Raw genomic sequence first — 71,415 nt, forward strand, 5'->3', positions numbered from 1 at the left:
AAGTCCCCGAGTGTGGCTTTTGGTGCGCACTCGGAGCGAGTTTTTACTTAGGCGACTCTGGGTCGCAGCTAAGTCCCCGAGTGTGGCTTTTGGTGCGCACTCGGAGCGAGTTTTTACTTAGGCGACTCTGGGTCGCAGCTAAGTCCTCGAGTGTGACTTTTGGTGCGCACTCGGAGCAAGTTGTTTACTTAGGCGACTCTGGGTCGCAACTAAGTCCCCGAGTGTGACTTTTGGTGCATACTCGGAATTAATATTTTAGACCGGAGTCTGCAAACATGGAAGAATTTTGAATCAGCAAGAAATTAATCCGCTTTGTATTACTTCGATGACATTTGTTCTTTACACTGTCTCTGTCGGCGGTTATGCGTAGAAGCGCTTCAGTAGATCTCCATTCCATGCTCGCGGCTCGTCCGTCTCCCTGTCGATGTTGTAGAGTCGATACGCTCCGTTGTTCAGCACCTTAGAAATGATGAACGGTCCTTCCCAGGCGGGAGCCAACTTGTGTTGTCTCTGTTGATCCACTCGGAGCACCAGGTCGCCTGCTTGGAACGTGCGGCTCCTGACGTGCCGCGCATGAAATCGCCGCAAATCTTACTGATAAATTGTTGAACGGATCAATGCCATCTCGCGCTCCTCTTCTAAAAGGTCTACTCCATCTTGCCTGGCTTGCTCTGCTTCGGCTTCGGAGAAGAGTTCGACTCGTGGAGAGTTGTGAAGCAAGTCACTCGGAAGGACCGCCTCTGCTCCATAAACGAGGAAAAACGGGGATCGTCATGTCAATCTATTCGGAGTTGTTCGGAGGCCCCACAGCACCGAAGGCAGCACGGTGACCCATGCGCCGGAGGCATGTCCAACTTCTCGCAGGAGTCGAGGCTTCAGCCCTTGAAGAATGAGTCCATTCGCCCGCTCCGCTTGTCCGTTTGTTTGGGGGTGCGCAACGGATGCAAAATCCACTCGGATACCTTGGCCTGCGCAAAAACCTTTGAACCTGTCCGAGTCAAAGTTTGTGCCATTGTAGGTGATTATGCTGTGTGGAACCCCGTATCTGGCGATGATGTCTCTGATAAATTTGATGGCCGTAAGGGCATCAAGCTTCTTGATTGGTCGGGCTTCAATCCACTTGGTAAATTTGTCGACTGCTACCAGCAGATGGGTGAATCCTCCTTGGCCTGTTCTGAATGGTCCGACTGTATCTAATCCCCACACGGCGAATGGCCAAGAAAGGGGGATTGTCTTCAGCGCGGACGTTGGCTTGTGGGACTTGTTTGAATAGAACTGACAACCTTCGCACGGTCGACTATATCTTTTGCCATTTCATTCGCCTGCAACCAGAAGAAACCAACTCTGAATGCTTTGGCAACGATTGTCCTTGAGGAGGCATGATGGCCGCAGATTCCCGAGTGAATTTCTTCCAAAATTAACCGACCCTCATCAGGAGAGATACACCGTTGAAGGATGCCTGAAACACTTTCTCTGTATAACTGGTCATCAATGACGGTGAAGGACTTCGACCTGCGAACGATCTGCCTAGCTTGGACCTCGTCTTTCGGTAACTCTTGCCTCAGGATGTATGCAATGAATGGCACAGTCCATTCGGGAATGACGGCTAGAATCTCCATGACCAGGTCAACCACAGCGGGAACCTCGACTTCAGTCTAATCTGTTGAGCTCTTCGGTTGCACAGGTTCTTCTGTAAAAGGATCTTCTCTTACCGAGGGGAGTTGTAGGTGCTCGAGGCATACATCACTCGGGACAGGTCTCCGTGTGGATCCAAGTTTTGCCAATTCATCTGTTGCTTGGTTTTTCAGTCGGAGAACATGGTGAAGTTCTAGACCTTCGAACTTCTTTTCAAGCTTTCTTATTGCGTTGCAGTATGCAGTCATTGTGGGGTTCCTTACATCCCACTCCTTCATTACTTGATTAACCACTAGATCTGAGTCGCCATAGACCATCAGGCGATGGACGCCGAGTGTGATGGCCATGCGCAACCCGTAAAGGAGAGCTTCGTACTCTGCTTCGTTGTTGGAAGAATCAAAATGGATCTGCAACACATACTTGAGTTTATCACCTTTCGGGGATATGAGCACTACGCCGGCACCGGAGCCATTCAACATCTTGGACCCATCGAAGAACATGGTCCAATGAGCCAAGTAGATGTGAGTCGGTTGCTGTTGTTCTACCCATTCTGCTATGAAGTCAGCAAGAGCTTGAGACTTTATAGCTTTCTTGGCTTCGAACTTGATGTCGCAGTATAGCATCTCCATTGCCCACTTTGCCACTCGGCCTGATGAGTCCCGATTGTGGAGAATTTCCGACAACGGAGCATCAGATATGACAGATACCAAGTGGTCTTGCAAATAATGAGCCACCTTCTTTGCAGTCATGTAGATCCCATAAATAAGCTTCTGATAATGAGGATACCTCTGCTTGGAAGGAGTCAGGACTTCGGAAACATAATATACTGGCCGCTGAACCTTGTACGCTTTGCCTTGTTCTTCGCGTTCGACTGTCAGAACGGTGCTGACGACTTGATTTGTAGCCGCGATGTACAGAAGAAGGGGTTCTTTACTGAGCGGGGCAGTAAGAACCGGCTGGGTGGAAAGCAGGGCTTTGAGGTCGTCGAATGCGATTTGGGCTTCGTCTGTCCACTCGAAGGTATCCGACTTCTTCATGAGTCGGTACAGAGGTAACACCTTCTCGCCGAGTCGAGCGATAAACCTGCTCAAAGCCGCTAGGCAACCTATGAGCCTTTGTACGTCATGTACTCTTACCGGCCGCTCCATTCTAACAATGGTCCCGATCTTTTCGGGGTTGACATCGATCCCTCGTTCGGAAACAAAGAAACCGAGTAACTTCCCGCTGGGAACGCCGAATGAACACTTGGCTGGGTTGAGCTTGATATCGTACCTACGTAGGTTGGCGAATGTTTCTACCAAGTCAGTCAGCAGGTCGGAACCTTTGCGTGACTTGACTACGATATCGTCCATATATGCCTCCACATTTCGACCAATCTGGTCTAGGAGACATTTTTGGATCATTCGCATAAAAGTTGCTCCTGCATTCTTCAAACCAAATGGCATAGTGATGTAACAGAAGCACCCGAATGGGGTGATGAAAGATGTTTTTAATTCATCTGGACCATACAGACGGATCTGATGATAGCCCGAATAGGCATCAACGAAGGATAAGCGCTCGCAACCCGCAGACGAATCAACGATTTGATCAATGCGGGGGAGCGGGAAGTGGTCTTTCGGACAGGCCTTATTAAGGTGCTTGAAATCGATGCACATACGGAGAGACTTGTCCTTCTTGGACACCATGACAACATTAGCGAGCCACTCGGAGTGGTGTACCTCGCAAATGAAGTTGGCAGCCAGAAGTTTAGCTACCTCCTCTCCGATTGCTTTTCTCTTGTGCGCGACGGACCGACGCAGGCGTTCTCGGACGGGCCGAGCGGCAGGGTCCACATGCAATCAGTGCTCATCCAACTCCCTGGGTACACCAGGCATGTCAGCAGGCTTCCATGCAAAAATGTCCCAGTTCTCACGGAGGAATTGGATGAGCTCGGCTTCCTATTTTGGATCAAGGGTGGTGGAGATGTTTGTTGGGGAGGCGTTGGCATCCGTCGGGTGGATGCTTACTTTCTTCATATCTCCCGCCGACTGGAATGCGGACTCGGAAGCTGGCTTCTTTGAACGCATCAGGTCGGCGGGGTCGGCTATCTTCTTGTACTCATCCAACTCGAGCACAGCCATCTGATGGTCTGCAATTCTCGACCCCTGCTGCAGACACTCCTCGGCCCGCCGCCGATTGACTGTGACAGTAATCACGCCTTTGGGACCAGGCATCTTCAGCTTCAAATATACGTAACATGGACGGGCCATGAAACGTACGTATGTCGGACGGCCCAGAATGGCATGGTATGCACTCTGAAAGTCTACCACCTCGAATGTTAACTTCTCTTTGCGAAAATTCTTGTCAGAGCCGAAAACGACATCCAACGCAATCTGGCCGAGTGATTTAGCCTTTCTTCCCGGGACGACTCCATGGAACTGCATACTGCTCTCGCTAAGTCTGGACATCGGAATTGCCATTCCCTTGAAAGTATCGGCGTACATGATATTCAAGCCGCTGCCGCCGTCCATGAGGACTTTGCGCAGCCTAACTCCTTCCACCACCGGGTCGACGACCAAAGCTTGCCTCCCTGGGGTGGGTACGTGTGCTGGGTGGTCTGACTGATCAAAAGTGATTGCAGTCTGTGACCACTTGAGGAACGTGGGAGTGGATGGGGTTGCCATGTTTACCTCCCTGTTGACCAGTTTTAGTTGACTTTTGCTTTCTACATCGGCAAAAATCATTAACGTTGCATGGACTTGAGGGAACGGATCCTCCTTGTCCTCATCATCTTGCTCGATGTCTTTCTCACTCGGTTGTTCTTCACCGAATCCTTGGATCAGGAGGCGACACTGCCGAGTGGTATGTTTCGGCAATATGACATTGCCTTCTTCATCTGTCTTCGTGTGGATTGGACACGGTTGATCTAGGATAGAATTTCCTGATTGTTTCTTCTTGAGGGTGCACTGTGCTTTCCCCTTGCCTTTGAACTTAGCGTTTGTAACGACTGCCGCCTCTGCTTGCGGAGTGGATTGAGCTTTCTGTTTTTGCTTCCGACTGCCGTTCCCATCTCCGTCGACGACTGACTTATGCTTGCCGCTACGTATGCGGTCCTCCTGTTCGCCATTTGCATAGCGCGCGGCTATCTCCATCATCTTGCTCATGGAGATGTCGCCTGTCCGACCAAACTTCAGGTATAGATCTCTGTACCGAACGCCTGCCTTGAAGGCGCGGACTTCTTGGTGCTCTGTAACATTCTCCACCGTGTGGTACAGGGTTGTCCAGCGCTGGATGAAATCGCGCAAGGGCTCGTTTTGCTTCTGGACACAGTGCTGAAGCTCTATGAGACCAGTAGGGCGTTTGCACGTACCCTTGAAGGTCCTGATGAAGACTTGGGACAGATATGCCCAACTGTAAATGCTTGATGGAGCTAACTGGTTTAGCCAAGCTCGAGCCGAACCGTCAAGCATCAGTGGGAGATGTTTCATGGCGACATGGTCATCTCCGCCACCGATCTGGACCGCCACTCTGTAGTCGTCTAACCAAGTTTCTGGTTTGGACTCTCGTGTGAATTTGCTGATTCCCGTCGCCAATCGGAAGTTGGGAGGGATGTCAGCCGAGCGAATGGCCCGACTGAAGCACTCGGGACCAGAAACAACGGTCCTGCTTCCACTCAGATGATCTCTATCGTGACCATCATGGTGGGCTCGGCTTCTATCAACCTTCTTCTGAGTGATATACCCTCTTGCATCAGGCCTTTGATCATGCGCGCCACCACCCGAACGATGATCATCGTAATACCGGGGTCCGTAAGGCCCACTCCGCGGAGGAGTACGCGAACGGCGACGATCTTCGGGATGAGACCGAATGGAAAGAGGATTCCGACTCGGGTCCCTGGAACGGCTGCCCCCTCTGCGTCGCTGGTGAGAGTCGGGACTGAAAACCGACCGATGTGTGTCCGCTTGAACGGAACTGTTGTGTATCTTGTTGTGCCACTGGGAGACCGCCGAGTTTTGCTGCTGCGCCGTATGTAACAAGGCACGGATCTGCTCGATTCCTCTACCACCCTCCGAATCAGTCGGCTGGAGAGAATCAGCGATCCTGGCAGCTGCAGCCAAGTTGAGGATGGGTGTGCGGAACACCTCGACGTTGCTCTGGCGAGTGCGTCGACTGGAAGAACGAGGGTGCTGACGACGAGCGCCGGATGATTCTCCGATCTCACGCTCGTTCTGACCAGTCTCGGAGGGACTTTCGTGGGAATTGGCCATGAGTACTTCGGCGGCAGGCCCGTGACCCTGATACTCGGAAGGTAGTTCAGCCGGAACTGACTCCAAGCACTGGGATGACCGCGGGACCACAACCGATTCGAGCACCGCCACTTGAAAGGACATGTTTTGTCGCGCTAGGGCGTGTCGCACCCAACGCTGGAGCCGCGAACGACCGGATCGCTTGTTGCGGCGCGTGACGGGGGCGAAGATCGACACCGGGATCGATGGCTGGAGAAGAAGAATGCCGCAGGAACTGGCACGGAAGTGCGTAGCCCCGCGACTCGGAAGCGTCTCGATGTCGAGGGGCGCATCATGAAGCCATGCCGAATCATCGGCGATGAAGGAGAGTGCACCGAAGAGGATCTCATGACCCATGCACAGATCTCCGCCGGATGACATGACGAAAAGATGAAATCGCAAACTCGCCGGAAGTCGCTTAGACGCCTGCCCCACGGTGGGCGCCAACTGTCGTGGGTATAAGTCTGACAGTAGAAGTACGGGGTACGAAAGTATATGGGCAGAGCCTTAGCTACGGCGAGGATGTATGAATTCAGGCCCCTCTACGGTGGAGGTAAAAAGCCTTACGTCTCAGTGCTCTTGGAAGCTTTGTGTCGAGTGTATTAAGGGATTACAGCAAGTGCCAACCCCTGTACCAGTGGTGAAGGGCGGCTTATATAGAGTGCGCTATCCTTCATAATGGCCCGGCGGACAGGGGTGGAGTAGTGGCGAATAAAGGCTGACGTTACTGGTAACGTAAGCCTTAAATGCTAGTTATGGTGTATGGAAACGTATGACAGTTGCCCTCCTGGGAGGTTACGACATACAGAGTGGATTCCAGTCAGTACGTTAGATATGCTCCGAATGGATCGTCGCCGACTGGATGATGGGGGCGTCCTTAGTTCAGTCGGAATAATCTAAGGGCCTTGTCCTCTATGAAGGGTAGTCCTTCGGTAGGACCTATAGGGCAGAGTTATGACCCTACCCTGGGGCTATAACCCCATCAGACGAGTTTTAAAACTTTGTTTGCTTTCCGTTATTGAGACTTGATACCGCGAATGACAAAAAAAACATAAGTTTTAGAAATTAAAAGTAAAAAATTGGTGCGCCCGCATATGATATCCAACAATTTTACAGACCGCGAGGCAATTGTGCAGCTGGGCAGCGTGGGCGTGCAAATTTCGGCGTTCCGTCAAAGAGACAAGTCGCCCCGTCCGTGTATCGGTGTATGCGTGGGTGTGGCAGTGTGGGTGTGTGGCCGGCCGGAGGTCCGCCGCGAAAGATCGACGCGGGAAACGGAAACGTCTCTTTCTCGAAGCGAACAGCTCCCCGGTCTCAGTGCATGGTCAGTCGTCCACCACGGTCCGTTTCCACGTCCACCGGGCGGTGTGTTTCTCGCCGCTGTCCGAGCAATTCCCCTCCCGACCTGCGTGTGGACACCACCAGGCAAGTCCACACGTACGGTCGGTCCCAACATCAAACGCCAATTTCTTATGCTAACCACTTCTTTCCGTCAGTGCGATTATATTATATTTTGCCTCGGACTTGCTTGCTAATCGGGGTCAAGTCAAGCCACGAAGATTTGGTTTTTGCTAGCTCACGCTTGCCCCAGCAGGCCCGCCCGTTGTATCGTTGTCATGGACGATTCCGTTTTTCTACAGGGAGGCCCTCTCCGTGTGGCCATCAGCGTCAGATTATCTTGTCTGCGCCATTAAACTTGTCGGATTTGCCCCCACTTTCATGCCTGATGTGCCGTACGTGTTTGCTCACCCAAAGAGACGTATACGTACGCATGCACCACTTACAACAACTAAAATGCCAGTATCAGAAACGATCTTATATTATGCATATTATGAAACGGAGAAAGTAGTACCAAATATCTGTCAGAGTGTCAATACCCACCTTTTTTTAACATCAACGTACATACACTTTTGTTTTGGGCGAAATGGAAATAGTGAAATACAATCAATAAAAAAACAGGCCGGATTCTAAGAATAAAAACAGAAAGGGCATGGATCTGCATAAAGAGAGCCTTTCCTAGACAAAGGCATAGCTAAAACGTTTTGCTAAAGACGGCTGTTACAAATCAGCCCAGTCGGCTCGCTGGCCGCTCATTCTATTTCAGTCTCGTCGCGATCTATCATTGGATACACGTATGCACTGCTTCGTTCTTCTTGCCCCGTGACCAAAAGCAGCAGAAAAATCCCTTTGCAGCCTTACTTCCATCACACGCACGCGGAAAAGGCTAACCCGAAGGCAGTGAACTCCGGCGAGAAATTCACAACCTCGCCTGCTACAGTGAAGCTCCGTGAGCCCCCGTGTAACGTCCAAGATGCGGTCCTTTCTATTCTGGGGGTCGAGACCCCCGAATAGGAAAGAAGCGCATCTAAGCGTTTCGCAAGCAAGTAACATAGCACAAATAATAATAAAAGTAGACAATTCGGGATTCAACTGTCTTCTTATTAATAACTCAGAGTACATCACAGATACAATCAAGGTAGTTCCGCTACGGACTACAAAACATGGAAATGCTATGCTACCCTGCCTGCAGGCCCGCGATCACGACCACGCCTCAGTCCTCTGGATAGTTCACGTAGAGGCGGTCTGTCTCCTCGTCGTACTGCCACGCCAGCTGGGAGCCGTCGGGATCATCTGTCTCTGGGGTACCTGTACCTGCTGGAAGTTTCGGAGGAATCCGTGAGCCACGGGGACTCAGCAATCTAAGACCTTGGTGCCAGAACTAGTCATGTTATTAGGTAGGGTAGGGGTGAAGTGTATCAGGCTGCAGCACCCTAAGCTTGATTAAGTGGCTAACTTACGCAAAGTGGAAGTGAAGGTGGTCTACGCTAGCGGTCGGGAATACTTGATCACTAAGTGATCCTGAACACCTACCTACGGCATTCATAACCCCACCGTGTTCCCGATCGAAGAGAGATCTTCGAAGGGACAGTCACGGTTACGCACACAGTTGGCAGTTTTATTAGATTATGTTTAAGTTCTCTAATACCGGATGTTAACAAAATATTCCAAGTTGCCACATAACCGCGGGCACGGCTTTCCGAAAGATTAAACCCTGCAGGGGTGCTCCAACTAGTCCATCACAAACGAACACAGGCCGCAAAGGCATCCTCTATCACGAATCTCGTGATCTCGTCGGATTCCTTAGAGGGAAACCTCAACTCCGGGGGAAACCAAAGCTTCATTGGGATTCCTATACGCAAGATATACCGCTAATGTAAGACGAGGCTAGCAGGACCTCCCGTCGTGTCGACAACCCCGATAAGAGCCGCGTATCTCAGTCTCAGGACACGACGGATGAGCGACGCATACAGTGGCCTGATAGAAATCTCTCAAGTTGCCCTGAGTTGGCCCCGCACAGTGCTCTAATTTGGACCAACACTCATGAGGAGCACTGGCCCGGGTTGTTGATTAAAGTCCTCGGGGTAGCTATTCCCTATGCAGTTTATTATTAGGTGATTAGCAAATTAACACCAATGTTGGGTCCTGCCGGTCAAGCCTTAGCACTACGCGATTTATCGAGGGGGTCCCCATAACAACCCCGAACGTGTTAGGAGCGATCATTATGGAATCAAACACCGGTAACCGGTAACTAAGGCGGCAATAACGGAACAAAGCACCCGGCAAAAGGCTAGGCCTCCCGTCATTTACCAAGTATATAAGTGCATTAATTAAATAACAGAATTTAAGATAATGATACCAAGGCTCATGTTATCACATGAGTCAAAGCACCTGCATCTAGCAACGCTAACATTAGTAGCTGAACAAGCCTACTTAGCCATACAAGTTTGCTAGGAAGGAGAACGGTGTTTGGGCTCATGGCATATGAAGAGGCAGTTTAATTCAGTGGTAGGCAGCGAGCAATATGACAGGGAAACGAAACTAGCATAACAAGTCTAGAGATGGAATCAAGGTCATATCATCTTGACTGTGATATCCTCAGCTTGGAATGGTTCTGGTTCGTCCTGCACGTACTCTCCGGACTCCACGTATTTGTTCTCCGATCCCGGTGCTACCCAACATGAGAATAACAACCAATGAACAGCATCACCACAAGATGCAACAATCACATGATGCATGAGATGAAAAATGGGCATGCATCACTAATTCTATCACTAGCACAAGCAAATTAAACTACTGCAAGTTTCTGGACAGAACTGTACGCTTAGCTATTTTGACATGCATGAGGATGGCATGAACAGATGCGGCTCGTGAAAACGATGCAAAACTATATAAAGAACATTGCAAACGGAGCTACGGATCAACGGGAATCAACGAAACAAGATATGAAGCTCTACGTGGAAGAATCTACACCACACTCACAATTGGCACAAATCTGGTATTCCCAAGTTGCCAAGACATGTATCATACCAACATGAATGGAATGGAGCAAGGAAGAACACCACAACATCCCCTAAGCACACACAAAGATCAAAATGACAAAACTACATAATCTGCCATAATCTGCATCTTAGCTCTTTGTGAGCTACATGCAACATAGCTACAGGCCTCCAAACATGACAAATAATATATGTGGTTGTTGTCAACCAAGAACACTACAAGAACCATCAAGAATCACAGCAAAAGGAATTAAACTCTAGAAGATGCAAGGCCACAAACTTTCCCAAAACCATCAGATCTCACGGACTTAGTGAAAATTCCTGCACCTGAGTTTCTGTCTTTGTTCTGAAGCTTTTTTGACAGCAACCAAAACACAACCTACTGGACTCCAAATGATTTGAAATTTGACAGGGAGCTTCACAAACATATCAGGTTCAAAATCCTAGCACTTAACTAAGGCAAGTTCTCAACACAATGACCTGCACATCCTCATCTATAGGGGAAGAAAATGTTTCCAGAAATCCCAGACTTAAATTTCAGGTTTCACTAAGCTGGACTTTTTCAGCCACATGCCCACTTTGTCTAGGCATAGTTTGCACACACATAACAGCAAGTGATAAATGACATCACTATGGTGTAGAGCAAAACCCCTACTACTATCACACAAAAACTCATGCCCTTGGGCTCCACCTATTCCATGGAATCAAGGAACAAACTTGCAACAAATCTGAATATGTCAACTCCATAAAGTATCCTAATGGCAAAACAAACTTCACCACTGGATTCCTTGGGAGATTCTACCCCAAAATCATCTATAATATGGGGACACTTACTTGGAACAAGTGACCACAATTAAGGAAGAGGAAACTACTCCAAATCATGCCTAGTAATTAGTGCATCATTTCATGTAGTTCCTACCAAGACAACAACTACAAAGGTTGAGTTCATGTGCACAATGACAAAGTGACATGGGGGTTTGAACCCCATGTTTGTGTCATGCACATCAACTTCATAACCACTACTACCAAGCTTCCCACGCAAACAACATACTATGCCCTCTCACATATGGTCATGTGAAGGTGCAAAGCTTGCTTGCAAAGGTGGAATGCTTCTCACCACACATCTACTCCACATCACCCACAAGCACATCTTGCTCTAGACCAAAGCACATACCTAAACATGTTAAGCTTGCAACTTACTCTAGGACAAGCTCACACACACAAGATATATGTGGTGAGGGAGGGAACCCCTTCACTCACACACAAACTTGCACAAGGCCACCATCATGAGGATGACTAGCACCCACATGCTCTAGCCTAGCAAGGCACACAAGTAAACTCACAAGTAAAACACACACTTGCATACTTATGCTAGCAACACCTCATGTGTGTGCAACACTCTCACACACATACACATATCTTGCCACCTATCTGGACACACAAGCAAAAGAACACACAACACCTACACTTGCAACAACTACAATGGAGGCACCACACACACATGCACATTTGGCAAGCATCAAGTGTGTGCACACACACATGCACATTTCTCTCACAAGAACACATACACACATCACCTCAAATGGCCATACTATAGCAGCAAACAAAACCAATAAAATGCCCTCTGCCATCTAAGTTTAATGCACAACCATCAACTAAGCAAAAGAGCAAAAGGAAAATAAATAAATAATAGGGAGAAAAATAAAATAAAAGGGCACCCTGGGGGTCGAACCCCTGTGCCTCTGGTGTGCAACTCTGTCGCACACCACTGGTCTGAGAGGCCCTGCTCGACAGAGAAGGCTAATTCAGCAGGATAATATGCACTGCTGCTGTAACACTACTGTCAGGCAAAAATTGAACAAAAGGGGGAGGTGTATCCCCTGGGATTCGATCCCAGCACCTCGCGGGAACAACCCCAAGTCGCCAACCACTACGCTACGCTGCTGCTACTGACAGAGAGGAGGGGGCATCTCTGAAGATTATCGTCTCTGCTATGAACATCTCGCGGGCGACCGAACCAGAGGCGGACGGCGGCGACCACCACGCAAACCTACATGCACACACACACTACGGGGTTGGAGTAGGATCCAAAGGGGATCCTTTCCCGCCTCTAAAGGCACCTGCCGTTGCATCTAACGACGAGCACAACTACTGCCTACTGCACTGCTAGCTGCCGTTGCAGCAGTGCACAGCACCTCGGCGACGGCTTGAGCTACTCCTGGCTAGAGAGGGAAGTTGTGGGACGGCGGCTGCTCACCGAGGGGGGAAGGAGAGGAGAGAACGCCGACGTCGTGGAAGAAGACGCGGCGGTGCTGGTCGACGCAGGAGGATGCCGACCGAACCCGAGGAAGGAGGTGCACGTCGGGGACATCGAGGAAGAAGCTCCAGCTCCGCGCAAAAAATGGAACCCCTCCTGGGTCCTCTTGCTTGCGCAGCTGCGGGGAGGCGACGAGGTGGAAGCTACGCCGGCGACGAACTCGAACCGGAGCTGGTCATGGCGTTGGGAGCGACCTCAAGCTCTCTGGCGGCGCGGGAGGCAGAAGAGGAGGGAGAGGAGGAACCCTAGCTGCCTGGGGGAGGGAGAGGAGCGTTATATGAGCCTCGGGGGACGAGCTTGAACCGCTGGATCAAGCTTACGCTGATCGGGGGGCTGCCAATAGATCGTACATGCATGACGTCGGGGAAGAAGAAGATGCGCCTCGTCTGGGCCGCTACAGCGAAGGGATACGGGCCAGGGAGAGAAGTTTGCAGCGAGCGAGAGAGAGGGAATGGGCCGCCAGGGAGAGGGAGCCCACCTTAGGCGCCACATAAGGAAGAAAAATACATCCTAAGTTTATTCCTGTTTACAGAAATAGCAAGGAGAAAAGAAAAGCCCAAGATAAACTACAAGTGCTAAAATAAAAATGGCACTTGCATTGGACATGTAAAATCTAAACCTAATTAACAAAAATAGAAACAAGAGTTTAGGAGCACGTAAATATTTTACAAAACAGAATTAACTTGGTCTGTTTTGTAATTATATGCCCCTCAAAACATGTTTTAAAAATAGCAAACACACCACTCCATATCCAACACAAAACCTGCTAAACCATGGGCATTTTTAAAAGAGGGAAGGGAGAAGGGAATCTTGACATAGGAGAAATAGAGAGGGAGGGAGGATGGTTTGAAACCTAAGCAAATACTATCACAAGCATCACCCCACACAAGCTATACACCACATGCAACATCATCACAAGGCTACACATGAAATCACAAGAACACAATGCAACAACAAGAACACATGGCATGATAAGGAATGCATGCATGCAAAGGAAGAGAAAAATAATAAGGTGACATCACATGAAATAATGAGCATGGGCTCTCTCATAGCATGACAAGGTGGACCCACATGAGTTAGGTTCCAAATATGGCAAGGTTACATCTGGGGCACTACACACCGGCAACCACTGCATCACAAGACCAGGTGCCACCGAGGTGCTGCTCCATGGCAACATCTAGCGCCACAACAAAGCTTCAAACACAGCACAACTGACGCCTCTGGCGGCTTCAATGCAGCTCCGATGGCGCTTCGGTGCAGCACCGGTGATGTTTCGTTGCAACTCCGTCGGTGATGAGCGGCGCTTCAGTGCAGCACCGGCGGTGCTCTGTTTCAACTCCGTTGACGGCGAGCAGCGCTTCAATGCAGCTCCGCGTGTTGCACTCCATCACCGGCGGCGAGCGGCGCCCGACTGCACTTTGGCCTTTGTGCTGCGTTGCAACACCGGTGGCTAGCAGCCTAGCCTCCCAGTGCTGCATTGCAGCACCGGCGCCGACGAGCAAGGGTGATGGATGTGCACCGACGTCAGGTAGGCGGGAAGCATTAAGCAGCGTCGATGGCATGGCCTGGCTTGCAGCGCCGCCCTCGTCTCCCCTTTGCTACAGCGATGCCCCGACGGTAGGCTGGACAGGATTGAGGGGTGAGAGAGGAAGGAGGTTTACAGGAAGATCACTTGGTTGATTGTAAACATTTTCCTTTGCTAAAACACATCTAAAAGGGGAAAGACATTTATGTTCCATATCATTGATCTTACGTGAAGATTAGTGTGGATATTATTTTTTATTTTTTTATTTTATTATACTTAATTTAATATTTTAGATGTACAATAACTATATATGTCACATATAGATGTGTCCTACTAAACACACCCTATCAAAAAACATCCCGTGTTGATGTATACAACGCCTATAGTGAAGAGACCCCGTGTTGAGCAGCAGTAAGCTGCCAGCACGTTTTTTCCCACGAATTGGACGTCAGCATCAGTGTCCTCGTCTAGTTTTCCAATTCCTCCGTACTTTCCCACCAAGTCATCAGACCTCAACCTCAACTTGGCACCACGGGCTCCTTCCATTCCACCTCCCCATCTTATAAGTAGGCGCACCGCGAACGCAGATTGAGGCACCACCACAGCGAGCTCAACAGCCAGCTCAAGCTTGAATACATCACTCACGCAAGCCCCTTGCATCCATCACCAACAGAGCCACTGCCGCCTCTCGATTCCAATGGAGCTTCCTCAGTGGGCGTCCTTCCTCGGCGTCGTGCTGGCCTCGGTGCTCTTCCTCAAGGCTGCCCTCCGCCGCCGCCGCCGCCAGTACAACCTCCCGCCGGGCCCCAAGCCGTGGCCGATCATCGGCAACCTCAACCTCATCGGCACGCTCCCGCACCGCTCCATCCACGCGCTCTCCAAGCAGTACGGCCCGCTCATGCAACTCCAGTTCGGCTCCTTCCCGGTCGTCGTCGGCTCCTCCGTCGACATGGCCAAGTTCTTCCTCAAGACCCACGACGTGGTGTTCACCGACCGCCCCAAGACCGCCGCCGGGAGGTACACCACCTACAACTACAGCGACATCACCTGGTCCCCCTACGGCGCCTACTGGCGCCAGGCCCGCAAGATGTGCCTCACCGAGCTCTTCAGCGCCAAGCGGCTCGAGTCGTATGAGTACATCCGCAGGGAGGAGGTGCTCGGCCTCCTCGGCGACCTGTATCGCGGCGGCGCCGGTGCCGGCCGGGTGGTGGTGCTCAAGGACTACCTGTCCACGGTGAGCCTGAACGTGATCACGCGCATGGTGATGGGCAAGAAGTACCTGGAGAAGGAGGTGAGGGACGAGGCTGGGGCGGTGATCACGACGCCCGAGGAGTTCAAGTGGATGATCGACGAGCTGTTCCTGCTCAACGGCGTGCTCAACATCGGCGACTCCATCCCGTGGCTGGACTGGATGGACCTGCAGGGGTACATCAAGAGGATGAAGAAGCTGAGCAAGAAGTTCGACCGGTTCCTGGAGCACGTCGTCGACGAGCACAGCGAGCGTCGTCGCAGCGAGGGGGAAAGCTTCGTGGTCAAGGACATGGTTGACGTGCTGCTGCAGTTCGCCAGCGATCCTGGTCTTGAGGTCAAGCTCAACAGAGAGGGCGTCAAGGCCTTCACTCAGGTGAGTGTTATTGATTTCCTTCCCTGACCTGAATTAATTATGTTTATCACCTGCTTGCTCCAACAACAACAGACAATTAATATGCTTTCAGACAATTGTATAGTTAGTCCAAGTAAAAACAAAATAAGTATCATCGTTCTAAGCAGGAAGGGCAACAAGCATATTATGTCCTGTTGCTATCTTCTGTTCTACTCTCTGCTTTGTCTTCAATAATTCCATTATCTTTTCTTTTATGAGGGGTCAATAATTCCATTATCTGAAGTCTGGGCAAAATAATGGGCTTGTTGATAGGCACGTCCCATCATGTGTAGAGAACTAGATATGTTCCACCAAAAAACACTAGAGAAATGAACTTTCCAGACCACTGGGCAGAACCCTCAAATTCAGTCGTGACATTGTCATTCATGTAGATGATGCACGCACTTAATTACTTAGTCACAAGACTCACAACTAATTTTATTAACTATGTGAAGTATCACTCATTAGTTCCGACTTTTCACACTAATCAACACCACTTTGAATCGTGCTCATGTAGGACCTCATCGCGGGCGGTACGGAGAGCTCCGCGGTGACAGTGGAATGGGCCCTCTCGGAGCTCCTGAAGAAGCCAGAGGTGCTTGCCAAAGCCACGGAAGAGTTGGACCGCGTGGTGGGACGAGGCCGATGGGTCACCGAAAAGGACATGCCAAGCCTTCCCTATGTGGATGCCATCGTCAAAGAGACCATGCGGTTGCATCCAGTTGCGCCGATGCTTGTACCCCGCCTTTCACGTGAGGACACGTCCATCAACGGCTACGACATCCCCGCCGGCACACGGGTGCTAGTCATGGTGTGGTCTATTGGCCGCGACCCGGAGTTGTGGGAAAAGCCGGAAGAGTTCATGCCAGAGCGGTTCCTCGACAGCAGCCTTGATGTCAAGGGGCAAAATTATGAGTTGCTTCCGTTTGGGTCGGGACGCAGAATGTGTCCCGGGTATAGTCTTGGGTTGAAGGTGATCCAGGTAAGCCTCGCGAACCTCCTGCACGGGTTCACGTGGAGGCTTCCTGATGGCGTGGAGCTGAGCATGGAGGAGATCTTCGGACTGTCCACACCGCGCAAGTTCCCACTAGAGGCTGTCGTGGAGCCCAAACTCCCGGCTCACCTCTACGCCGAGGCTTGAATATTTGATACATGTGTGCCCTCATGTGTTGAGTAATTATTGCTACTTATGTTGTTGTATTTTTTCTATATTTTTATAGTATTATATATTATGCATCGTAGGGTCAAGTAAAATAATGAGATTTATAAAGAAAAGTGTGAGACATGGTCGTCAATTGCTAATTTAGCAAGTGAAATAATGGGAATGTTACTCTTTGAGGACGTGTCTGTCAAAGCCTCGCTTTCTTTAAAAGTTTGTTAATGCTGCTAAGTTGTTGGTATTTTCAAGTGGTTGTGCATTTGGGTGGTTGTGGTTTGCACGAGTTAGATTCTAGTGACTTAATGAGGATTGCTTGGACCCCTTCTGCACTACTGTCAATCTTAGTTTTGTGATTGAATGATTACAAGAATAGTGCTATTTTCAGCCCGCAAGAGTTCAAGTTACTTCGTATTTTTCTGAATTTAATTTAAGCCTTTCAACGACATGTATTCAGTGGAAGAGACATTTTCATCAACTACAAAAACGTTTGTGAAGACTTCGTCAGTCTCAAGATGATGTGTCCGCTCAGTTTTTTGGAGATGCTCATAGTGATAGGATATGTATATCTATTCATTTATAGGGATGAATATATATGCGTATGTATGAGCGTTTGTGGGCTCAGTTTTTTGTGGGCTCTATGAAATTGCAGAAATGATTTGGTTTTTAACATAATACGTGATATTAACTTTCTGCAGGTTATCTTCAAAATTATCGCATTGATCCGCACATGGTCGTTACTCACTCCTGTGGCAGCCAGGGAGCATATGGTTACTGGGTGTGCCCGTTGGAAGGTGGTAGCACAGGATATCTTCAGCCGGTTTGGATGGCGACATATTAATAGGATAGGTGTTTGAACATCTACATCTTTTAGTCATCTCTGGCTTTGGCGCGAAGCTCGCCTGTATTTTTAATTTTTACTCTTTGTTACTTTTAGTTGTACTCTGTCGACACTTGTTTTGGTTTAATATATGGCTGCATGCATCTATTGATGCAGAGGCCGAGGCTAAGCCTCATTTTCAAAAAAAATGAGTGTTTGCACTGTACTGTGTTAAAAAAATACAGCAAAGGAAATTTCAGCTGATACTAATTAGGGCTCCCTTGGTGGTTCTATAGGACAAATTGACTTGAATAAATCTCTTGAAAAAATTTTTATGAAAACTCATATGTTAGAGATGGGTTTAGAAAACCGAGAAACCACATGCATATACTCAAATCGTTTTTGTACGAAAATGCCTCTCTAAGTGAGAGACCCAACAACTATGTATAAGAAAATATATATGTACGTAGTTTGATTCCTAGCCTTATCCTATCCCCCGTTGCACCAATGAGCTTCATGCTACCGCCGTCAATCTCCGGTGCATGTCGTCTGTGCTACCAGCGGACCTACGTGGTTACAACCGGTGTCACAGGACACCGGGTAGAAATTGCTGGTACGTTATATATAGGCAAATTTTTGAGCTTGGACACCGGTAAAACTTACAACTGGACACCGGACGGACGATGCTTGGAGCAAGCCCTAGGTGCTGGTCGGCCCATCTAGTAGTAGCTGCTCATCCTGCCGTCCGTCAGTGTGTTTGCTAGCTAGCTATCGATTGATTGGATCGGAACTATGTATTGTACTTTTTTCATTCCTAAATATAAGTCTTTTATATATTTTACTAAAAAACTACATACGGAACAAAAATAATGAATCTACACCCTAAAGAGAGTCTATATATATTTATATGTAGTCCTTTAGTAAAATTTTAAAAAAACTTATATTTAGAAACGGGGGAAGTATGTACGTGTGTAACGTCTGCCCTTTCGGTTGTTGCCTTCTTGTCTCTCCTCTTCGCGTCGTCGCTCGCTTAGCCGCCGTCAACCTTCAGCTACTTTCCTCGCCCGTTCAGCCACCGCCAGCCATCCGCTACTGCCCTCGTCCTCTACCCCTGTAGATCGCTAAATAATCCAAGGTAAATAGTTATGGTTCTCTGTAATGTCATAATTTTCGTTCAAGCACGCTCATATATCTTAATTTTCTTTAACTATTGTCTAAACTATAAGTCTAGGGTTATCGAATTTAATGATGTTATAATTGAGAATCAGATTGCTGCGACTTGACAAGTTTCCTTATGATTCGCATTTGATTGTCCTTTTTTGATATTCAATCAATATGCTTTATTTATTCGTTATGTTCTTGCATCGACAAACACAGATAATATAATTGGCTGAGCACTTGCGATACATAAGAATCGGTGAAGTACAACGGAAATATCTTGCTGTCGCTGATCATATTTCTTTTACTGCTTGAAGTTTCTGTGATTTATTCTTCAACTTTGCATAATCAACTAATTTTTCAAGTCAAACACTTCATTTTACTAAGAATTTTTACCTTCAGATATTTTAAGTTGTGTATTGTGTTATTTTTCCCATACAAAAAGAGGGGTGTGTCATTTTCATGTATACTAGTGTTTGATATCCATCGTGTATGGTCTATATGTGGACACCGGGAGATTTTCGTTCTGGGTCGCTACCATCAATTTCTATGCGCGTGTTCCATCATCTTCTGTTACGCTCGTCATTCATAAGTCATGGTGTTAACCGCGATGCTCGTGTTCCTCTTGTCATCTTTGGGAGCTTCAATGTGTAAGAAACTTTAGGCCATCTCTCCAGACATATCTGTCAGCTGTTTGCAGCAGTCTAAACTTCAGCGTTCAAGGCTCCCTCCTTCCTTCCCCTAATCTCTTTAATTTCTACTAAATTCTATCAGATGAAGCGTCAGCATGGATTATTAAGACTTGGAACAACAACGCTTTTCTTGGATCGACTTGGTACCGTATTGATCCGCTTATCACCAACCCATCGGTTCTCCTCTTGGACCGATGACCTAGATTATGCCCTCATGGGAGGAAATAAAATTTCCTTGACTCGCTTCAAAAGGTGCATCTATTTGTCAACGGTCCTTTGTCTATTATTCTAGTGGTGTATTAACCGTACAACAGGCCAATTGAACAAATCTACCTACAGTTTTAGTGCTTGTGAAGCAACCCTCTTCACTGATGTTTTCAACTCCTTATCCCTTCAGAAAATATGTCTTTAGAAAAACTTTAGACTTGAACTGATTAACAAGGAAAATACTTCTCCGACGCCCCCCCCCCCCCCCCCCGGGCACCTGCTAGGGTTCCTCCCCCACATCCACCATGTCGCCGCCCATCGCCGGCAGCACTCGGTCGGCGCCCCGTCCCCGCTCCCCTCTCCTTTCCCCACGCGTGCGCTTCCCCTTCACGAGGTAGGGGCGGCGGCGCTGCAGTTCGGCTTGGCAGCGGTCCGACGACCCGGTGGCGGGTGAGGTGGTGGCGCTGCTCCTTGGTGGCAGTGCAGCGTGGTGGCGTAGGGTGGCCGGTGGCGCGCCCCCGGCCCAGATCTGGGCCCTATGAGCCCCATCTGGGCCCTAGCGGGTCGGCACCCGATGCGGCTTCGATGTCCTCTGCATGGTGAGGAGGAGGAGCAGCTTGGATGGGGGTGGCGACGCCGACGGTGTGCCTGTTGCAGCGTGATGGCGGGAGCTTTGCGGGCTTTGAGGTCCCAGTCGGGCCTCGTATGCTCCTGCTATTGCGTCTGGTCGGCTACCATCATTAACAGTGGAGGTTGAGCCCTCCCGCATGTCGATGGTGTTGTTGTTCCTAGTCCCGGCTCCTTTTGGTCGCTATGCAGGCCTCTCCTTGCGTTGTCGTGGTGAGACGATGTGGGGGCTTCAAGACCGTGTTGGCGCAGGGTGGAGGTTGGTTTGGTGGCAGGCTCTGGAGCGCTCGAGGTGCAGGCTGGGATCGGGGGAAATCCCTGTCCGCCCGGTCGACGCCGACGCGGTGGCGCCTTTGGGTGCCGTCGAACCTTCCTTGAGGGTGTCGGGGGCTACCCTTCCTCGCGCCTCGTCGCGTACCATAGGAAACCCTTGGCAGCAGCGTCGTCATCGTCGCAGTCCTTCTTGAAGGTGTTGATTGGTATCGACGCTTCAGAGTCTTGAAGCTTGGTGGGAGATCCCTGGTGGGCGTAGCGGTCGCGAGGCTTCCTCGTTTTTTATCTATCCGTCGGTATCGGCATTTATTTCTTTTCTACTTTTTTTTATTTCTTTTGGACGTGATTGTGCTGCTTCCGCCTGAGCACCTATCAATGGATGTTTCGGCTGGTTGCTCTGTAATACAAAGCGGGAAAACCCCTTTTTCTTGAACTAATTAACAAGCTAATCCCATTCTAGTGCGCCTTGGTAGAGAGTTTGTCAAGTTGACTTGGAGCCACAATGTATTCAATCGCATCATCCACACCTAATCATGTGCCTTTCCTTCGATGAGCCGTAATTTTCAAACCCTACGTTTCCCACCTTAACATCCTTCTTAGTAGGCCTAACATTCGTGTGTCTGCCACCATTTTCTGAGATATGCAGGTTGAATCTCATGTTTATGTTTCCAAATTTGTTCGCTAAATTCTTCTCTGGAACTAAAAAATTACATATATCGCCACCACTTGATGCACTAGCCATCGTCGGGCTTCCGGTCTCTTGTCTAGCCATGCAGTCCAACTAATAGTGTCGTTGTCACATGCGGAGATGGCCATGGGTCCTTCCTCGCAAGCCAATCCAGCGAACCGGAGCAGTAGATGTTGAACTCTGGTGGCATCGCTAGAGGATAAGGAAAACCCTAGAAAAGACCTAGGGATCTATTGGAGGTAATATTTTGAACAGTTAAGGCATCCTTTGGTTTTAAGGATTTTGTATGAATTATATAGGGTAGAATTTTTAAAGTAAAAGTTCCTTTAAAGCCCTTTAGTTTATAGGAATGGATTCCTATTACTACGTAGGAAGTAGGATAGAAACCAGTCCTTCACATATCACCAGCAAAATAATATTAACCTAGACTTAATGAAAAATGCACATCCTATGCATCACATGACATCTCTTTTACCGAGATAGCGCCTCCATGGACGCTATGCCTTTCAAAGTCGCTACGTCGTTGATCCAATAAGGCCCCGTTCGGTTCCCCTCCACTCCCGGAGGTGTGGAGCTGGGTGTGAACCGCGCCATTAAAATGAGTGATACCTTGTCCCGCTCCAGGAGCGGAGTCGAGGGAGCGGAGAGAAACCGAACGGTTCCTAAATCAGCAGGGAAGAACTTCCCAAATAATTCCCCTCTGTGTCGAGGCAAACAGCAGCTGATGCTCCTCTTATGATTTTCCTAGTCCTATGATATTTCTTCTTTTTAGACAAAAGCCTATAATCCTTCTTCCTTTTAGCCTAGCAAAAAAGCATACCTGGCCAAACGGGCCGGGCTAAATAGGCCGGCCCGCCAGCCCGCCAAGACAGCACGACACGGGTCTGGCCCGACACGATTTAAACGGGTCGTGCCAGGCACGAGGCACGCCTCGGACCGTGCCTGGGTCTGGAGGCTGGGCACGCGGGCCGACACGACACGGATCGTTTATTTTTTTTACATATTTTTAAATATTTTTAATATATATATACATAATATATTGTCCAATAGGTCTAAAAACAAGCCCATGAGGCTGAAATTATGCAGCCCAGCGTGCTAATCGGGCCAACCGACCCGTTTAGTAACCGGGCCGTGCTTGGGCCTGGAGGCGTAGCCCACGGGCTGGCATGGCACGGCCCGATTACTAAACGTGCCTCGGCGGGCCATGCCAGGCCAGGCACGTTTAGCACGGGCCGTGCCGTGCGGTGCCGGGCCGGCCCGTTTGGCCAGCTATAGCAAAAAGTAGCAGCCAGCAGCGCCACTTCCCAGCCCGGCCCAATACTAGCCCGCCTAATCTGGGCCAACCTTGACCCACCAAACTGCCTCCTCCTCCTCCTCCTGTTCGTCCGCCCCCAGCGCCGTGACGCCGCCGAAACCCCTTCGCCGGCGTCCCGGAAAGCAGACTCTGCTCCTCCTCCTGCCGAAGCACGGCTGCTTTACCCCGCAGGTGTCCTCGTCGTATCCCTAGTCCTTACCATCCACCGGACTCGCGCGGGGATAAGACGCATCCAGGCGCCCATGCAGTCGGCCGCCGCTCCGACGAGGGCAGGGAGCCGCCTCTGCAAGCGCTGCGGCGAGCGGAAGGCCGCGCTCAAGCGGCCCAAAACCCTAGAACAGGTGAGCCTCGCCGGCTTCCTTCTTTAGGGGTAGTTCCATGATTCCAGCAACCGGGCGCCTATGGTTTAGCTGTAGCTTCATATGACCCGATTACTGTAGTTTCAGGAAGTGGTGTCTGATATTTGCTTTCAGATATGTAGGGAATGCTTCTATATTGTCTTCGAGGACGAGATTCATCAAACTATTGTTGACAATAATTTGTTTAAAGCCGGTGAGCGTGTGGCAATTGGAGCTTCTGGTGGAAAAGGTATGTGCAGACCCTGTGTTGTATAAATAACAACGTAATAGATGGTTTTTATGCAATGCATATGTTTCATATTCTCTACTCGCTGAATGATAAACACTTTAGTACCGGCTCCTGTTGATCACTTGCATGTCCAATATTCAAGGTTCCATTTACTCCTTGAGAGCCTTGTATTAGAGTGTGTTATCAAAATGTTTGTTCAACCTTCTCGCTGTTGCAGCAGAGATAAATTTTTAAATCAAGATGATCAATTATTCAAGTTAAAAATATAGGTAGTCATGGGTGATGATAACGGTTCATATATTGGCTGTTTCATAAATATGATATACCCCCCTAGAAAAAATATGACTGCAAATGCTCTTCAGCTTATTGTGTAAATGCTTGCTTATCTATCTTGATCCTGTAGCTGTTTATGACAATATTTTTACTGTTATGCAGATTCAACTGTGCTTGCGTATGTGTTATCAGAGTTAAATAAACGTCATAAATATGGTCTCGATTTGTTCCTCTTATCTATTGATGAAGGAATCACAGGCTATAGAGATGACTCCCTAGAAACTGTTAAAAGGAATGAACTACAGGTTTCTCCCCCTTACCCGATACACATAATTCTCTTGCAACTTTTTACTTCTTTGTGTTTTCTTTTGTTCTAATTTTGGCAGGCGTCTAGTTCATGAAACGTAACCCATTTAAATGCACATTCATGTGTTGCTAATTCAACCGTACAATTCACCTACTGCAGTATGGCCTACCACTGAAAATAGTTTCCTATAAGGATCTCTATGACTGGACAATGGATGATATTGTGAAAGCAATTGGCCTGAAAAACAATTGTACTTTTTGTGGTGTTTTTCGACGCCAGGTACCTCCTACTACCTAGCTTTATCTGTAATGCAATTGCGTGCTCATTGATTTATGAATAATTCCATTCTTATTAGGCACTAGACCGAGGTGCTGCTCTCTTGAAGGTTGATAAGATTGTAACTGGGCATAATGCAGATGACATTGCAGAGACTGTCTTGCTGAATATTTTACGTGGTGATATTGCAAGGTAAATGTTGGTTAATAAATAAAGTATTCTGTTTTTTATCGTTGCTCTCTTTTACAATTTTTGTGCTGGCATTACGCTTTCATCTTATAGGTTAAGTCGATGCACTTTCATAACTACTGGTGAAGATGGACCAATCCCAAGATGCAAGCCTTTCAAATACACCTACGAAAAAGAGATTGTTATATATCCTTTACATGAAACATTTTAATCAGTGTTATTTTTTTATTAACATATGGTTTGTCCATAAAACATGCGCTGATAATAATTTTGATCCTTGACTGTATGACACGTATGCGTATTTCAAAAAGCTGGACTACTTCTCAACTGAATGTAATTCCTGCTTCATTTCTTATGCAGTTTTTTCTCTCTGTAGTTGAACAGTAGATCCCCGTTCCATTATCTCAAGATACCAGGGACGGTTAATATATAATTAAAATATAAGCTTCGAACAATCAGTGCCTAATACTGTATTTGATAGTCAATGCCATACACATTATTATAGTTCTGCTATGCTTTCTTCCTCCATACTTGGAGGGGTACCTATAGAATTTTGTTGACACTTAGCTCATCTTATTTTGAAATCAAATATGCTTATTGGTTATCTATCACAATTCAGGCATCTATTCACCAAATGCATACCGTGGATTTGCTCGTGAATTTATTAAAGATCTGGAAAGGATGAGGTAAAGACTTTTGATGTCCAAAAGTAGGATTATTTCTTCAATTTCATTTCTTCATCTGTTAGTGTATACTAGCTCTGTTTCTTTTCCTTGTTCAACACATTATGTATCATTGTCTTGTTTCAGTCACTTGAATCAGTATCTTATGAATGGTGCAGGCCTAGAGCTATACTGGACATCATAACCTCTGGCGAAAATTTCCGGATATCCACAACAACAAGAATGCCAGAGCAAGGAACATGTGAGCGCTGCGGTTACATTTCTAGCCAGGTATTGTGCACATCTAGCGTGAAAGCTTGCCCCCTCTAGAGTCTTTTGGCTCAAGATAACCACATAAATGACTTTCGCTAGTACAGTTAAAAATAAGTTGATCAATTGATTATAAAATGACAAGTATTTTCTTGAGCTCACATGTTGGACATTCCAAGTATTTGCCCTGGTCTTTCTACCTTTGAACTTATCCAACCCTTTTACGGACTCAATATCAGATGAAAATCTTGGCTTCTGTAGAAATTATGCAAAGCGTGCGTCCTGCTAGACGGACTGAACCGAGGCTTGCCAAAACTAGGCATAGGGAGAACTGCTAAAGTCGGTGCTAGAGCCGATGGTAGCGGCGAGCAGCAAGGCAAACGAGCGGAGAGGAATAGGTTGAGTCTACAAGGAAAACACGGCAACTTGGACTTCTGAACATCAGTCTGCTGGAATGGCCACTCAGCGTGTAAGCGGGACTACTGTGGCAATGTGCCCGCATCATCGTTGCTAGGGCAACTGTGCAGGCTGCGCATCTGAATTTTGGTAGCTGCTGCTGGTGTTGTATCATGATAAAAGTTTGATCAATCAACAGTTAAATTGGACTAGCTGAACTTGCTAGCTGTTGTCGTCTGTGTGTGTGTTTGCATGTACAAGAGGTGAAGGCCAAGTTATACTCTGTACTGCACTAGGATATGCTAAATAGTACCATTACTATTTATCTGCTCCGGAGCTCAAATACACCCACATTACTAGTAGTAAAAAGTCATTTTATACTGTACTAAATAAGCGACACTTATTTTGGAAGGGAGGGAGTAGTAAACAAAATGAAAAAAAATTGTGGATGAACATCAATAAATTTTCTAACATGCTGCAAAATTTCACCTTCAAAAGACATCCATGGAGGCCTGTAAAAAAAATGAGGCTCAAAAAGACGTTTTGGAGTACTCATTTTTGTTTTTTTTACACACCTCTACAGATGTCTTTTCATGGCCAAGTTTTGCAAGATGGTGGAAAACTTGTTGATGTTCATCCATGGAATTTCTCAGATTTTTTTAAATTTTGTTACTTTTTTTTGGAATGTACTGCTCATGAGGTGCATTTGTGCTTGAGATTAGAGCAAAACTGCCTTGGAGAGCCCGCTCCAACTTGCGGCCTGAATGGCCATCGAATTAGTCGTTATTTGTCTGTTGAGTTCGCTATGACGTTGTATAATAGTCTAGACAGTTGGCCGTGGTTGGAAATTGACAGGACGGGCTTCAAAATGACATGAGAGATAAATAAGAGGAAAATTGTGCTTGAAGCCCTCCCTTTGATTTCTTGTCTTTTCCAACCGTGGGAACCGTGGGTAGGATATGTGTTTGCGTAGACCGTAGAGGGCCGTGTGAACCATTCACAAGATACACAAGAGTGCATAGAAACGGAAGACATCAGTATCGAACATGAACACCTCAAAATTGCAATTCAGAGCTACAACATGTGTGTATTTCCGCACTCCCTCCGTTAAATGCACAAGTACTGGTTTTCAAAGGTTGTAGAACCACAAAGAAACATCATTCGCATCCAGGCATCCAGATGAAGTTGTATCAAGCTCGCTTCAGCCCCAAGCGGCAGATCGGACTGTTCTTGATCACATTGAAGTCGACCTGTAAACATCATGATTGATATTAGCACAGGCTCGTGGTACAAGACAAAGTTAATTAGCACAATACCTTTGGCCCAAAGAGATCCCGTATGTTGTCAATCTCATACATAATCATTGTTGGCCTGCATTCACATTCAGTAGCAAAATGTATGTGGTCAGTACAGATTTCTTTGCAGTCTCATGGATAAAGCAAACATATGGTTAAATCGGTATCTGCTCTCGTTTGGTTTTCCTCGCACTTCTATTCGAGATATCAGTTGAAAAATAAGGATTGCGACTGTTTTGAGAAAAAAGGACTTCAATTCAACATATAGATGCACATAAATGAATCATTCATATGGAAGCTATGCCAGTTTTACCTTTCAAGTGAAAGACCCCATGCGATAACATTAACACCCTCTGGCAGTCCCATGGGAAGTAACATTTCAGGCCTGAACATGCCTGAGTTGCCTATTTCCACCCATTTCTTCAGACCATCGTGGTAGCTGAAAAATTAATAAACATAATAATGATTCGTAGGATCACAATAATCATGAAAACAGTAGCAATCAAACTTGTTCTGACCTGAAAATTTCCATGCTTGGTTCAGTGTACGGGTTGTAGGCAGGTTTGAAACGCAGCTTTGACATGCCTAAGAGCCGGAAAAGGAGAGGTGGCATTATTAAATCTCTATGTACTGGAGATAGCAGATATACAAGACAAGAATAATAAAGACATATGGCACTATGGCAGATATGACATTATTAAATCTCTAATACGCATTATGCAGATGGGCATGCAGCACCAATATTCCTGGAATAACTGAATAACAGCATATGGCACTATGGCAGTACAGTTTTTACAAATTTAACAGCAAGATCCATAAATACTAGTATAACAAAGCTGATGGCTTTGGCTTAGCACCTAGTCTGGAGAAGAAATCCTCCAATACACCTATCAGATCACCAAGCGTCAAACCATAATCACAAATAAGACCTGAAATCAGAAGCAATGTAAGTAGCTACCTTGCTAAAAGGGTTATGTGTGTGACATTCAACATACGGACCAAATATCGATCAATTTAACACCACATAGGCAAGAAACAAGACAACGGTTACCTTCTATCTGGTGGAATTCTGCAAGATGAGTTCGATCCACAGCTTCATTCCGGAAAACACGATCAATAGAATAGTATCTCTTAGGAGCAAAAGGTTTCTGAACAACCCATGGTGGTTTATCAAAGAAAACAAATCTCATGAATAGTTCAACAGAACAGCCAAAACAAATTGATATCACCTCCATTAATTTAGACAAACTAAGACAATATAAGTTACAATGGAATTACAAAGACATAAAATAAGCATCACTTAGTTGCTATACCTCCTGTGCTAGCTTATATAGCATCCTTGCTGAAACTGCAGTTGTGTGAGTACGAAGCAGGTTTTTCTCTGATTCATCTCGCTTCCAGTCGTAACCATATCTGCAGACAGCAACCTCAAATTATAAATTCTCTGGCTAAACTGCAGCAAAGACACCAGAACATACCCTTTGGAGCCATAACCACCAGACTGATGTACTTGCTTTACTTTCTCAAGATAGTCAACGGGTAATTGTGTTGTTGTAGCAGGGGCTGCAAAAAAGTCGATTGGTTAAATATGTTTAAATCCAACTGTTGGCTCAATAACAGTAACATAACCTTTACCTTTGAGGAAAAAGGTATCATGCGAATCACGAGCAGGATGCTGTTGCGGCTGGAACAGTGCATCGAAATTCCAGAAGCTACCAAAGGAAAGGCAACGATACATAATGTCATAAATATATGTATATTTTTATCTAGGAAACAGTGATATGCTCATAACTACATTGTCTTGTCATATACTCATATGGTGTTGTCAATCCTAAATCCTAAAATAAGTTCAAGTTTGTAGAGAAGATCTACCAGTACAAGAAATTGACTACAAACAGGTATGAGAAAGAGAAAGAAATATCTTGTCATATTTTGTATGTTACCTGCTCTCTACAAACATGTTCGTTGGCATCTCAGTGAACCTGTTACATCAATCAAATGAATTAATCCATTTTTTGAATGTTGCCTTGAAACCACAAATATCATGACCAAAATATTTTAATTTACCCCATCTCGAGAAAAATGTTCTGGATTGCCTCACGGACCTGAAGAAAATCCACCAAATAACAGTTCTGAGTTATCTGGTTTATCAGATAAAGCTGTATGAAAAAATGGAACACCTTAAAGATTTGAAGTACCTCTAACAACGGTTGACTATATCCTATCGCAATAGGTTGTCCTTGAGCTCCATAGTTATAATCTTTAAATTCCAGGTCCTTCCAGTCGCCACTTTAGGAAAGAAAAAAACATTTAAAAGGAAAATATATCATAAGTCTGTTACTGCGTGCATTAATAGGTACACACACAATAGATTTTAAAAGTCGACTTTAATGTGACAATAAGTTTAGTGTGGTCTTTGGAAGGTAGGATAAGTACAGCTGGGCTATTTGGAATAGAAAGGCATGAAGGAGTCTTCTATGTAGTGTTCAATTGCTCATAGTACATTATAGTTTATAGTCAACAAGCAGAGATCTCCTGCTCAATTCTGGAAATTAGCTTGAGAGAAGTGACATCAAATTACCTCTTGAGATGTTCTCGTGTCACATCAGTAGCCAATGTTTTTCTCTTTACAACAAATTCAGGTCCCTTCTTCAGTGAATACCAAATAGATTTTCTGAAAAACAGTGAAGAAGATGTAAAAATTAGGGATAACTGACTACTTGATACTGCATTTGGCTGGCACTTATTGACACTGTAAAATATATCTCTTCAAAACAGGTACTTACTCTTTTGTTACAAGCTTTCTTCTCTTCAAATCATTTATTACTTCATCAGCAATAACCTACATGAAAAAGCAATTTTTTTTCTGAAGAAGGGGCAAAGAACTATTTGATACCAACTATTGTACCTAACAACTATTTGTGCCGTGCCATGACACAATCCAGTAAACGGTTCAAGTGGAAATGCAAAATATGGGAGGAACAACAAGCAACAAGCAACACCAACCTCCCCATTCTCCAGTCTTTTAAGCTGCTCTTGCAACTCATCCTTGGTATCCTCAACCTGAATTAATCAAACAGAATTATACAATGGCATGCCTACAGATACAAAGCTCGAGACAGATAAAAGCACACCGAGAGACCGTCAGTGAACACAGATGTAACTATCGCACATTGAAAGAGTTGAACTATGACGAGGCAATGTATTCTACATCTACAACCCAGAAATTGGCAAATTGGGAACATTGCCCGGAAGAACAGCAGATACGGCAGGCAAGTTTCCAATACAAATACATACTGAACTGAGTCATTTATCTATCCGGCAACATCGAAGAGAAGAAATGGAACGAGCTCAGCTCTATACCTTTCTCAGTACGAGGTCTTTGTTTCCCTTCTCAAATCCAATCCACTTGTTCTTGGCTGCAGCCTTCATTCCAATATCGAACACGTCCCCCAATGTCTCCTGCAACGCACCACTCTGAGCATCAGAGATCCCCGGAACTGAAACCATTCACTCCAATCGAGCACCACATAGAGAGAGGGAAATCACCCTGAGCACGCCCTTGGAGGCACCCTCGGGCGGGATGGCCGCGACGAGCTGCACCTCGGGGGAGCCCCTCGCGGCATACCCCTTGGCCTCATCGGTGAGCATCCACGTCTCCTTGGTGATGTCCTGCAGCAAAGCTCGTTAGGTCTTGGTCTTGGGGGAACTCGGGGCAGGGACGAAGCGAGACTCGGGTGATTGGGGAGGGGGAGAGAGGCCGGAGGGTATCGTACCGCACTCTCAACGATGCGGAAGGCGGAGAGCCTCTTGATGACGTCCTCGACGTCCTTGTGCGGGACGCCGAGGGAGGAGGCGAAGGAGCGGGAGTCGGGGATCTCGGCGTTCGCGTTGAGGTGGGCGAGGAGCCCGTCCTCCACGTCCGCCAACGGCTGCTTCGCCGCCATCCTCGGCAAAGGTCGGCGTCGGCGGCGTCGGCGGCGGCGGCGGCGGCGGCGAGGAAGTTCTGCGAGGAGAGACGGGGAACACGGGGCTGGGGTTTGGTTGGGTTTGGTCGGCAGCGACTAGAGTAAAATCTGAGTTTCATCAGTTGCAAAAGAATAGAGAAATGAAACATGAGCCGTTTGATGGGGAATGAATGGTTCAGATCCTATGGAGTTGTTACGAGTCTGTGCAAAAAAGTCCCCCATTTCTGATTAACTTGTTTTCTCTATCATTCTTCCTCACATTCTAACCACCAATGGCACGTGTTTTGCCAATTCATTAAGCAAAGGGAAAAGGACCAAGGTCCCACGGTATCATAGAGATCATCTTCAAAGCCGAAGGCTGACTAAGGAAAAGGGTCACAAAGCTTGAATCAAATAAAAAATATGAAGAAATAAGTAAAATAAAAGTGAAAACATTAGTCGTTTGCCTCCCAAAAAAGAGGAATCTCCTCCCTGTCCATGGTCACTAAAGTTTCGGGCAAACATCTCTTTCCCTCGAAAGTGTGTCGGTTGCGCTCCTTTCATAAATTCCAAACGGGATAGGGCACCGTGGTGATTTCTTTGGGTGAACCAACCGTGTTCTTGATCCCAAAAGTCTTCCTCCATCAATCCTTTTTTTTTGAATGGAACACATCGATCCCATACATCACACAGGCACATCACTACGGTTGGCCTTCATAATGTCTACATCGTCAGGTAAAGCCTCGGCCCATAGCTGTCTAGCAGCTTGATGTTTAGACCCCAAGGCAGCTAATGAATATGATAGCTTATTACACCCCCGAGGGGCAAAAGAAAAGCAACGCGAGATAAAATTTTAACGAGCAAACATTCTGATCTCTTTGAATAGAGTTTCTTCCGGTGTTAGATCGAACTCAATAGTCTGGAGTGCGCTGATCATAATCGGGTAGTCTGACTCCAACTGAATGTTCATCATGCCACAGGTTGCAGCAACATGCATAGCCTCGAGGCACACCGTCGCTTCTGTCTGGATTGTGCTTCCCATATTCTAGCACCTATCGGCGCCCGATCCCCGGACGTCTCCCTGAGCGTCTCGGACAGCGAAGCCCCAACCGCCTGTATTTCTGCTGCCCTGAATGTTGTGTCGACGTTGATCTTTAGAGTATCACCCACTGGCCTCACCCATTGCAGTTGTCTTTGCACAGTCTGCGCGCCTTTTTCAACACCCCATAGCTGTAGTGACTCCATGGCTCAGTGTCTAATGTTTGATTCGAGCTCCTCCATAGGCCTCATCCTCTCTCCCTTGTTAATTTTGTTCCTGTAATCCCACCAACGCCATAGCATGCATATGACCAGCACACGGTGCTCCTCAAGAAAAGCAATGATTGCGAGCATGAAATCCTTGGCATTCCTGCAAGTAACCAGTCGTTCACACAACCCTTCCATTTGAAGGCAACACGGGAGCTTCTTAGCTTGTTTGCATTTCACAGAGGTGTGCACCGTCCTCATCCAGTCGCCTACAGCAGACACAGGTGATCTGACAATCGATCCCTCTCCTTTTTAGCGTAAGTTTTAGTGGCAAGCTGTTATGTGCTAGTATCCAGTGGAATTGCTGGATTTTTGGCTGACATGGAGCTTCCCAAATCCGCCTCCAGGGAAATTCATCTTCACTTGTTCCTGATGAGGAAGGTAGGGTTGCATCCCTTCCCCTAACATATAACTTGTATGCAAACTTCATTGAGAATTTTCCCTTGCTATCATAAAATCACGCGTGAAAATCCTTGTATTCATCATTTATTGGAGTAGTTAGGATCACCCCTAACGTCCTCCTCAACAAAGATGCTTCTAACTAGGGATTCATCACAGCCTCATGTCTCTGGGTCAATGAGCTCGCATACCCTTGTTAACAAACATATCCCCTTTTTAGGAAAAAGTCTAATTTAAACCTTGAACTTGTATTGGTCGAACGAAATGAACCCCAAATTCAAAATCCCGGTCGATTGCACCCTGAACTATGCAATCCTGGTCTAAATCGAACCCTGACACTGTGTCAAGCGGGGTTCGTCTGGTGGGCCGGCCCTTTTTATTTTTATTTTTGTTTTCTTCAAAGGGCACACATCCTTTCCCCGCTGAACCGGCTCACTTCAGTTTTATTTCGTTCATTTTTTTAGAAAAAGTGCATTGTTGGGCACAGGTCCTGTACGCAGTGACTTGGTCGAGTACTTTTCAGCTGTACGGGACTGCATGTAAGTAAACTTGGTTCCATCTGAACACACGACATACGAGCAAAGCTAATTCATTCAGATAAGCTGATGCGTGCAAATACAACAAGCAACTGGATCGATTTTAGCCTTGATAGCTTGTGCACGCGCTGCACAATACGCCGCATTTGATCGTATTGTATAAAGAATATTTTTTCATTTTTATTTGAGGTGCTTCCTACATATAAAATAACCAGCGGACTTCACATGTTTTCGAAAATCCGTGATTTTTAATTTCGAAATAATTTGGCAACACGCAATAAAACATTTATAATATAAGAGAAAATAAACAGTAACAAGAAAAAAAATGTACGTTGCATTTGAGAAATGTTCACATATTTCAAAATAATGTCTGGAACATTAAAAAAATGTATACAATATATTAAAAGAATTTAAGTACATGTAAGGTGTGAACTTTTTCAAATCGTTTTTTAAAGGCGTGAAGTTTTGTTCAATTCGCTTTTTCAAGGCAAGATTTTTTTCAATTCATTTTTCTAAGGCGTGATTTTTTTAATTTGTTTATTTTCTTATTTCTTTTGTCCATTTTCTTATTGAAGGCGTGATTTTTTCAATTATTTTTTTAATTCGTACGTACAGTGGCGCGTGTACGTACTTACCGTTGCTTATGTCGGCCAGGTTTCAGGTTCAGGTCGCCGCGGGTGTTTTCTTTTTGCAATTTTAAACAAGAAAAAAACTGCACGTTTTAAAGAAGGAAAAAATGAAAGTGGGCTGGCCCAACGAGAAATAGTACAAATGGCATCAATCCCGATCATCTTTTGGCAATCCTTGTTTGCCAAACTACGTCAGGGTTCAATTTAGACCGGGATTGCATAGTTCAGGGTGCAATCGACCGGGATTTCGACTTTAGGGTTCGTTTCGGCGGGTCTCTACGAATTCAGGGTTTAAAATGGACTTTTCCCCCTTCTTGTTATGGGTGTCCTGGTTCCCTCTCTGTTTAGTCATGGATCGTTCCAATCCTCACCTCCGTACCATCTCCAATTATGTGAATTACGCCGTCCTTCAGCAGTTGCACCCCCTTTAAAATACTCCTCCACGTATAAGATATGCCTCTAGTTGGTTGTGCTTCTAGGACCGAGTTGTTCGGAAAGTACCGGGCTTTCAAGACTCTAGCACAAAGCGACTCAGGTGTTGTCAAGATCCTCCATGCCTGGCGCGCTAGCATGGCCATATTAAATCCGTACAGGTCTCTATAACCCAAACCCCCCTCCTTCTTTGGCTTGGTTAACAGCTCCCAACTAAGCAGATGCATGGTATTTTGCTTATCTTGCTTTGCCCACCAGAAACGGCAAATCATAGCACCCATTTTCTCACATAAGGTTTTAGTGAGGTCGAAACACGACATAGCAAAAGTTGGAATGGCTTGAGCACACGCCTTGATGAGGACATATTTACCCATTCTGGATAAGAGCCTTTCCACCCATCTTTGTATCCTTTGCCATATCATGTCCTTTAAATACTCAAAGGTCTTCTCTCTCGCTTGGCCTATGTACACAAGCAAACTCAAATACCTCTCAGATCTAGCTTCGGTTTTGATGTGCAGCTCATTCAGCACCCCTCTTTTGCACTCCATACTTGTGATTTTGCTAAACATCACCGATGATTTGTCATAGTTAACAATCTGCCATGAGCAAACCTCATATAGTTGTAGGATATTTTGCAGATGTCTGACACTTTGGCGCGAAGCTTTAATTAGTACGAGTGCATCATCCGCAAACAATAGGTTGTTGAAACTCGGGGCTGCATTGCAGATACAGATTCCTTTTAGATCTCTATCCACCTTGGCCTTGTTTAACATGGAAGACAAGCCTTCATCACATATTAAAAATAGGTAAGGCGATAAGGGATCACATGGGCAAAGACCTCTCTTGGAAAATAACACCTCGGTACACTCCCCATTAACCTTGAACCAACGTGCAATTAGGGGCCCATCGTCGAAATCAAGGGGATGGCTGGATTTATTTAGAGGGAGAGATTTATTAGAAGTGAAACACTAGGCCCCACAACGCAAGCAACCATCAAAACTTTTCGTGTGGGCATCGAGCGCCATAGCGCTTGCTCGCGAAGAAGTAGATCTGATTACTTGAACCATCTGAAATGAGAAAAATGCTAGGGTGTTCCGTCATAAATGCGCTCGGCCACCTATTCTTCTTAATATCATCTTGGAAAAGGTAAAACTTTGGGTTACCGACTAGCCGATATTCAATTTGACTCTAGGGAGCATATGCTCTTGCATGTTAAAAATGTATTTTACAAATGTAATTTTTTTTTGAAAAAATGAATGTGTTCGTTGTCACACTCAAATGACACATGCAAATTTACAGGTAAAAAACTTAAGTATTTTGGCCTATGCAAAATGAACAAGTGAAATGTCAAATATTACCTCCAAATGTTACACTTAATTTTGTTTTTTCCACAAACGAAGCACCGCTATTCCATATGCCATGAAAATTGACAAGCACACTTGCCACACTAATATGAACATCTACAAAAAAAATCAGAATTTTTGAAACTTATTTACTATTTATTTTGATTTTACTGTTGATTATGGAGCATATGCTCCCCAGAGCCAAAAATCCACGTCCTACCGACTAGGGCTTATAATCTTACGTGAGTAATTGCCATGCCATGTTTATGGTAATTTGTAAAACTCTAAACTCTAGTCATAAAAAAATCATAATGATCGGACGACGCATGAGGAAATTTCACACTTATCAGCGAGGTGATTGGTAGGAGTGGCCTTTTATTAATGTGCTGCTACCCTTTTCCATGAATTGTACTCCAACAATCTCCTTATCTCCTTTTTAACAGCACAGAAATCAGGAGCCAGAATTCTTCCAGCCTATGCAACACTTCCATGGATCTCCCCCGCCGATCACTCCGCCGGCACGGCCAACGCACCAATCTTACATCCCCCACGTATACGATATCGGGCTCCGCACGTCCTGCTCCCCGCTGCTCCACGTCAGCCATCCGAACGCGGCGTCCGTCGGGCCGCCCTGCGCCGTCGACTTGAACGCGACGGTGTACCTGAGCTTGTCCCCGGCCTTCTTGAACACGAGCCTTGCCGGCTTCACGGACACGACGATGCTGGGCGGGCCGGTGACCTTGGCCGCGTACACCGACCCGGCGGCGCCGACGTTGGTCAGCTCGCGGTGGTACCTGACGGTGGTGCGCGACTTGCGGAGGCCGAACACGACGGAGAAGGACGGGTAGTTGAGGTCGCCGGGGCTGGACAGCTTCCGCTGGCACGTCGCGTTCGGCGCCCCCGTGACGGCCTGCACCTGCCGGGGCGAGGCGCCGCCGACGGTGCACAGGAAGGCGACGTAGTCGTCGATGGACGTGTCGTAGACGAGGCCCGGGGAGAGGGCCTTCACGGGGTCGACGTGGCCGGAGCCGAAGGACCATGGCGTGGCCGTGGCCGTCGCGTTGGCGCCGGCCGCGTCGAGGAGGGGCGAGCCGGTGTTGTCGACGGTGTAGGCGGTGGTCATGAGCGCGGACTTGATGGCGCTGGGGCTCCAGTCCGGGTGCGCCGCCTTCACGAACGCCGCCAGGCCGCTGATGTGAGGGCACGACATGGATGTTCCTGCTTCAACATATACCGAATTATATATGTGTAGCTCGAGTTGGTAAGTTCAGTCATGGTGTTGGTTAGACCCAAAGAAATCATTGGACTGCTAATACTCATGCTAATCAGATAGCAGACAAGTTACATCTAAAGGCGGCGGATTGTGAAGTCTCAACTCGTGCATAATTCGATTGCAATGCAGTTTTGACATTTCTGCAGCAAGGTTCAGTGTAGGAAAAAGAGAGAGAAATAACCAAACGCGTGCCCTAAAGGCTGGCATTACTATCATGGCTTTTCGATGCGTGCCAACTGCACCTAAAGCTAACAACATCATGGCTAGCACCTAAAGACGACCGACCATAGATATCGCACGCTCGCATGGCTGCTACGGCTACCCGTAAAGTCTAGGTTTTTCGGCCCATTTTCTTTGAGAAAGGTGTCTCGGTGCAACGTGCAAAGCAACTATCCGTCAGTACAGTCCGCAGAGTTTTTGTACAGAAGAAGCAAAGCGTGCGCTCACCTGACAAGATGTTGAACGCCGGCCGCCGCTCGTCGATGGTCAACCCAGTCGGCCCGACGGACCCCGTCCAGCCGGCCAAGATGTTCACCCCCGGTCCGATCACGTCCGGCTTCAGCAGCTGCGCCACCTGCCTGTTCGGCCCACGGGAGCTAAACGCGGCCACCACCGGCGCCGGGTGCACGTCCACAGCGGTGCCGCCGAAACTCAACGCCACCTCCGCGCCGGCGTCCGACTCCACGTACGCCCTTATGGCGTCGCCGCTCTTGGCGCCGACGGCCACGGCGGGGAGCAAGTGGCTGTCCGCCACGATCTCCTCGCCGCTCTGCCCGGTGTTCGCGAGCACCATCCCGACGCCGCCGGCCAGCTTCACCACCTGCCCCTTCTCCACCCGCGAGTTCCCGCCGCGGTCGCAAAGGACCACCTTGCCCTTCACCGCCCCCGCGTCCAGCGTGCCCGACATGCAGAGTTTGCTGGCGTTGCTGCCCGCGCGGATGCCTTTGTTGTACACGAGAGGCAACTTGTCGTCACCCAGACCATCGCCGGAGTAGAGCGACATGCCGGCATGGGTCTCGCCGTTGCCGAGCTTCGCGTACGCCGGGAAGTTCCGGTCGAGCGTGCCGGCTCCGACGGTGATGATCCACGGGGCAGTGTTCACCAGCGACGACGGCGCCGGCCCGCTGTTCCCCGCGGAGCACGCGACGACGATGCCGCGGCGGGTGGCCGCCAGCGCGCCGACGGCGATGGGGTCGCGGGAGAGTGGGTACGAGCCGCCTCCCAGCGACAGCGACAGCACGTCGACTCCGTCCTCGATGGCCTGTTCCATGCCAGCCAGTATGTCCGAGCTGAAGCATCCCTGCCTCCAGCACACCTTGTACGCCGCGACGCGCGCCCCGGGAGCCATGCCCCTCGCCGTGCCGTGCGCGTACCCGAGGAGGCTCGCATCGGCCACCACGGCCCCCGCCGCCGTGGACGCCGTGTGGGTGCCGTGCCCGTCGTGGTCCCTCGGCGACGAGAGCTCGGTGGTTCCGTGGGAGGAGCCGTTCCTGCCGCCCGCCCCGAAGCCCCGGAAGAAGCCGCGCGCGCCGATGAGCTTCCGGTTGCACATCGAGGAGGGGAAGTCGGTGGCATTGGTCTCGCAGCTCCCGCGCCACCGCGACGGCACGGGGCCCATGCCGGCATCGACGAAGCTGGGGCTCTCGGGCCAGACGCCAGTGTCGAGCACCCCGACGATGACATCGGAGCTTCCACCGTCCGCGTTCGGAGCCGGACCACTGTACGGCGGGAGGTGGAGGAACGAAGGCGAGCGCGTGGTGTGGAGCGGGTGCAGGACGTCCTCGTGCACCGACGCGACGGCGGGATGGGCGCGGAGCTCCGCGACGTGGGACGGGAGGAGGCGCGCGGCGAAGGCAGACGGCGCGGCCGTGGTGTAGGAGTAGAGGAGGTGGCGCTCGGGGTCGACGGAGAGCGCGTCGAGGTGCGCGTGGTGCCATTGGAGGTGCGTGGCGTACGGCGACGGCTTGAGCGCGGGGTTCAGGTAGACAATGTAGGTCGCCGCGGCGCCTTCATCCCCGAGCGCGGACGAGGACGAGGAGGCGAGGCAGACGATGAGGAGGAGCACGACGAGGGGTGGTTGCTGCATGGCGCGTTCGGGCCTCGCAGCGTGTACGTACGTGGGGGTGGGGCGTGTGGGAGTGGTGCGGGTGACAAGTGACAACAAACCGTCGGGGCGTCCGATTCAAATATAGAACCAAGTGGCCGCGTACCAACTTCCCGCTAACGCTAATGGAAGACGTTGATTTCCCTGTGCGTAACCTAATTCCTCTGCACGTACGTACGCCATTAGTAACCTAAATTCTTGGCGTCCACATGTCACGGCCGTAACACGGAATCAGCAATCAGTGTCGCCAACGCCACCGAAGAAAGATGTCTGCAGTACGTGTAACGTTCCTGGCATTACGTTGGTGTCAGCGTCAAACTTTCCCGCAGTGCGCGCCGACTGCACGTCGCGAGAGTTGCACGACGAACAGTGTGGCAGTACTGTGGTGGGGGGGCACAAAAGCGCACCGATCGATCAGGCATCAAGCACGGCCCGGCAGTGCATGATGCGTGTCTGCGTCCGGCCTCCTCCGTGCCCATTATTCCGCCGGTCGACCGGCCCCGTCTTTCCAAGCGGCGCGCCCCATGGCCGTGCACGTACGCGCGCGAAGTCCCCCGCCGCGGGCCAGTGGTGGAGCGGAGGCTGTGTGCGTTCATGGGGCGCACCGGGGGGGCGAGCGAGCACGCGCGGTGGGCGAGAGTAGCTCGATGATCGCGCGTGGCCGGTGCGTGCCACTGTGATCCGATCCGGCGATCGCGTGCCTTTCGACCGTTCCGCTTTCTAATACTGCGTCGCCCATGCCTCCACTTTCTCGGGCGGAGCATCGCCGTGTGGCTCGCCATGGAAGCTAGCTGGATTCCGTCGAGAAAGCCACTAAGCCAGTGAAAGTCGTCGACGCACTTCCTCAGCCGTCTGCTCCTATGAATGACTGAATCAATAGTCGCCAGCTTATGGAAGCCAAATCACTTGTCAGTGCTTCCTCTTGATCTTGAACTACCAAAGGGGTCCTATCGAGATCGTGGCTTAGTAACTTTGTTGTCACTTTGTACGTGCTATGCCACTTGACTTTGCAGAGTAGGAGCATCTCTAGTAGAGCCCTCAAACCCACAAAATCTTAAAAATAAGGGCTTTTTTTTTACAGTTTTCATCGGAAAAACGGCGTAGACTAGAACGCTTAAACCCTTAAACCCGTAAAAAAAATTAGAGGTCCAACCCTCAAACCTCTTCCCAGCCTGTAGAAGTGAGGGTTGGGAGGGAAAACTTCCCCCAACCCGCACTCCACTTCACACATCGCGCGGGAGGGAAAAACTGCCCCGCCTCCCAGCTCCTATCGCGTCCGGCCGCCGCCACGGAGGCAGCCGCGCCCCGCCAGCTGCCCTGCCCGCCCCGCCCGCCGCCCCGCCCGCCCCGGCCGCGCCCGCCCCGCCCGCCGCCGCTCATCCCGCCCCGCCGCCTCCCCTCGCATCCCGTCGCCGCGCTCTCCCTCGCCCCCCGCAGTTTTCGGAGGCGGGAGGCTCCTGCGCGCCTCGCGGCCGTCGCCTCTCCACCAATGGCGCCGCTCCCGCGCCGGCGGGGCAGCAACAGTACGGCCGGGAGTACTTCCCGCTGGCTGCCGTCGTCGGTCAGGTGAGGAGATTTCCTTCGGACGATTAATCGCAGCATTTAATTACAATTGTTCGGGGAAACTTCGCTGCTGCTCGGGGCGATTGATAGATGGGAGGACCATTTGGCTGACCAAGTGCAATATGATGCCGATGGTAATGTCAAATGTGAGATTGTCAAAGCACCTTTTGTGCACCATTTAACTGCATATTGTTGAGTAAACAAGGTAGGCATATATGAGACAGGAAACACAAAGGATGCATGTCACTCATCCATTTGGCATATATAGACAGGAAACTACTGTATTCTCTTGTTGATCTCTGCATTTATGGATGTATAATAGATCTATAATAGTTTCATATTTTTGGAGTCCTACAGGCAACAACCAAAGTATCTATTGAAATCAATGACAATAGCATCGGGAAGAAAAAAGAATCAGTAACAAATAAAAACCGTTTATCTTCCAGAAGAGACGTTTAAAACCAAGTTAGATACTATTTATTATGTGTTTGAAAGTATTATTCGGTGTTATTGAGATGATGAAAATTGTGATATGTTAAATGACAGTTTTAAGGGTTGGGGTTGGGGCAAAGACTAGAACCCTCAAACCTAACCCTTATAACGGAACAATGACAGTTTTAAGGGTTGGGGTTGGGGCAAAGACTAGAACCCTCAAACCCAACCCTTATAACGGAATATTCCGTTATAAGGGTTAGGTTTGAGGGTTCTAGTCTTTGCCCCTGTTTTTCAACCCTTAAAAGTGTCAAAAATGGGCAATTCTCAACCCTTTAAACGGGTTTGAGATTTAAGGGTTTGAGGGTTCTACTAGAGATGCTCTAAGAGCATCTTCACCCGTTTGCCCCCCAGTGCATCCGGCGTAGCCACTAAGAGCATGTCTAGTAGAGCCCTCAAACGCTTAAATCTAAAACCAGTTTTAAGGGTTGAGAATTGGTCATTTTTGACATTTTTAAGGGTTGAAAAACAGAGGTAAAGACTAGAACCCTCAAACCCAACCCTTATAACGGAATATTCCGTTATAAGGGTTGGGTTTGAGGGTTCTAGTCTTTGCCCCAACCCCAACCCTTAAAACTGTCATTTAACATATCACAATTTTCATCATCTCAATAACACCGAATAGTACTTTCAAACACATAATAAACAGGGGCAAACACCTCTTGTAGCATTTCCCCTCCCACCTCCTGTAGCATTTCCTCTACCACCTCCTCTAGCTTGCCTCTTCCTGCCTCTTGTATTATCACTTGTTTGGTGGCTGGATTGAGGCACATCCTCTGGAATATCTTCAGTAACACCCCTCCTCCTACCTCTTCCACTTGCCATGGCAGTTGTCACTCTTGGTGGAGGAATGCTAGCTCTAGCTTGTGTAACAAATGAAGATTCAGGAAGAGGAGCATGGTCCATGACTGGTTGATATCACATCCTCTCCTGTATATTGCAAACAATGCTTGAGAGTAGAGTTGAATATAAAGATGCCTCAAATATGAACATAGCAGGTTCAGAAGTTTACCATTTGCTGCATGAGGTAAACCATTGATCCTGGTGTTTGAGATGGATCCATAGATGGATGTACTGTGTGTGGCATGATGTTCTGCAAATATAACGATTAGCAATTGCACAATTGATAAACCTCTGTCACAATATGTAGCAGGACATATTTAACTTACTGAAATTATGGATGGATCATCAAACTCCTCTTCTGAATCATCATCTGTAGCTCTTTCCCCGAAAAACCATCCCCAAATAACCTCCTAGACCTCCTCTTATTTGGCACACTTCTCTCCTCGGGACAGCGATATTGCTCTTTTCCCTTGCTTTCTTTTCCTGGAGTAATGACCTTTGAAAGTACAGGAACTCCATCAAGTAAAAAATCATCTCTGAGAGCACTGTCAAGTCTCTCTCCATGGTCTACAATCAGTAACAAGTTCTTGTGCTCTGTAGTTACTGCTATCATTGCAAGGATATCTGCATCACATGTCAAATTTCTTAGCCCATCAACCAATGTCTTTCCAGGCTGACACCAGTATACGTCAAGCTTCAAACAATCTCTGTCATAACCTAGCTGATGCAAAAAGTCATCAATCCATAACAAGGACCATGTATCACTGTCACAGTTGTCAAACCATGCAACTTCATAATCCATGTAGGTGTTGTTGTTGTCAGTTCAACCGAGAAAAGACCATCAAAAGCATCTGAAACATCAGCGCACACCAGAAACTTACAAATTGCAGGCTTTTAACAGAAGGCGAAATCAATCTTAACCCTACCGCGAACACGGGAAAGCTGGGTCGAGAAAGGCGAGGTGGTTCTCATCGTAAGGAGGGGCTGCATCTCCAGGAGCACGCCGGTGGGGCTCCGCCATCCTCGCCGACGGTGATCAATGCGATCGCCACGATCCACAGGGGCGGCGCCTTCACACGATCAGAAGGGAGAGACAGGAGGAGGAGCGCTCGAGGCAGACGAACAGGCAACATGAGGTGATATGGAAAAAGCTGTGCGGGTTGCCCTGTCCCGCCGAGCCAGGAGCTTTTTTGAGCGAGAAACATTAGTCCAAGGTTTTTTTTGGAAAAAGGCCAGCGGCGGAACGGGCACACGCCTCTCTAGTGGCTAACAAGGGGCCCCACGCCACACTGTCAAGCCCAGTCAACAGCGAATCCGTAGACAAACGTGTTTGGCATCGTATTTGAACCAAATTGCCAAGTTTTAGCACTCATTACGTGTATTTTACAAGTTGAGGCACCAAACTGAACATCCAGGACAAGTTTTGGCACCACCAGTGATATTACCTCAAAATTTAGAGTTTTCTTTCCCGCTATAAAAAAGACGCATGTTCGGCGACCATCATGCCACAGGTCGACGATCACCATCACAGGTCGGCGATCATCGTGCCAATAGTTCGGCTACCAAAAAGGCGGGAGCCGCACACATAGAACTCAAATGACAAGCTCATCATCTCCTGCAGGTGCGGAAGAGGTCAGCGTACGCGTCGGGGTCGCAGTGCTCAACGTTGGCGTGCCGGCCATCAGCGTTCGTGATGTGGTCGCATTCGGCGGTGACCTATCCCGGCATGAGGTTCAAGATGAGGTTCCGCTCCGCCGAGTACCACGCCTTCATCTATGGGTCCATCATCGCCGTGTCACCTCCTCCCATCAGGAACGCCAAGTCGACATTGTGCTTCTTCGCCACCACGTTGGTCCTGAGAAGGTCGAGCTTGGCGTCTTGCTTCGTCATCAACGATGACCACCTCACCACGAACTTCTTCTCCCTCATGGCAGAGTGGCTCTTGGCGTCAGCGATGCATTGTTCGATCTACGCCTGCAGCCATTCGGGAGTTAGTGCCGAGTCTCTCGCTTTCTTCACCTTTTTGTTGCTATCAGGCCACCCTTCTACTGCCCCCGAGACAGGCGCGTCCGGGTTGTACACGTCGTCCTTGGCCTTGGCGAGAGAGACCAGACCTCCGCCCATTTCTCGCACTCGATCCTGGTGAACACGTGAAGGAATTTGAAGTCGGCATCGGTGCCGCTGTCCCCGTGGAACATCTCAAACATTCGGACCATGTGCACAAACGAAGAAGTGGTGTCGGCAAAAAAAGTCAAGGATCACGGACCGGCGAGCCAGGACATACGTGTCGTTCGACGTTTGCGCCGCTCTCCGAGCAAGCCATGACCTCTTCCTGAATCCCATGGCACTTGTTGCATGCTAGTTGGATGCTCGCCCAATGGTTGGACATGTCCCTTGTCTCCGCGCTCCATGTGTATGTCGGCGAACTCGGGGTTGACCAACTTGCGCTCGTCGAACACTATCTTGATCCTTCTCCAATACGTATTGGTGTTCTGGTTTGTGCCGGTGATCGGGTCCATGCTGACAGTCTTCCATGCTTCGGCGAGGCACTCGTCTTCCTTCGTCGTCCACTTGATGCGGGGCTCGACAGCTTCCCGTTGGCCGCCTGTTTCTTCTTCTTTCTCCCCTTGCCCCTCGCCGGTTATGGCTCCGTCGGTTCTTCCTCCTCCACCTCCTCCACCAGCACTTCATCGTCCATGTCGTCGCCGATGTCCAACATTCCTCTTGCGTGTCGTACCTTGGGCACGAAGCGGCTGCTGCTGAGCTGTTGTTGATGATCTCCTCCATCTCGGCATTGGCGTTGCTGAACTGTAGCGCCGAACCCGGCACAAAAGGGAGGGGACCACGACACAGACCCGTCATAGACGAACCCGAGTACATCGGCGACTAGCTATACTAGGTGTTGTGGCCGGTGGTGAACGTGGAAGGCGTGCGCGGGAAGGTGGTTTTGGGGTTGAAGCTACTGAGAGCGTCGTCGTCGACATATTCGAGCGGGGAGGGCGCGTAGCCCCACACTGACGACAAGAAGTTTGGCGACATGAAGTTGGCTGGTGACGCGATGCTCTGATGGCTACCCCACACGCCTTGTGGAAACGGGTCTGTCTGTAGAGGAGGAAAGATCGACCGCTCGTTCGCCATGGACGAGCGAGACGACGTCTCCTGCCCCGCCACCGCATCCCGGGCTATCTTCATGGTGAGCCTGTTCCGCCAATCGGTGGTCATCGTGCTCACCGATTAATGCCGGCCTTCCACTCGCGTTCGTCAAGACTGTTGGCCTTGATATCGACGCCCTCAGCTTCCTAGCCTTTGGTGCGGCAGGTTCGATGGCTTGGCGAGGGGCAGCGTACTTTTTCGGCGGCATAGCAGGGGAGTGAAGAGGGAGATAATGGCGGGAACAACGGTGAGTGATGTGGATGATGGGGAGGAAAAGGAGGGAAAAGACAGAAACGGTAGGAAAATCGACTATTGTCGCCGATAGTGCGACCCAGTGAAAGCACATATGCTCCCTTGGTGTTTTTGATAATTCATGACAACATACATTATCTCTTCGACTCACACTTTTACCTAGTATATTTCAGGTATTGTCCACACAGATCATTGGCTAAAGGATTATGAGGAGACATCCCTTGATGCAAGGAAAGGAATAGGATTGGCCAAGCATCAAGCAAGAGGACTCTACATTTTGTACTTGTGAGAAATCATTTTTGAGTCCATAGGAAAGCCAATAGGCCCAATACTATTAAAAGGGGTGATGTATCTATGATGAATTGGTGGCTCAAGTACTTATAGATAGCCACCAAAAATACTCAGCAATTATCTCACAAAATCTCTGTCCAAAGCCTATACATCAAAAATCGGTGCCACCAAGAATTCCATTTCGGTCCTACCGATTTTCCACACACAGAACCTTTGCCAAACCCTAATATCTCGGTACCACCAACTTTCACTTTGGTGCCACCGAAATTCATTGACCAACTTTCTAGTCTGTCGATTTCAAGAAGCAGAATTTTCGAGTTTTGAAATCGGTCTCACCGAGATTTGGAAACTACCTCAGGTCACCATAACGGTACCACCAAGATTATCATATCGGTCTCACCGAGAATTCAAAAGTTGCAACATTTAGTGCAACTAGGTACCATCGAGATTCATGTCGGTGTCACCGAGTTAGGCAATAATGTGAAGATCTACTTCGTGAAGATCTATCCGGAGTGAGGCTAGTCCTGTGTGGACGTAAGCCATGATGGAATAGACAAGGCCACTTATTTGTGGACCCCTTCTGGATGGAGCCCTCCATGGACTCTCGTGGTCGTTACCCTTCGTGGATTGAAGTCTCCACTAATGTGGACGGAGGATAGCACCACCTATCAGAACCATGCCAAAAATCACCGTGTCCATCTTTGTGTTTAATCTTCCTCAACTCTACTCCTTACTTACATGTGCAATGTCTTTACTTTCGATGACATATATGTTGACTAGCATGTGCAGGGTGCACTAGACTTGTTAGAATTGCTAAAATCTGCCAACCATTAAAATTGGGAAAAGGCTAGGATTTAATGTCAAGTAGTCTATTCACCCCCTCTATACATCCTTTCTAGTGATCCAACAATTGGTATTAGAGCATTGGTCTTCATAGCCTTGGTTTAATTACCATTGGAGGAAGATGGATGTGTCAAGTTTGGGGAATCTCAGCTGTAGAGTGCCTGTTCTCAATGGGGAGTATTATAGAAAATGGAAAGATGAAATGCTTGATATCTTTGATGAATTCGATTTGAGCAAGTATGTTGAACATCCCTATGAGCATAGCATTGATTCCTTACATCCTTCTCATCATGATGAAGTTAATATGCCCAGCAATGTTAAAATTGTTAATCTCATCATTAGAGTACTGCCAAGGAATTTGCTTAATCAAATGAAGAGCTTTGAATGTGCTTATACTTTGTGGAAATATTTGGATAAAAGATATCCCGACTACTAACTGAAAAATCTTGATATCATTTTCCAAAAATATATTGCCTTTCACAAGATAAAGCCCAATGATCCTAACTTTGATAAATGTCTATTTTAGCTTCATGACATCATGTGTGCAAAAGGATATGTCATTACCATTAATAACATCATTGTTGAAGCCATTCACATGCATAAACATGAAAAAAATTATAGTCAAAATTCTAATGAAATTCTTGATTCTTATGACGAGGAAATTCCCTCTGACGATGACAATGTGGAGCATGGCTACTACGATGAAGATGAGAAGCCTGACATCGAGTATGAGAAGACCATGAGGAGCCTTAGTCTTATGGAAAATCTTAGAGACTACATGGCCGGAGGAAAGGAGTGGATACTTGACAGTGGATGCACGGGTCACATGACCGGAGATAGAGACATGTTTCATGAGATCACACCAAACCATGGACCAAGAAGGTATGTGACCTTTGGTGACAACTCCAAGGGTAAGGTAGTTGGTCTCGGTAAGGTTGCCATATCTCATGATAGTTCCATTCAAAATGTCATGCTTGTAGAATCCCTTGGCTACAATCTTCTTTCTGTATCTAGACTAATAGACTTTGGTTTCAATGTGCTATTTACGGAAGTTGATTGCCAAGTGTTTTGTAGAGAAAATCATAACATAGTCTTTACTAGTTTCCATAGAGGTGATATATACGTTGTCAATTTCACTAAAAGATCCAAACACCGTACATGTCTTATTGCAAAATCTTCTAAAGGTTGGTTATGGCATAGAAGGCTGGGACATGTTGGTATGCTAATCTTGACAGGCTTATCAAAGGTGATCATATTCTAGGTGTTAAAGATGTTATCTTTGACAAAGATAGACTTTGTAGTGCTTGTCAAGCAGGAAAGCAAGTCGGTGGAAGTCATCCCGTGAAGAACATCATGACTACAAGAAGGCCACTAGAGCCGCTTCACATGGATCTCTTTGGTCCCAATGCTTACAAGATCCTTGGTGGAAATTCTTATGGTTTAGTCATTGTTGATGATTTTTCCAGATTTCCGTGGGTATTCTTTCTTGACGACAAGTCGCAGGTACAAAAGATCTTCAAGAACTTCGCTCCGAAAGCTCAAAATCAGTTTGAAGTGAAGATCAAGAAAGTTTGGAGCGATAACGGATTGGAGTTCAAGAACAAAAATGTGGATACTTTTCTTGACGAAGAAGGTATCTCACATGAGTTCTCGGCAACATACACACCTCAACAAAATGGAGTTGAGAGGAAGCACCAGACTCTCATAGAGATGGCGAGAACGATGTTTGACGAATACAAGATGCCAAGACACTTTTGGGCCGAAGCCGCTGAAACAACTTGTCATGCCACGAACTGACTCTACCTACACAAGCTTCTCGGTAAAACAACATACGAGCTACTCACCGGTAATGAACCCCAAGTTGGATACTTTCGAGTATTCGGCTCTAAGTGGTACATTCTTGATAAGCATCGTCGTTCTAAATTTTCTCCTAAATCTCATGAAGGTTTCCTACTTGGTTATAGATCAAACTCTCACACTTACCGTGTCTACAACAACATCACTCGAAAAGTTCAAGACATGGTAGATGTGAAGTTTGATGAATCTAATGTTTCGCAAGTCGAACAATTGCCAAATTATGTAGGAGATAAGGAACCTTGGGAAGCCATCCAATATCTACCTATCGGCAAGATTCGTCCCATGGAGGTGAAGGAAAGCACTTCATCAGCACAAGTGGAAGCCACTACTTCGCGTCGAGGCGAACCAGAAAATGACATGGAGGCATCAATAAGTGGTACACGACATGATGAAGAAGAGGAAGAAGTGCATCGTGATGATCCACCTCAACCTTCCTCACCACCATTTCAAGGAGATGACAGCTCCCACGACAACGAAGAAGACGATGATGAGTAAGCTCCACCATCCAACAAGAAAAATATGTCACGAGTTCGAGCAAGAGTGGACAAGGACCATCCGCTAATCAAATCTTCGGTGACATACAAACTGGGAGAATCACTCGCTCTAAAACTCTCTTAGCTAAATTTTGTGAGCATTACTCTATCTATAGCATTGAGCATATGAAGGTAGAAGAAGCACTTCATGACCCGGACTGGGTGAATGCCATGCACGAATAGCTACACAACTTCGAGAGGAACAAAGTTTGGGCACTCATGGAAAAGCCCAAGGGCAAGCACAACATCATTGGTACAAAATGGGTGTTTCGGAACAAGCAAGATGAAGATGGTCAAGTTCTGCGCAACAAGGCGCGTCTCGTAGCCCAAGGATACACACAAGTCAAAGGTATGGACTACAGTGAGACCTATGCCCCCGTTGCTACACTTGAAGCCATTCACATTCTTCTCGCTTATGCCAATCACCATGATATTACTCTTTAGCAAATGGATATCAAAAGTGCTTTTCTAAACAATGAAATTGAGGAAGAAATTTAGGCCAAACAACCTCCCGGCTATGTGAACCCTAAGAAGCCTAATCATGTTTACAAACTTCAAAAATATTTATATGGTCCTAAACAAGCCCCTCAATCTTGGTAAAAATGCCTAACCAAGTTTATCATTGAAAAGGGTTTTGTGGTTGGTAAAATTGATGCAACCTTATTCATTGAAAGAGTTAATGGCAAACTATTTGTGTGCCAAATATATGTAGATGATTGTAGGATCGATAGAAGGTGTGTCTGCAAGGTGGGGGGGGGGGTGAATACACTACTTCTCAAGATTAAGATCCTAGTCTTTTCCCAATTTTATGGTTGCCAGGTTTTAGAAATTCTAACAAGTCTAGTACACCCTACACATGCTAGAAAACATATGTAGCAGCAAAAAAGTAAATACTTTGCACATGTAAAGGAGTAGAGTTTAGGAAGATCAAATGTGAAGAAGTTGACACGTCGATTTTTGGCATGGTTATGATAGGTGGCTCTACCGTACGTCCATGTTAGTGGACACTTCAACCCACGGAGGGTAACAACTGCGAGAGTCCACGAAGGGATCCACCCACAAGGGGTCCACGAAGAAGCGGCCTTGTCTATTCCACCACGGCTTCCGCCCGTGAAGAACTAGCCTCACTCATGGTAGATCTTCACGAAGTAGGCTATCTCCTTGCCCTTACAAACATCTTGGTTCAACTCCACAACACGAACTAGGAGGCTCCCAAGCGACACCTAAACAATCTAGGAGGCACTGATACGTCTCAAACGTATCTATAATTTTTGATGGTTTCACGTTGTTATCTTGTTTTCTTTGTATGTTTTATGTACCTTTTTATATCTTTTTGGGGACTAACTTATTGATTCAGTGCCAAGTGCCAGTTCCTGTTTTTCCGTGTTTTTGACTCTTTTCAGATTCGATTTTGGAACGGAGTCCAAACGGAATAAAATCCCCGAAATGATTTTTTCCCGAACGAAAGAAGACCAGGGAACCTTTGGGCCAGGCCAGGTGGCCCCCTGGGAGCCCACAAGCTTGCACCACGCCACCAGGGGGGAGGCGGCGGTGGGCAAGCTTGTGGCTTCCCTGGCCGCCTCCTAACCTAGGTTTTGCGCCTATATATTCCCAAATATTCCGCAAAAAAATGAGGGGAGCCTCGAAAATGATTTTCCGCCGCCGCAAGCTTCTGTTTCCGCGAGATCTCATGTGGAGACCCTTCCCGGCGCCCTGCCGGAGGGGACTTTGGAGGTGGAGGGCTTCTTCATCATCATCATCGCCCCTCCAATGACTCGTGAGTAGTTCACTTCAGACCTACGGGTCCGTAGTTAGTATCTAGATGGCTTCTTCTCTCTCTTGGATCTTCAATACAAAGTTCTCCATGATCTTCATGGAGATCTATCCGATGTAATCTTCTTTGGCGGTGTGTTTGTTGAGATCCGATGAATTGTGGACTTGTGATCAGATTATCTATGATATATATTTGAGTCTTTGTTGATTTCTTATATGCATGCTTTGATATCCTTGTAAGTCTCTCCGAGTCTTTGGTTTTGTTTGGCCAACTAGATATATGATTCTTGCAATGGGAGAAGTGCTTGGTTTTGGGTTCTGCCATGTGGTGACCTTTCGCAGTGACAGTAGGGGCAGCAAGGCACACATCAAGCAGTTGCCATCAAGGGTAAAAAGATGGGGTTTTTATCATTGGTTTGATATTATCCCTCTACATCATGTCATCTTGCTTAAGGCGTTACTCTGTTCTTATGGACTTAATACACTAGACGCATGCTGGATAGCGGTCGACGTGTGGAGTAATAGTAGTAGATGCAGAAAGTATCGGTCTACTTGTTTTGGAAGTGATGCCTATAGAAACAATCACTGCATAGATATCGTCACAACTCTGCACAGTTCTATCAATTGCTCACCAGTAATTTGTTCACCCACAGTCTACTTGCTTTCATGAGAGAAGCCACTAGTAAACACTATGGCCCTCGGGTCTATTCACATCCATCGTTTACAACTCCGCTTTTACTTTGCTTTGTTACTTTGTTACTTTCAGTTCTCACTTGGCAAACAATCTATAAGGGATTGACAGCCCCTTTTATAGCGTTGGGTGCAAGCTTTTGTGTTTGTGCAGGATCTTAAGATACTCTTTTGCCGGATTGATACCTTGGTTCTCAAACTGAGGGAAATACTTATCGTCGCTGTGCTACATCACCCTTTCCGCTTCGAGGGGATACCAACGTGCCGTGGTAGGAGTATTTCTGGCACAATTGCCAGGGATACACAGCAAACATCAGGCACCACCCTCCAAAAGGTAATATATGTGGTAGAACAATGAACTCCTTGCTCTTGTGCTTCTAAATATAGTCTCCTCAACACAAAGTCACTCTCTCACAGAATAGGCATGGGTAGGAGAGATGGATTTGGTGGAAAGCAACTTGGGGATGCTAGAGATCAAGTTTCAAATGATTGGATTGGAATATCTTGGTCTCAACACATGAGTAGGTGGCTCTCTCTCAGAAAAATGGATCTGGCAATGAAGTGTGTGTTCGGAGTGCTTCCTCTATGAACGAGAGGTAGGTCGAGGGGTATACATAGGCTGTCCCCAAAATCCAACCGTTACACCTAAAGTGACCAACTCGGTGACACCGAAGTCATGAACTCGGTGGTACCGACTTGTACTAAAGGCAACTTTTGAATCTCGGTGAAGCTGATATACACAACTCGGTGGCACCAAAAAGGTGGCTAACGGTCAAATGACACAACTCAGTGACACCGATACTCAAACTTGATTTTGTGTACCGAGGCAACAAAAAGTTGGTCACCTAAAATCGGCAACACCGATACAGTTTCGGTTGAGCCGATTTGGTGGGTTTGGGTAGGGTTCTGTCTGGGATGAAAATCGGTAGTGCCGAAATGAGAAAGTTGGTGGCACCGATTTTGAGTGTGAGGCTTTGGACTGAATGGTTTTGTGGGAAAAATAACTGAATATTTTCGTGGCTATCTCTGAGCACTTGAGAAACCAGTTCGTTTTAATACCTCACCCCCTTTTAATAGTATTGGATTTCCTTTGGACTCAAAAGTGATTTCTCACAAATATAAAATGAAGAGTCTTCTAGCTTGAAGCTTGGGACATTCGTATTGTAACAGTAGGAGTACACTTGAGAAAACATTTGTTAGATAACACACGAGTATGCTATTATAAAGATGCAAAGAGCTTCAAGAATACCAAGATACTGAAGACATATTAAAAATAGGATTTGATCATAGATACGTCTCCAAGAGAATTAAGAACTTTCTCCCCTACAACTGAATATGTAAGAATTTCCTCTCCCCTTGAATCATAGCATGTAGATATTGGGAGTAGGTAGGGCGAGACAAGTTCAAACAAAAGATAGTGATAGTAAAGCAATGTTATCTATAACAACTTTAACTCTCCCCCCTTCGTATGTAAGGTTTGATATGTATCCCTTTAGGTAGATTTCCCCTTAGGCAGACCTTCCCTTAGTAACATAAATATCTCCCCCTAAAGATATTTCTCCCTCTTTATGTAAGCTTATTGGTGATATTTCTCCCCTCTAAATAGGTTCATTGGAAGCTTTGATATTTCTCCCCCTTTGGCATTATTTTCCAAAAAGGTCAAAGGGTAAGGGCTCATTGAGAGAAAGGGATCCTAGATACTTCTCTCTTTGATAAGGGTTCCTTGAACTTTTCTCCCCCTTAGATAGTAGGTAAGGGTTCATTGAATGTTATCCCCCTTTGATACGGATGAGAGTTCCTTGAACAATCTCCCTCTATGTTAGGGATCCTGGATGATTCTTCCTCTTATATCGTATGGGATCACTGAGGTTTTCTCCCCCTAGAGAATTTTTCACCCCTAGAAAAATAATGCTAGAACTGATTTTGTTTCTCAAAATTTTCAATAAGATCTTAGAAGGCAATGAAGCATGGGATCATTGATAATCTTTCACCCCCTAAGGCAAAAGTCCAGAAAATATCAGAAAAACTAAGACAGGATAATGTCGGAGTCACCGAGGCAAAGTGGTTTGGTAGAACCGAGAATGAAAATCAGGCCTATGGGTGAAATCGATTGGACCAAGTTTCCCAGATCGGTGAAACCGAGTTGCAATGAAAATCAACTCCTTAACTGAAAGTAGATAGAAATAAAAACTAAGGATACCAATTGAGAAATGATATCAAGACAAGAAATAATTCCAAATATTTTTTTTGAAATAATTTTATATATACATTTAGATGAGAGTTGAATGGTTCCAAGAAGATATGAAATGACAAGTGTGAACCATACATGAATCTCCTATCTAGATGTGGGCCGGTGACTAGGTCACCTATATTATAGTATTTGACTTGAGAAGTCAAGCAAGGTTGCTTGATCATAGGTCATACTCATCATTAGGCGCAAAATGGGGTTACCATTTTTCGGTTAAGCTTTGATTGTATTCATATCACTTGAGTTGCTTTACCTCATGACTTGGTGCAAAGCTTTATCAAGGATATGAGTACATACCTTCGTATGATGTTGATGATGTAGCATGTAGGTGAACTTGTTGTGGATGCTCAGTGTTGATGAAGATCATCTTCAGTTGGGAGCAATCCTTGTCGTTTTGGTTCACTTTTCACCTACAATGGTTAGTCATGCAAGGAAGAACATATTATATCCCAAGAGTGAATGTGATAGTCAAGGATATGATTTTGGTGCCTTCTTCCTTCATCTCCGAATAAAGGGTTGTTGGTACTTGGCCATATCAAGATTGCTTTTGATGTGAGTTGATGTCAATCTTGTGGAGTGTATTTCTTCCAAGTACGATTGCTTTTGATGTGAGTTGATGTCAATCTTTTGGAGTGTATTTCTTCCAAGTACCTAGAAAAGATTAGAGGCAATACAAGGGAGCGTAGTTTTCCAAGATCTAAGATAGCATAGTATCAATATCATCATAGAATAGGCAATCAAGTTCATGCCCTTGCATGCATCCGAGTGAGTCTAGCTCAAGTTTGAAGAATCGATGATGTTCAAATCACTCCTCAAATGACAAAATACTTTCTCATCAAATGGTTTCATAAATATATGAGCTAATTGTTTGTCAGTACGAACATGCTTGAGATCTATATCTCCTTTACCAACATGATCATGAATGAAATGATGTCGCGCCTGAATAATTTTTTTCAAGAAAGTTGCACAGTATTATAGGAAATTTTAATAGCACTTTCATTGTCACATAACAATGGAAATTTTCTAACATGGATGCCATAATCCTTAAGAGTTCGAGTCATCCGTAGTAATCGCGCACAACATGATCCAGCGGCAATGTATTCCGCTTTGGCAGTAGATAAAGATACTGAGTTTTGTTTCTTGGATGACCAAGACACAAGAGATCTCCCAAGATATTGACATGTACCCGAGGTGGATTTTCTATCAACCTTGTCTCTGCCATAGTCTGAGTCGGAATAGCCAAGAAGATTAAAAGAAGATCCCTTCGGAAACCATATGCCAAAGTTTGGTGTATGTATGAGGTATCTCACTATTCTTTTCACAGCCAATAGATGACACTCTTTAGGTGCCTCTTGATATTGGGCACACATGCAAACACTCAACATGATGTCAGGACGGGAGGCACATAAATATAGTAATGAACCAATCATTGATCGATAAACCTTTTGATCAACTCGTTTGTCCTCCTTAGTGAGGTTAGAATGTCCACTAGTAGGCATGGGGGTTCTCATACCTTTGCATTCTTGCATGTTGAAGTTCTCGATTAAGTCCTTGGTGTACTTGGTTTGAGATATAAACGTACCTTATCTCGATTGTTTGATTTGCAATCCAAGGAAGAATTTCAGCTCACACATCATAGACATCTCATACTTCTCTCACATAAACTTTCCAAACTTTTCACTAAAATGTGAGTTAGTAGAACCAAAGATAATACCATCCACATAATTTTGGCATACAAAGAGTTCTTCATTAACTCTTTTAGTGAATAAGGTTGCATCAATTTTACCAATCTCAAAATCCTTTTCAATGAGAAAGTTCTGTTGGCATTTGTACCAAGCTCTAGGGGCTTGTTTAAGTCCATATTAAGATTTGCGAAGTTTGTAAACATGATTAGGTTTCTTAGGGTTCACAAAATCGGGAGGTTGTTTAACATAAACTTCCTCCTCAATTTCACCATTAAGAAAATAACTTTTGATATCCATTTGGTCAAGAGTAATATCATGGTGATTGGCATAAGCGAGAAGAATACGAACGACTTCAAGTCTAGCAACGGGTGCATAGGTCTCACCATAGTCCATACCTTCGACTTGCGTGTATACTTGGGCTACGAGATGTGCCTTGTTGCGTATGACTTGTCCATCTTCATCTTGGTTGTTTCGAAACAGCCACCTTGTACCGATAATGTTGTGCTCTTCGTTGGGCTTCCCAACAAGTGTCCACACTTTGTTCCTCTCGAAGTTGTGTAGCTCTTCGTGCATGGCATTCACCCAATCCGAGTCTTGAAGGGCTTCTTCAACCTTCAAATGCTCAATGATAGAGATGAAAGAATAATGCTCACAAAAGTTAGCTAAATGAGATTTAGAGCGAGTTATTCTCCATGTTTTTATGTGACCGTAGATTTAATTCAACGGATGATCTCTGTCCACTCTTTCTCTAACTCTTGACAACTTCTTCTTGTTGGATGGTGGAGCTTCTTCATCATCATCATCTTGCACATTGTCGTTGACGTCGTCATCTCCTTGAGGTGGTGGTGAGGAAGGTTGAGGTGGATCGTCATGATGTACTTCTTCCTCTTCTTCAGCATGTCGTGTACCGCTTGTGGATGCTTCCATCTCGTTTTGTGGTTCACATTGACGCTAACTAGGAGCTTCCACTTGAATTGATGAAGTACTCTCCTTCACCTCCATGGGACGAATCTTGCCAATAGATAAATCTTTGATGGATTCCGAAGGTTCCTTATCTCCTACATCATTTGGCAAATGTTCGACTTGTGAACCATTAGTCTCATCAAACTTCACATCTACCGTATCTTCAACTTTTTGAGTGAAGTTGTTGTAGACACAGTAAGTGTGAGAGTTCGATCTCTAACCGGGTAGGAAACCTTCATAAGATTTAGGAGAAAATTTAGAGCGACGATGCTTATCAAGAATATAGCACTTGGAGCCGAATACTCGAAAGTATCCAACTTGGGGTTTGTTACCGGTGAGTATCTCATATGCCGTTTTACCGAGAAGCTTGTGTAAGTAGAGTCGGTTTATGGCATGGCAAGTTGTTTCCATGGCTTCTGCACATAAGTGTCTTGGAGTCTTGTATTCGTCAAGCATCGTTCTCGCCATCTCTGTGAGAGTTCGGTTCTTCCTCGCAACAACTCCATTTTGTTGAGGTGTGTACGTCACCGAGAACTCATGTGATATACCCTCTTCGTCAAGAAAGGTGTCGTCATTCGTGTTGTTGAACTCCGTTTCGTTGTCACTCTGAACCTTCTTGATCTTCACTTCAAACTGATTTTGAGCTTTCCGAGCAAAGTTCTTGAAGATCTTTTGTACATGCGAATTATCATCAAGAAAGAATACCCACGTTAATCTGGAAAAATCATCAACAATGACTAGACCATAAGAATTTCCACCGAGTGTCTTGTAAGCATTGGGACCAAAGAGATCCATGTGAAGCAGCTCGAGTGGCCTTCTTGTAGTCATGATGTTCTTCACGGGATGACTTCCACAAACTTGCTTTCCTGCTTGACGAGCACTACAAAGTCTATTTTTGTCAAAGATAACATCTTTAACACCAAGAATATGATCACCTTTGATAAGTTTGTCAATATTATGCATACCTACATGTCCTAACCTTCTATGCCATAACCAACCTTTAGAAGATTTAGCAATAAGACATGTACGGGATTTGGTTTTCTTAGACAAATCGACAATGTATAGATCACCTCTACGGAAAACCAGTAAAGACAATGTTATGGTTGTCACTACGAAACACTCGGCAGTCAACTTTCGTAAATAGCAGATCGAAACCAAAGTCTGCTAGTCTAGATACAGAAAGAAGATTGTAACCAAGGGATTCAACAAGCATGACATTTTGAATGGAACTATCACGAGATACGACCACCTTACCAAGTACCTTACCCTTGGAGTTGTCTCCAAAGGTCACATACCTTCGAGCTCCACGGTTTTTGTGTAATCTCATGGAACATGTCTTTATTTCCGGTGATGTGATCGGTGCATCCATTGTCGAGAACCCACTCCTTTCCACTGGCCATGTAGTCTCTAAGGTTCTCCATAAGACTAAGGTTCCTCAAGGTCTTCTCATATTCAATGTCAAACTCTTCATCTTCATCATAGTAGCCATGCTCCACATAATCATCATCAGATGAAGTTCCCTCATAAGAAACAAGATTTTCATCAGAATTTTGACTATGACAATGTTCATATTTATGCATGCAAATGGCTTCAACAATGATATTGTTAATAGTAATGACATCTCCTTTAGCACGCATGAGGTCTCAAAGCTCAAATAGACATTTATCAAAATTAGGATCACTTGGCTTCATTTTGTGAAAGGCAATGCATTTGTGGACAATGATATCAAGATTTTTCAAGGAATAATTTGGATATCTTTTCTCTAAGTCTTTCCACAAAGTATGAGCACACTCAAAATTTTGCATTTGATTAAGCACATTTCTTGGTAGTCCTCTAATGATTAGATTAACGGTGTTAAGATTACCAAGCATATCAATTTCATCATCATGAGAAAGATGTATGGGATCAATGGGAGGCGCGTAAGGATATTCAACATACTTGCGCAAATGGAACTCATGAAATATATCAAACATTTCATCTTTCCGTTGTCTAAAATACTCCCCATCAAGAATAAGCACTCTACAACTAAAAATCCCGGAACTAGTCACATTCATCTTCCTCCAACGGTGATTAAACCAAGGTTTTGGAGACCAAGCTCTGGTACCAATTGTAGGATGGATAGAAGATGTCTCTAGAGGGGGGGGGGGTGAATAGATTACTTGTCAAGATTAAAATCATAGCCTTTTCCCAAAAAATTTGGTTGGCGTATTTTAGCAATTCTAACAAGTCCAGTACACCCTACACATGCTAGTCAACATATATGGCAGTGGAAAAGTAAAGACTTTGCGCATGTAAAGGAGTAGAGTTTAGGAAGATCAAACGCGAAGAAGTTGACACAGTGATTTTTGGCATGGTTCCGATAGGTGGCGCTATCGTACGTCCATGTTAGTGGAGACTTCAACCCAGGAGGTGTTGGGGATCGTAGTAATTTCAAAAAAAATCCTATGCCATGCAAGGATCTATCTATGGAGAAACCAGCAACAATAGAGGTCATAGAGCATCTTCATACCTTTGAAGATTGCTAAGCGAAAGCGTTACTAGAACGCGGTTGATGGAGTCGTACTCGCAGCGATTCATATCGCGGTGGATTCCGATCTATGCACCGGACATCGGTGCATCCGCTTTCAACACACGTGCAGCTCGGTGACGTCTCCAACGCCTTGATCCATCAAGGATGGAGGAGAGGTCGAGGGAGATCTCTAGCAGCACGACGGCGTGGTGATGGTGGAGCTACGTGGTACTCCGACAGAGCTTCACTAAGCACTACGGAGGAGGAGTATGGCTGCGCCATGGAGAGATCAATTGTGTGTCTCAAAAGGGACAAAACCTCAAGTATATATAGGAGGAGGGAGAGGGAGGGCTGCCTTGGACCCTCCTCCAAGGAGGAGACGAGAGGCCGAGCTAGGGAGGAGTCCACCTCCCACAAGGTAGGTGGATCCCTTCCTTCTTAAACCTCTTTTACATTATCTCTTTATCCCTAGCCACATGGGCCTTTAGGGAAGGACTTGGCCAGCCCAATAAGGGCTGGTACACCTCCTCTAACATCCCATGAAGTCCTTTGGTCGTCACACCCCTCCCGAGGGTCCTCCTGCACCCTCCCGGCACTCCCGGTACACTATCGATGAGCCTGAAACTTTTCCGATGACCAAAACACGACTTCCTATATATCAATCTTTACATCCGGACCATTCCGGAGCTCCTCGTGACGTCCGGGATCTCATCAGGGACTCCGAACAATCTTCGGTAACCACATACACTAATTCCCTATAACCCTAGCGTCATCGAACCTTAAGTGTGTAGACCCTACGGGTTCCGGAGACATGCAGACATGACTGAGACATCTCTCTGGCCAATAACCAACAGAGGGGTGTGGGTATCCATGTTGGTTCCCACATGTTCCATGATGATCTCATCGGATGAACCATGATGTCAAGGATTCAGTCAATCCCGTATGCAATTCCCTTTGTCTATCGATATGATACTTGCCCGAGATTCGGTCATCGGTATCCCTATACCTTGTTCAATCTTGTTACCGGCAAGTCTCTTTACTCGTTTCGTAACACATCATCCCGTGGCTAACTCCTTAGTCACACTAAGCTCAATATGATGATGGATTACCGAGTGGGCCCAGAGATACCTCTCCCTCACACGGAGTGATAAATCCCAGTCTCGATTCGTACAACCCAACAAACACTTTCGGAGATACCCGTAGGGCACCTTTATAATCACCGAGTTACGTTGTGACGTTTGATACACCCAAAGCACTCCTATGGTATCCGGGAGTTGCACAATCTCATGGTCTAAGGAAATGATACTTGACATTAGAAACGCTTTAGCAGACGAACAACATGATCTAGTGCTATGCTTAGGATTGGGTATTGTCCATCACATGATTCCCCAATGATGTGATCCGTTACCAATGACATCCAATGTCCATCATCAAGAAACTATGATCATCTATTGATCAACGAGCTAGCCAACTAGAGGCTCACTAGGGACACATTATGATCTATATATTCACACATGTATTATGGTTTATGGTTATTACAATTATAGCATGAATAATAGACAATTACCATGAACCAGGAAATATAATAAATAACCATTATTATTGCCTCTAGGGCATATTTCCAACAGTCTCCCACTTGCACTAGAGTCAATAATCTAGTTATATTGTGATGAATCGAACACCCATAGAGTTCTAGTGCTGATCATGTTTTGCCCGTGGAATAGGTTTAGTCAACGGGTCTGCGACATTCAGATCCGTATGTGCTTTACAAATATCTACATCTCCATCCTCGATGTATTCACGAATAGAGTTCAAGTGGCGCTTGATGTGCTTGGTCTTCTTGTGAAACCCAGGCTCCTTTGCAATAGCAATAGCTCCAGTGTTGTCATAGAACAGAGTCATCGGGCCCGATGCACTGGGAGTCACTCCAAGGTCAGTGATGAACTCCTTCATCTAGACTCCTTCTTTTGCTGCTTCCGTAGCAGCTATGTACTCTACTTCACATGTAGATGCCGCCATGACGCTTTGCTTGCAACTGCAGCTAACTGCCCCATTATTCAAAACATACACGTATCCGGTTTGTGACTTAGAGTCATCCGGATCTGTGTCGAAGCTAGCATCAACGTAACCCTTTACGACGAGCTCTTCAGCACCTCCATAGACGAGAAACATATCTTTAGTCCTTTTCAGGTACTTTAGGATATTCTTGACCGATGTCGAGTGATCAACTCCTGGATCACTCTGGTACCTCCCTACCAAACTTATGGCAAGGTTCACATCAGGTCTGGTACATAGCATGGCATACATGATAGAGCCTATGGCTGAAGCATAGGGGACGGTACTCATCTTTTCTCTATATTCTGCCGTGGTCGGGCGTTGAGTCGTACTCAACCTCACACCTTGTAATACATGCAAGAACCCCTTCTTAGCCTTATCCATATTTAACTTCTTCAATATCTTGTCATGGTATGTGCTTTGTGAAAGACCTATGAGGCGTCTCGATCTTTCTCTATAGATCTTGATGCCTAATTTGTATGCAGCTTCTCCAAGGTCCTTCATTGAAAAACTTTTATTCAAATAGACCTTGATGATTTCCAATAGTTCTATATCATTTCCCATCAACAATATGTCATCCACATATAATATGAGAAATGCTACAGAGCTCCCACTCACTTTCTTGTAAATACAAGCTTCTCCATAAGTCTGTACAAACCCAAACGCTTTGATCACCTTATCAAAGCGAATGTTCCAACTCCGAGATGCTTGCACCAGCCCATAGATGGAGCGCTGGAGCTTGCATACCTTGTTAGCATCGCTAGGATCGACAAAACCTTCCGGTTGTATGCTACTGCGACAACAGACCTTCCCTGGCAACGACGTCAGAAATCCTGCTACTACGACTACGCCTGTAGGGACTTCTTTGGCAAATATGCAAAGGATTTCCCCGCGGCCTTGGAGCCTTGCGTTGGTGTTCCCTTGAAGAGGAAAGAGTGATGTAGCACAGCAGCGGTAAGTATTTCCCTCAGTTTGAGAACCAAGGTATCAATCCAGTAGGAGGAGCGTTCAAGTCCCAAGTACCTGCACAAACACAAAGAGCTTGCACCCAACGCTATGAAGGGGTGGTCAATCCCTTATAGATTGTTTGCAAAGTGAGAACTGAAAGCAAAGAGTAAACAAAGAAAAGTAAAAGTGAAAGTGGAAACGATAGTTGTGAATAGACCCGGGGGCCGTAGTGTTCACTAGTGGCTTCTCTCATGAAAGCAAGTAGACGGTGGGTGAACGAATTACTGTCGAGCAATTGATATAACCGCGCAAAGTCGTGACGTTATCTATGGCAATGATTATATCTATATGAATCACGTCCAAAACAAGTAGACCGATACTTTCTGCATCTACTACTATTACTCCACACGTCGACTGCTATCCAACATGCATCTAGTGTATTAAGTTCAAAAGAACAGAGTAATGCCTTAAGCAAGATGACATGATGTAGATGGACAATCTCATATCTACTATAAAAGCCCATATTGTTACCCTTGATGGCAACAACATGATGCGTGCCTTGCTGCCCCTTCTGTCACTGGGAAAGGTCACCACACGGTACGAACCCAAAACCAAGCACTTCTCCCATTGCAAGAATCATAGATCTAGTTGGCCAAACAAAACCAAAGACTCGGAGAGACTTACAAGGATATCAAATCATGCATATAAGAAATCAGCAAAGACTCAAATATAAGTCATAGATAATCTGATCACAAATCCACAATTCATCGGATCTTGACAAACACCCCGCCAAAGAGGATTACATCGGATAGATCTCCATGAAGATCATGGAGAACTTTGTATTGAAGATCCAAGAGAGAGAAGAAGCCATCTAGATACTAACTACGGACCCGTAGGTCTGAAGTGGACTACTCACGAGTCAATGGAGAGGCGATGATGTTGATGTAGAAGCCCTCCAACTCCAAAGTCCCCTCCGGCAGGGCACCGAGAAGGGTCTCCAGATGACATCTCGCGGAAACGAAAGCTTGCGGCGGCGGAAAAGTGTTTTCGTGGATGCCCTGATTTTTTCTAGATTTTTAGGGAATTTATAGGCCAAAGAGCTAGGGCAGGGGAGCGCCAGGGAGGCCAAAAGCCTGGTTGCCGCAACCCTCAAGCCTTCCGATCTTCTTCCGTTCTGGAAAAATTTATTTCGGGGATTTTATTCCGTTTGGACTCCGTTCCAAAATCAGATCTGAAAAGAGTCAAAAACACAGAAAAAACAGGAACTGGCACTTGGCACTGAATTAATAAGTTAGTCCCAAAAAAGATATAAAAGGTATACAAAACATCTTAAGTTGACAAGATAACAGCATGAAGCCATCAAAAATTATAGATACGCTTGAGACGTATCATTGTATCATATACAATTCTTCTTTAAGAAAGCCGTTCAGGAATGCTGTTTTGACGTCCATTTGCCATATTTCATAATCATAAAATGAGGCAATTGCCAACATGATTCAGACCGACTTCAACATCGCTACGGGTGAGAAGGTCTCATCGTAGTCAATCCCTTGAACTTGTCGATGACCCTTAGCAACAAGTCGAGCCTTATAGATGGGCACATTACCATCTGTCTCAGTCTTCTTCTTGAAGATCCATTTATTCTCTATGGCTCGCCGATCATCGGGCAAGTCCACCAAAGTCCATACTTTGTTCTCATACATGGATCCTATCTCGGATTTCATGGCCTCAAGCCGTTTGTTGGAATTCGGGCCCGTCATCGCTTCTTCATAGTTCGAAGGTTCACTGTTGTCTAACAACATGATTTCCATGACAAGGTTGCCGTACCACTTTGGTGCGGAACATACCCTTGTCGACCTTTGAGGTTCAATAGCAACTTGGTCCGAAGTGTCATGATCATCATCATTCACTTCATCTCTAGCCGGTGCAGGCGCCTCAAAACATTTTCTTGCGCCGCGCTACTCTCTAATTCGAGAGGAGGTACAATTACCTCATCAAGTTCTATTTTCCTTCCACTTACTTCTTTCGAGAGAAATTCTTTCTCTAGAAAGGATACGTTCCTAGCAACGAAGATCTTGCCTTTGGGGTCTAAGATAGAAGGTGTACCCAATAGTTTCCTTAGGGTATCCTATGAAGATGCATTTTTCCGCTTTGGGTTCGATCTTCTCTGGTTGAAGTTTCTACACATAAGCATCGCAGCCCCAAACTTTCAGAAACGACAGCTTAGGTTTCTTGCCAAACCATAATTCATACGGTGTCGTCTCAACGGACTTATACGCTGCCCTATTGTGAATGTAGCAGTTTCCAATGAATGGCCCCAAAATGATAGCGGTAAATCTGTAAGAGACATCATAGATCGTACCATATCCAATAGAGTGCGATTACGATGTTCAGACACATCGTTCCTCTGCGGTGTGCCAGGCGGCGTGAGTTGTGAAACAATTCCACATTTCCTTAGGTGTGTGCCAAACTCGTGACTCAAATATTCTCCTCCACGATCGGATCGTAAGACCTTTATTTTCTTGTCACGTTGATTCTCCACCTCACCCTGAAATTCCTTGAACTTCTCAAAGGTTTCAGACTTGTGTTTCATTAAGTAGACATACTCATATCTACTCAAATCATCAGTGAGGGTGAGTACATAACGATAGCCTCCGCGAGCTTCAACGCTCATTGGTACGCATACATCAGTATGTATTATTCCCAATAAGCTGGTTGCTCGCTTCATTATTCCGAAGAACGATGTCTTGGTCATCTTGCCCATGAGGCACGGCTTGCATGTGTCAAATGATTCAAAATCAAGAGACTCCAAAAGTCCATCCGTATGGAGTTTCTTCATGCGCTTTACTCCGATATGACCAAGGCGGCAGTGCCACAAGTATGTGGGACTATCATTATCAACCTTGCATCTTTTAGCACTCACACTATGAATATGTGTATCATCACAATCGTGATTCATTAGGAATAAACCATTTACCAGCTGGGCATGACCATAAAACATACCACTCATATAAACAGAACAACCATTATTCTCAGATTTAAATGAGTAGCCATCTTGCATCAAGCAAGATCCCGATACAATGCTCATGCTTAAAGCTGGTACTAAATAACAGTTATTAAGGTTTATAACTAATCCCAAAGGTAGATGTAGAGGTAGCGTGCCGACGGCGATCACATCGACCTTGGAACCATTCCCGACGCGCATCGTCACCTCGTCCTTAGCCACGCTACGCTTGTTCCGTAGTTCCTGCTTAGAGTTGCAAATGTGAGCAACAACACCGGTATCAAATACCCAGGAGCTACTACGAGCACTGATAAGGTACACATCAATAACAAGTATATCACATATACCTTTGACGTTGCCGGCCTTCTTGTCCGCTAAGTACTTGGGGTAATTCCGCTTCCAGTGACCGGTTCCCTTGCAGTAATAGCACTCAGTCTCAGGCTTAGGTCCTTCCTTTGGCTTATTTCTAGCAACTGGTTTACCGGGCGCGGCAACTGCTTTGCCATCTTTCTTAAAGCTTTTATTGCCCTTGCCCTTCTTGAAACTGGTGGTCTTATTGACCATCAACACTTGATGCTCTTTCTTGATTTCTACTGCCGCAGATTTCAACATTGAATACAACTCGGGAATAGTCTTTTCCATCCCTTGCATGTTGTAATTCATCACAAAGCCTTTATAGCTAGGTGGAAGCGCTGGAGGATTCTGTCAATGACCGCATTATCCAGAAGTTCAACTCATAGTTGAGTCAAGCGGTTGTGCAACCCAGACATTCCGAGTATGTGCTCACTGACAGAACTATTCTCCTCCATATTACAACTAAAGAACTTGTCGGAGACTTCATATCTCTCGACCCGGGCATGAGCTTGAAAAACTAGTTTCAGCTCCTCGAACATCTCATATGCTCCGTGTTGGTCAAAACGCCTTTGGAGCCCCGGTTCTAAACTGTAAAGCATGCCGCACTGAACGAGAGAGTAGTCATCACTCCGCGACTGCCAGGCGTTCCTAGCGTCCTGGTGTGCCGCGGGAATGGGAGGATCACCTAGCGGTGCATCAAGGCGCAGTCCGCATAGTTGCTCCCATCGTCTTTCAGCTTGGTTTTCTCTAGGAACGCGTTGAAGTTGAATGGTACATTTGAGTTGGCCATTGGATCTATAATATTTGTAAAGACACTTTTAGACTAACTTCATCTAATCAAATTACCAATGAAATCCCACTTAGATTGACATCCCTCTAGTCATCCAAGTGACACATGATCCACGTCGACTAGCTCGTGTCCGATCATCACGTGAGACGGACTAGTCATCAATGGTGAGCATCTCTATGTTGATCGTATCAACCATACGACTCATGTTTGAGCTTTCGGTCTCCCGTATTCGAGGCCATGTCTACACATGCTAGGCTCGTCGAGTCAACCTAAGTGTTCTGCGTGTATAAACTGCCTTACACCCGTTGTATGCGAACGCTAGAATCTATCACACCCGATCATCACGTGGTTCTTTGGAACAACAAACCTTCGCAACGATGCACACTTAGGGGAATACATATCTCGAAATTTTAATGAGGCATCATCTTATCTTTGCTACCGTCGTTCTAAGCAATAAGATGTAAAACATGATAAACATCACATGCAATCATATAGTGACATGATATGGCCAATATCATCTTGCTCCTTGGATCACCATGTTTGGGGCACCATGATCATCATCGTCACCGGCATGGCAACATGATCTCCATCATTATGTCTCCGTGGAGTCGTCACGCCAACTATTACTTATACTACTATAGCTAACCATTAGTGATAAAGTAAAGTAGTCAACATGGCGTTGCATGTCATACAATAAATTAAGACAACTCCTATGGCTCCTGCCGGTTGTCATACTCATCGACATGCAAGTCAGGAATCCTATTACAAGAACATGATCAATATCATACATCACATATGTAACATCACATCCTTTTGGCCATATCACATCACATGGCATACCCTGCAAAAACAAGTTAGACGTCCTCTAATTGTTGTTGCAAGTTTTACGTGGCTGGTTAGGGTTTCTAGCAAGAATGCTTCTTACCTACGTGAAAGCCACAATGTTGATATGCCAATACTATTTACCCTTCATAAGGACCCTCTTCATCGAATCCGATCTGACTAAAGTGGGAGAGATAGACACCCGCTAGCCAACTTATGCAACTAGTGCATGTCAGTCAGTGGAACCAATCTCACGTAAGTGTACATGTAAAGTCGGTCTGGGCCGCTTCATCCCACGATGCCGCCGAATCAAGATAAGACTAGTAAGGGCAAGCAAATTGACAAACCAGCGCCCCACAACTTTTGTGTTCTACTCATGCATAGAATCTACGCATAGAACCTTAGCTCGGATGCCACTCTTGGGGATCGTAGTAATTTGAAAAAAAATCCTACGCCATGCAAAGATCTATCTATGGAGAAACCAGCAACAAGAGAGGTTGTAGAGCATCTTCATACCTTTGAAGATTGCTACGCGGAAGCATTACTAGAACACGGTTGATGGAGTCGTACTCGCAGCAATTCAGATCGCGGTGGATTCCGATCTATGCACCGAACTTCGGAGCCTCCGCATTCAACACACGTGCAGCCCGGTGACATCACCAACGCCTTGATCCAGCAAGGATGGAGGAGAGGTTGAGGGAGAGCTACGACAGCACGACGGCGTGGTGACGGTGGAGCTACGTGGTACTCCGGCAGAGCTTCGCTAAGCACTACGGAGGACGAGGAGGAGGAGAAGTATGGCTGCGCCGTGGAGAGATTAATTGTGTGTCTCAAAAGGGCCAAAACCTCAAGTATATATAGGAGGAGGGAGAGGGAGGGCTTCCTTGGCCCCTCCTCCAAGGAGGAGAGGTTCGGCCGAGCTAGGGAGGAGTCCACCTCCCACAAGGGAGGTGGATCCCTTCCTTTTAAAACCTCTTTTGCCTTATCTCTGTATACCTAGCCGCATGGGCCTTTAGGTAAGGCCTTGGCCAGCCCAATAAGGGCTGGTACACCTCCTCTAACAGCCCATGAAGTCCTTTGGTCGTCACACCCCTCCCGGGGGTCCTCCGGCACCCTCCCGGCACTCCCGGTACGCTACCGAGGAGCCCGAAACTTTTTCGGTGACCAAAACACGACTTCCTATATATCAATATTCACCTCCAGACCATTCCGGAGCTCCTCGTGACATCCGGGATCACATCCGGGACTCCGAACAACCTTCGGTAACCACGTACACTAATTCCCTATAACCCTAGCGTCATCGAACCTTAAGTGTGTAGACCCTACGGGTTCGGGAGACATGAAGACATGACCGATACATCTCTCCGGCCAATAACCAACAGTGGGGTCTGGATATCCATGTTGGTTCCCACATGTTCCACGATGATCTCTTCGGATGAACCACGATGTCAAGGATTCAATCAATCCCGTATGCAATTCCCTTTGTCTATCGGTATGATACTTGCCCGAGATTCAATCGTCGGTATCCCTATACCTTGTAAAATCTCGTTACCGGCAAGTCTCTTTACTCGTTCTCTAACACATCATCACGTGGCTAACTCCTTAGTCACACTGAGCTCAATATGATGATGGATTACCGAGTGGGCCCAGAGATACCTCTCCGTCACAAGGAGTGACAAATCCCGGTCTTGATTCGTACAACCCAACAAACACTTTCGGAGATACCCATAGTGCATCTTTATAATCACCCAGTTACGTTGTGACGTTTGATACACCCAAAGCACTCCTACGATATCCGGGAGTTGCACAATCTCATGGTCTAATGAAATGATACTTGACATTAGAAAAGCTTTAGCAGACGAACAACACGATCTAGTGCTATGCTTAGGATTGGGTCTTGTCCATCACATCATTCCCCCAATGATATGATCCCGTTATCAATGACATCCAATGTCCATGATCAAGAAACCATGATCATTTATTGATCAACGAGCTAGCCAACTAGAGGCTCACTAGGGACACATTATGATCTATATATTCGGACATGTATTACGGTTTCTGGTTAATACAATTATAGCATGAATAATAGATAATTATCATTAACTAGGAAATATAATAATAACCATTATTATTGCCTCTAGGGCATATTTCCAACAGTCTCCCACTTGCACTAGAGTGAATAATCTAGTTACATTGTGATAATAACCATTATTATTGCCTCTAGGGCATATTTTTAACAGGAGGGTAACGGCTGCGAGTGTCCACGGAGGGTTCCACACATAAGGGGTCCATGAAGAAGCGGCCTTGTCTATTCCACCACTGCTTCCGCCCACGAAGGACTAGCCTCACTCATGGGAGATCTTCATGAAGTAGGCGATCTCCTTGCCCTTACAAACATCTTGGTTCAACTGCTGAAAGTGCATGCTATGCCCCTAATCGACTTTTGGTGTTAATGACAACACATACATAGGAAACTAATCCTATTTGTTGAGTGTATCTCAGGATGGCAAGTACTTTAGTAGATTGAGAATTATGTGCCAAAGGTGGTCTGAGAAGATCGGGATTTTTATTTCAAGAATACTCGGGATTGAGAAAAGATGATGTAGACTATCCTTTTGAGTTTACTATTATTGAGTATAGGGATCCCGCACTATTAAGAGGGGATCACAGGTTTTGCGATAAACTTGCTCATACCACATCTTCACTATCCTACCCAATACCACATATTCTCTACTTTGTTCCTATCTCAAAACAGGTCTATTGCCTCGGACTTCCGGCTCCCTCCGGACGTTCGAGGGCCGGACGACCGGCAGGCTTCGGAAATCCGGAGCCCTCCACCAGAAGTATTTGAGTCATATAACTCGGAATTCCGGCTCCCTCCGAACATCCGAGGGCCGGACGTCCGACCAGCTTCGGAAATCCGGAGCCCTGCACCAGAAGAACATGAGCTCTATAACTCGGATTTCCGGCTCCCTCCGGATGTCCGAGGGCCGGACGTCCGTCCCCTTTCGGAAATCCGGAACCTCCCACCACAAGAAGTTGAGTCGAATAACTTGGATTTCCGGCCTTCTCCGAACGTCCGGTCGCTGTTCAATTCACAGTGTTTCCAGTCATAGCTACAACCCTCGGACGACCGACCCCTGTCGGACGTCCGACCCCTTGCGGACGCCCGAACTTCCGAGAACTTCCGGACGTCCGGACCCTACGTGACTTAAAGTGTCCCCAACGGCTATTTTACACTCCCCACTATATATACCCCTCACCCACTTCGTGAGAGGGTGTTCAACACAGCTAGAATACATCCAAGAACACCTTTCTTCTCACTCACTCTTGTCTACACCAAATCTTAGACCCCAAGAGCATTTGTGAGTCCCTTTGAGTGTTGTTCCAATCAAAAGATAGATCGTCTCCCTCTCCTCCTTCCCACCAAAGAGATTTGTGATTTGAGCAAGTTTTGAGCAATCCTCGTGATCTTGTTACTCTTGGAGGTTGGAGACTCCTAGGCGGTAGGAGTCTTCGGAGAGGAATCAAACCATTGTGATTTCCCCCGGAAAGTTTGTGAAGGTTCGGAAGCCACCTCAAGGCTTACCACTAGTGGTTGAGAAACGCCTTCGTGGAGTTATCTCAAAGGGAGAAAAGGGGGAGCCTTCGTGGTAACATCCGCCCCTCTAACGGTGACGTAGCTTCCCTCCAAGGAAGTGAACATCGGGATACATCCTTGTCTCTCTTGGAGTTTCGGTTATTCCTAACCCTAACTCTCTACTTGTGTTAATCCTTATTACGTACTTGTATTTGATTATTGTTTACCGCTTGTCTTACTTCACTCTAAATAGCTTACTCCTTGTCGTAGCAATTATTAGGCCTACACTCATATTCCGCACTTTTGCCTAAAATTGCTTAGTAATTATTAAAATTTGGAATTGTACCTATTCACCCCCCTCTAGGTCCATCTCAATCCTTTTCAATTGGTATCAGAGCCTCATGCTCTATTCTTGTGGCTTAACCGTCCTAGAGCGAGATGGACGGGGTTCCAGCTACGGTAGCTCCAGTGCAGAGGGACGGGACTTCCGCGGAAGTCAAGTCTTTCACCTCTGCGGACCTGGAATGGGCCCTTGCCAAGCAAAAAGAGGAGCATGATGCTTCTCTTGAGGCCATGGTTCAAATGAGACTCGCATCACTAACCACGGGGACAACCACGTCCCCGAGGGCCTCAGGGCCACATGTGCACGGTTCTTCATTTGGCCAACAACCTCCGGAAAGGAACCAAACCAGTGTTCCATGGCTTTATGCTAGATCTCAAATTGAGAAACCTAAGTACAATCCTGGAGGAAAACCTCCCTTGCTTGATGACAATTCCGATTTTGCTTTGTGAAGAGTTGGTATGCAGGATCATCTTAGGTACGCCAATGATGAGATGTTGGACATCCTCGAGCATGGGTACAATCCTGTAGATCCAAGGTGCCTCACTCCCAGAGAAACTTATGACAAGCATCTCAATGACACTGCGATCATGTGCATACGAAAAGGAATGAATGACAAGCAACGGAAACCTTACATTCACATCACAAGTGCCAAGGAACTGTGGGATAGCATTATAAGGACCAAGACCGGTACCTCCACTCTTCGGCTTGCTCAATATGAAATTGCCAAGGGGCAATTACAGAATTTCTGTATGGAAAAGGGTGAATCTCCCAAGCAACTACTAGAACGGCTCATGACTCTCGCCGCAGACATTGAGTCATGTGACTGTGACAAGACGCAAGATGGTTTCAATCTGACCAAGAGATTTCTCGTGGACAAGTACTTCATGCTCTTGCTCCATATCACCATCAAATGGTATGGGACATGAGGCAGCACCATGGGTTC

At 46.5% G+C, this 71,415-nt stretch overlaps 4 protein-coding genes across 5 annotated transcripts; 2 read left to right on the forward strand and 2 right to left on the reverse strand.

Annotated features, from left to right (window-relative positions):
- Positions 1–14,658: 14,658 nt before the first annotated feature.
- Positions 14,659–17,062, forward strand: LOC123395353 (trimethyltridecatetraene synthase-like). Its single transcript, XM_045090346.1, has 2 exons — positions 14,659–15,703; positions 16,239–17,062. The coding sequence occupies exons 1-2, from the start codon at positions 14,777–14,779 to the stop codon at positions 16,860–16,862; spliced, it is 1,551 nt and encodes a 516-aa protein (XP_044946281.1). The 5' UTR covers positions 14,659–14,776; the 3' UTR covers positions 16,863–17,062.
- A 5,620-nt stretch (positions 17,063–22,682) lies between these two features.
- LOC123397176 (cytoplasmic tRNA 2-thiolation protein 1) lies at positions 22,683–25,943 on the forward strand. 2 transcript variants are annotated; one of them, XM_045091826.1, is made up of 10 exons: positions 22,683–22,998; positions 23,131–23,245; positions 23,681–23,823; positions 23,985–24,104; positions 24,181–24,293; positions 24,384–24,476; positions 24,583–24,623; positions 24,910–24,976; positions 25,132–25,243; positions 25,462–25,943. In XM_045091826.1, exons 1-10 carry the CDS (start codon positions 22,900–22,902, stop codon positions 25,558–25,560), a joined length of 1,002 nt encoding a protein of 333 aa, XP_044947761.1. In that variant the 5' UTR covers positions 22,683–22,899; the 3' UTR covers positions 25,561–25,943. The 2 variants fall into 2 exon arrangements, with proteins under 2 accessions (XP_044947761.1, XP_044947760.1); XM_045091825.1 differs by having other exon boundaries at positions 22,693–22,998; positions 25,484–25,943.
- Positions 25,944–26,652: 709 nt separating this feature from the next.
- LOC123397175 (phenylalanine--tRNA ligase alpha subunit, cytoplasmic) lies at positions 26,653–30,983 on the reverse strand. The gene is made up of 18 exons (XM_045091824.1): positions 30,690–30,983; positions 30,463–30,585; positions 30,277–30,375; positions 29,920–29,976; positions 29,700–29,755; positions 29,495–29,587; positions 29,112–29,202; positions 28,981–29,018; positions 28,857–28,895; positions 28,549–28,625; positions 28,392–28,476; positions 28,227–28,326; positions 27,965–28,061; positions 27,771–27,842; positions 27,432–27,498; positions 27,227–27,352; positions 26,935–26,989; positions 26,653–26,868 (listed from the first exon to the last, which is right to left on the reverse strand). Exons 1-18 carry the CDS (start codon positions 30,858–30,860, stop codon positions 26,809–26,811), a joined length of 1,506 nt encoding a protein of 501 aa, XP_044947759.1. The 5' UTR covers positions 30,861–30,983; the 3' UTR covers positions 26,653–26,808.
- Positions 30,984–35,862: 4,879 nt separating this feature from the next.
- Positions 35,863–38,949, reverse strand: LOC123398397 (subtilisin-like protease SBT1.8). The gene is made up of 2 exons (XM_045092873.1): positions 37,225–38,949; positions 35,863–36,722 (listed from the first exon to the last, which is right to left on the reverse strand). Exons 1-2 carry the CDS (start codon positions 38,861–38,863, stop codon positions 36,043–36,045), a joined length of 2,319 nt encoding a protein of 772 aa, XP_044948808.1. The 5' UTR covers positions 38,864–38,949; the 3' UTR covers positions 35,863–36,042.
- Between the last annotated feature and the right edge of the window lie 32,466 nt (positions 38,950–71,415).

Source organism: Hordeum vulgare, chromosome 5H (genome assembly GCF_904849725.1).
Source record: "Hordeum vulgare subsp. vulgare chromosome 5H, MorexV3_pseudomolecules_assembly, whole genome shotgun sequence".
NCBI lineage: Eukaryota > Viridiplantae > Streptophyta > Magnoliopsida > Poales > Poaceae > Hordeum > Hordeum vulgare.

Bases quoted from the DNA above. Each gene is read 5' to 3' on its own strand.
- LOC123395353 (XM_045090346.1), top strand. From the start codon at position 14,777: ATGGAGCTTCCTCAGTGGGCGTCCTTCCTCGGCGTCGTGCTGGCCTCG. The intron at 15,704-16,238 runs GTGAGTGTTATT...GTGCTCATGTAG, and splicing joins GCGTCAAGGCCTTCACTCAG to GACCTCATCGCGGGCGGTAC.
- LOC123397176 (XM_045091825.1), top strand. From the start codon at position 22,900: ATGCAGTCGGCCGCCGCTCCGACGAGGGCAGGGAGCCGCCTCTGCAAG. The intron at 24,105-24,180 runs GTACCTCCTACT...CATTCTTATTAG, and splicing joins GTGGTGTTTTTCGACGCCAG to GCACTAGACCGAGGTGCTGC. The intron at 24,294-24,383 runs GTAAATGTTGGT...TTCATCTTATAG, and splicing joins TTACGTGGTGATATTGCAAG to GTTAAGTCGATGCACTTTCA.
- LOC123397175 (XM_045091824.1), bottom strand. From the start codon at position 30,860: ATGGCGGCGAAGCAGCCGTTGGCGGACGTGGAGGACGGGCTCCTCGCC. The intron at 28,626-28,856 runs GTAACATACAAA...TTCCTTTGGTAG, and splicing joins AACATGTTTGTAGAGAGCAG to CTTCTGGAATTTCGATGCAC. The intron at 27,353-27,431 runs GTCAGAACAAGT...TTAATTTTTCAG, and splicing joins CCAAGCATGGAAATTTTCAG to CTACCACGATGGTCTGAAGA.
- LOC123398397 (XM_045092873.1), bottom strand. From the start codon at position 38,863: ATGCAGCAACCACCCCTCGTCGTGCTCCTCCTCATCGTCTGCCTCGCC. The intron at 36,723-37,224 runs GTGAGCGCACGC...ATGTTGAAGCAG, and splicing joins GGCGTTCAACATCTTGTCAG to GAACATCCATGTCGTGCCCT.